This window comes from Electrona antarctica, assembly GCF_951216825.1.
Source record: "Electrona antarctica genome assembly, chromosome: 7".
Taxonomy (NCBI): Eukaryota; Metazoa; Chordata; class Actinopteri; order Myctophiformes; family Myctophidae; genus Electrona; species Electrona antarctica.
In genome coordinates, this window is record NC_136812.1 from 32790815 (window position 1) to 32861298 (window position 70484).

Below are 70484 nucleotides of genomic sequence, written 5' to 3' on the forward strand. Positions count from 1 at the left end.
AAATCTTCTGTCAACTGGACAATTCGGCCAACTTCCAGAGAACAACAGTGCTATTTTTGCATTGATAGGCGGCCTACTTGACCACAGCCGTGCAGTGCTGCTGCTGTGCTGGACAGATGCCAGCTGTTCGGGGCTACCTGCGCTCTGTGACACTGAGAAGTCATGGAAGAGAGTTTGTCAATAATTATGTGAATACGATAGCAGTAGGCCGCTACCTGTCTACTCAGTCACGCCAGGTGAACCTGAGTGAATGCGATAGCAATGCCTACTCCATCACATTTCAAATTCAACTCACCTGTCCGTTTCGTTTGGGTCCAGCAGAGACGTTACGTTTCTGACGAGAGGATGGAAACCCGCTCTGAAGATTATTGTGCTACGACTTTAGTTTAAGCTTACAAGACAAGTTACAACGGTTTGTAACAATAACAAAGTATTAAAGTCCAGTCCTCCTGCCTGGATGCTGTTCAGCTCCGCTGCACTTGGTGACCAACTGGAGTCGTGGGCAACCTTTCAGAGTCTACTCTCAATCCCTCATCTATTGAATGAAGGCGAATGCGTTTAGTTTGGTAAAATAGAGGTACAAGGGCGTCCTCTGTCGGTCTGGCAAACCATTGCAACCAACCAGTCCAGAATCCAGATAACCTTTCTCACTAGTCCGGCAGATGGGGTGGACGGGTGGGAAATTTGGTATATAGTATTTTTTATTGGCCTTTCACGAATCCACTTGCTGACCGGCTGTCGGTATTGGACGATTTTTGTATAGGGGTTTCTTGTGACCCTACCATTAACATCCTATGGCAGGCAAAAATGTCAAACTTTCCTTATGCTTTAAAGGGGCATTCCACTCATTTTCAACATTTTACTATGTCATTAATATACCTTAGAGCTGTTGTGTGGAAATAATAAAAAGTCCCCCCATTCTGTGTTTCCTAGAACTAGAGGTCTGAAAAAAAACTTTTTCATAATTACAGTTCTAGGAAACACAGAATGGGGGGACTTTTTTATTATTTCCACACAACAGCTCTAAGGTATATTAATGACATAGTAAAATGTTGAAAATGGGTGGTTTTCCCCTTTAAGTAGCATGTGACATGTCAAACTAGGGGGTTTGCTTGATTCTGAATCCATGATTCCAAGCATGAGTTTTGCACAAAAACACTCCTTTGGCAAAAAACGGCCATAGACGTCGTGACAAATGTGATGAGGTCAGCACATTTGGGTGGCTATGGCGGTTTTAGCCCAAGGAGTGTATTTTGTGCATGTATTCAGAATCCTGATACCCCCTAGTTTGACATGTCACATGCTACTTAAAGCATAAGGGAAGTTTGACATTTTTGCCTGCCATAGGACGTTAATGGTAGGGTCACAAGAAACCCCTATAAAGAAATTGCCCAATACCAACAGCCAGTCAGCAAGTGGATTCATGAATTTATGTATATATTATATAGGCCAATAAAAAAAGACTATATTACCAAATGTCCCACTGTGTTGACTCTGTTCTTTGTTAGACTGGAGGCTAACAAAGACATGCATCACAGGATGTATTTGTAATACTATATAAATGCTGTAACCTTTTATATAAAGCAGCTGCTTCAGTAAAGCTGATTCAGTATAGTAATTATAAAGTTTAAAAAAGGAAATATGTGTCTCTATAAAACATGTTTCCTTTATTGCTTAAAGAATACAACTTTGTAATCAAATGAATGTGTATCAATTACAACCACGTTATCCATGTTTATATTAAGGGTTTACCACACAGTCGCATTGCAAATGTTTGATAATACACCAGAGGTGGGCAAAAGAACAAATTCAGCCCAGATATCAAAGCATTTTACAAAGTCAACATCCTTAACATTGTGTACATTTGCTTGGATGCACTCTGCAGCCAAGCATCACATAGCTCCTACACCTCAGAAAATCACTACCTCAGGGTGTTATGCCTCATTCATACTTTGTCACACCACAGCGGCGCATGACGACAATAGCCGACATACAAGCTCACAACGCCTCCATTTGATATGCATTGTGAGTTTGAAGGTCTGTTATTTTTGCGTGCGACGGAGCATACATTAGGCACTAGTCTGTCCTATGTCTTTGGTTCTATGAGTCAAAAATAGTCCGATTCTGTAAGGTGTAGCTAGCTAGTTAACAATACTGTGGTGGAAAGTAGGAAAAGAAAATGCATCAACATAGTGTGCAACTGAACTAAAATAAAACAAAATGTCCTTTCAATTTTAACAAAAATTCAAATACATATTCACAACCCCTCCAAAGAATCCTGTGGTAAAGAAATATAACAGGAGGAGGGTTAAAGAAACGTTTTTCTTTTTAATTACAGAAAAAAAAGACCACAAGAAAGTTGTAATCGACTGCTCTAAAAAATAAATCCTAGAGCTGTTCTCCTCCCCCAACAAAAGTAATCTAGCAAAACGAGAAACAAACTTAAGCTAAAGAAGCAGTACCAGAATAATTGAACACTTGCTGCATTATAGCCAAAATTCACTGACATATCCTGCTCACCATCATTCTTCAGTGGATCCATAATTCATCTCTAAATCTACAAATCACTCACAACATAAACAATTCCAAGACACATTTGAACATAACCAACTGGAAAAAGGAAAAGATGAGATGAATCGAAAACGTCATAATAGCATCTTGAATCCAATTATTCGTGTGTTCAGGTACTGCTTTCCAAATAACACGTCAAGGCTAGTTAGGAATTCCCCTCAACTTTGATGACACTGTCCATGCCTGAAAGTGCATGTTTGATGCTGGACTGACAGGCGTCCAAACAGATTTCGCATCTCTCCGCCAACAGCGAGGAGAATTGACAACTGTCAGAGGAAGAGCATTTGGCCAGGTTTTAAACCGGTGTCTGTCCTGGGGTCACATGTCATCGTCTTCATCCTCATCCTGGGAGGAACCAGCTTGCTGGGCAGCACTGGCAGATGCTGCAGCCATTTGTGCTTGCTGGGCAGCCTGTTGCATCTGCAGCCACTCCTGCTGAGCGAGCTCCGCTTGCTGCTGGCGTGCCTGAAATAGAAACACATTCATACCATCAAACAGAGCCACTGAGATGCTAGGGCTGGGCAATTATTAAAAAGGGTATCTTTGAAAAACAGACAATTGCCTGTCCTGATGAAGGTCTAAGCGACCGAAACGTAAAGAGCAACATTTTAGCAAGTGTCTGACACTGGGTATCTTTGTTTTTCAAAGATACCCTTTTTAATATATGCTCTATTGCCCTACGCACCTGTCACTAGCCTTCAGAGGTGCGCATCGGCCTTTTGTTAAAAGGGCTGGGCAATTAACAGCATATATCAAAACTGATATTTAGAACCAGTAACCAACTTATAACCGAATAATCGAGAAGCACGTTTTTTTATTATTATTATACTGGTACATTTGTTTGTTATATATCAACAAATAAATACGAAACAATTCCGATTTTTATAATTGACTAAATTAATTAGTCTGATTAACCACTTATTATAATTTGTATTATAATGTGTTGTACAATGTTGGTGTACAAAAATAGTGGAAAAATAGCTGATCTATTCTACAGGCTCACAGCTCTGTAGATCTGCCATTTTCACTGTATATATTTCTTAGTCTATTATTAATCGTAACTGAGGAACAAAAAATTGTGTTGCGATATTGACTTAAAATCATATTGCCCAAACTAAAATGGACACGGTCAAATTAGAAGAATTGTGAAGCCAAAACGATGATATGCTATTATGCTCATTCATTTTCACCTTGGCAAATAATTCCTGCTGTTGTCTAAGCAGCTCTTCCTCTGGAATGCCAAGATTCTCTAGGCGAGAGCTCGCCTTCCTCCTCTTCAGCGCAACGGTTTTACACTCTTGCAGGACATCTTTCACCTCTGTGATGTATGACGCAAAACCAAGGCTTTCCAGGGCTATAATGAAAAGGAGACGCACAGAAACTGAAAAACCAATCAACCAATCAATCACATTATGAAACAATCTGTGTTGCATGGCACAGTAAAATCCCCACTGTCAATTTATAAATTTGTAACTGGGTGAGTGACTGAGTGTACAGAATTATGTAACCAAATGGACCTGTGTACTGTGTAAACACTCAGTCAAATGAACACTGTGTGACAGGAGTAACACGACACCACACCTGTAGCCCCTTTCGGACCCTTGTTACCTTTTCTGTATTTCGGACGTTGACGTCCCAACAAATACAGAAAAGGTAACCAAGGATCCTGAAAGGGGCTAACCCCACCTGCAAGTGTGAACTGCAGTGGGACGCCCTTAAGCGCAGAGCCTCGGTTTCGATGGGCGCTGATGGGACTCTTGTTTTACAGCGCCGGCTACTACTGAACGACAACCTACCTCAAACCCTAACCCTGACCATAACAGCAAGCACGAAGCAGCACATCCCTCACCAACCTTAATCCAGTCGTTTTAACGCATCCCTCACTAACCTTAATCCAGTCGTATTAACGGACCCCTCACCAACTTTAATACGGTCGCCTGTAAAACAAGCGCCCCCTCAGTGACCAATGACTCCCAGGCTCTGCGTAAAAGGTCATCCCGAACTGCAATAGGGGGGTGCAATCAGAGCCATAGAGTAAGACAGAGTTACGACAACTCTGTTCACTTCATGGGGCCAGTCCAATGGCGGCTCTTCTACATAGACTTCTGTTGAATGGGGACAACAAATGGGGACAAGTCCTGGACTGGAAGTTGGCAGAAATGCATTGGACTCAGGCAACAGCCCAGCTTTAATGATCTTAAATCCCTTTATTTTAGATTGTATAGTACAACATAACATTAAAACAGTCGGCATGTTGCACACATGCTTAAAATTGCTGATTTTTGCGCCACCCTCGTTGAAAACAATGTCTTGTATTTCAAACTCCAGCTTGTCCCCATTCAGGCTGCATGAACAGTGCTCGAGGGCTCAGTTTTCTGCCCCCACAATGTCCTAACTCTGTCTTACTCTATGGCTCTGGGTGCAACTAGTACCTAACCTCGCGTCACCAGGCTTTCCACTGGATGTGACTCGCCTCCCCTGTCACACAATATTGTGCAATGGGTTTTTTGTATTTATTTTATTCGGCTTCATTGTACTTATTCAAAATGATTTGGCCATATACTGTTGTGTTTTTGTTATAATCGATTGACTGAATACCTGCCTCATGGCTAGTGTAATACTATTATTGCCAAAGTCAGTCTTTACAGTAAGGTAATATAGGAGAAGTGAACAGAAGGACTTACCATTGATGACATGCTCGGGAGATATGGTCTTCTTTTCGGACTTGTTGCATATCTCATTGGCTTCTGATGATATGAGGTGGATGAACTCCGTGCAGCAGTTCACCACAAGCTCTCTGGCGTCGTTGGCAACTCGCACATTGGGGAGGGTTTCTTTGATCATCTTGTTGATAGCTGCCCTGGGAATGGTCAGGTCATCATCGTTTCCAGAGGAGGAAGCCATCGTGATTCGTGGTGGTGGTGGTATAATAGGCAAAAACGACAGCAATTTGTGTCTTTAAAGAAAAGCCCAGGGGCTCACAGCTGACTGAGCGTGAGCGGCTGCTCGGTGTTCACGTTATCTGCCCAGATATCAAACTACAGCACAGCAGGCTGGTGGTCAAGTTGAAGTTAGCTCAGATGCTGGAGAACATGGCTAGGCTAACAATGATGAACGCTCCCCTGCGTCTTTGTGGATCACCATCTGAGACGCCGACTGCAACAGATCGCCGCCCGAATACTGTGGACTTGTTCTTTCTACCGCGGACCCAAAGGAACCGACCGTATCACCCTAAACATAACTACTAATTCATCTCTCATGTTATTCCATTGTGGCCAACATTAGCCGAAATTTGTCCGGATGCAACGTCAGTCAAAAGGCGGATATTACTTCTGGGGCCTTGACTAATTTGCTTCATGTGTGATACCGCCATCTAGTGACCATTCACTCACTGAATATAAAAAAAATATGCTCCATATCTTCTATTAATCAATAGATTATATTATATTCGGATTATATTAAACTATAAAACAAAATGAATAAATACAAAATGATTGAATTTGTATAAGCTTGTATTTTTGGTTCTATTCACCTGTTCCTTTGTATTTTATTTTTTGTCTACTAATCAAGCTTATTTTGTCTGCCTTAAAGGGCCACTTCACCCCTTTCGCAACCAGAGTTTATTGTCTCCACCAGGCCGAAGGCATGGGGAGAGAGTATTTGTTGTCTCCACCAGGCCGAAGGCATGGGGAGAGAGTATGTTTTGCACTCCGTCCGTCCGTCCGTCCGTCCGTCCGTGTGTCCGTCTGTGAACAGCTAATCTCCGGCACTGTTAACCCGGTCGATGCCACATTTTGCACACACACTCCCTGGATGCCAACGATGAACCTCTGCCCCAAAATTTCCAGAACGGCCTGTTATAGCGCCACCAGGAGGCCGCTTTGTGCAAAACAAGTTTTTGGACAGTACCCCTACAGATTTTGTCCAAACATCACGCAAATTGGTACACAGTCTCTCTAGAGCCATTCAACCAAACGGGTCTTTCAGATTTCTCAGACTCCATCCTGATTGGCTAAGATTGGCTTCCAAAGTTCGCAGGAGTGTTCAGTTTCAAACAAAATGCTGCAAATCATGAACACATCGTGTGATTTCCGTGAAATTGTGCACGCACATTCCCACTAGGCCGAGGAAGAAATGCCACGTGAACATTTTCAACTCAGCCTCATGGTGGCGCTATAACTGGCCGAAAAGTGTTTTTACCTCCAACTGCACGGATTTGTGGATAACTTTGTATGCCAACTCCCTAGAGGCCAAGGAAAAACCTTTGCCTGGAATTTTTCACATCTGCTCTTTATAGCGCCACCAGGAGGCCGACATATGTAAAACACATTTTCTAATATTACTCCTTCAGATTTATCCAAATTTCACGCAAATCGGTACACATGCTCTCCATAGTCATGTGATCAAGACGGGTTTGTTTGATTTCTCATAATCCACCTTCATTGCCTAAGATTGGCTTCTAAACTTGTCAGGAGCAGCCCGCTTTGTACCCGTTTTGTACAAATCGCTCAGCGCAGCATCCGATCGCGGTGAAACTATTATTAGAAATATTCCCACTAGGCTGAGGAAGAAATGCCACTTGACAGTTTTCAAATCAGCCTCATGGTGGCGCTACAACAGGCCAAGCCGCGTCTCACACACACACACACACACACACACACACACACACACACACACACACACACACACACACACACACACACACACACACACAAAACATGATTATATTACTCCTAAACATTTTGCCAAACATCACACACACTCCTATCCTCCTGGTGGAGACCTGTGCCCAGAAGGGCACTTTTTCTAGTATTCAGGTCTGTTCTTTATGCAATTCATAATCTATATCTTTTATGTATAGGCTACTTTGATTAATATGCAAAGTAACTCAATCAATCAACTATAGCAACAAAAGTGGAGTAAAAAGTACATTTGCCTCTGAGGTACAAGTGGAGTAGAAGTTTAATGTATCAATAGAAATGTACTCTCATGAGTGTGAGTTTTGCAGATGGCCAGATTTCCAACACACACAAATATTAGAAAATATACTGTAACGTTTTTGTTTACTTGAATTTTATAGAAACACTGAATCACTGAATCACGATTATAATACGACCACATTTTTTAGGATATTTCTATTGGGAAAAAAACGTAGTCTTACATTCAGGCCAATAGGGTAAGTACATGCAGGTATTAAATCTGGTTATGAACATCATCAACCTCAATACTTGAATATTGAATACCGGTATTCAATTAAATCTGGTTCTGTACATCATCATTAAACATCAACACATACAATTCAGCAGACAAAGCATCTTACTGAAAACTCTGAGACAGTCTTTGAGGGGTGCTAGCCCCTCCTATACCCAGCTTTCCAGGTTTGGGTGAACACAAACATTGGCTTGTGATTGGCTGATCACCCCATAGCAATGATTTGATTGGCTGAGCACATATTGAAGCTAAAAGTGAGGGCAGAAAAGCGAAGGCGGAAAAGTGATTGGCCGGCATGGGGATATATGATTGATAAGAGCGCCTCTCACTTCATACGGATGTGATTTTTTAAAATGTAAATGCTGGATTGAAACCTCTCAAACAACCCATGTAATGGGTTGTTTGAGTGTACACAATTTAAGGAAATGGCGTCCTTGGTATACGAGTCAATCAATAAATAGTGAATAAATACATAAGCTTAAGCAACAAAATATAGTTTATTGTTTTATCAAGGTGGTACAGATCAGTGCAATTTGTAGCAACAATTATAGGAATATATTCAGGATAGGTAGCCTATAAAGGACCTTCTGTATTAAAAAAACAATACTTTCAAACTGCACAATACTTCAGAACAGTGGAATGTACATTGTGGTGTGCGATTAAAATGTGTACATATGCGTTATTTTTTTCTATAATTAATGAATTCGAAATGAATCAGTAAAAATCCCTGCCCTAAACAAAGAGTTATCTTTTGGGTTGAACTATCCCTTTAAGATATTTCAACCTGCTCTGCTTATCTTGGCCATGTAGTTCTAGCTGAACATCTGAACAACATTATTCATGAATATTCATACATTTTAAACATCTTCATGAATATTCATACACTAAACACATATTACTCCAGAAATATAAAAATGTTCAAAAAGATCAAAAATTGCATATGTACAAACTCAAAACACGCTCTCTGAGCTTAGAGCGGCTATTTTATAGGCACTCAAGTAGTTAAACTTGTTCCCAACCTGTGGGTCAGGATCCCCTGGGGGCTACCGTCCACAGATTACAGCAAATTGAAAAATACCAATAAAATAATTAAAAAAAAACACCTACTCTATCAAAACTAATGCAACAAACTATACTATTGATAGGAGCCAAAAGGAAGCACGCACATCTCCAGAAATTCTACAGGTGCTGAACAAAAAATATACGTACAATGAAACCCTTCCTTTTCAACAAACTATAACATAAGAAAGAGGCAACACTTGTGAAAATCACTGATGTACAAGCTCACTTGTAGCAGATGTACAAGCTCGCATAGCGTCAGCGTGCATGGCATAAGTGCATGGCACCAAGCGCTGCGACAGCTTGAATATCTTCTATTTTTTAACGCTTAAGTCTAAAATGACACATGCTTTCCTGGTGTTAATGCGTTAAAGTGGTTATGGCTACAACAGTTTGTACTCAGTGGTCTAAAGTAATTGAGATTCTCACTTAAGTACTGGATAAGTACAATTTAGCTGTATTTGTACTTTATTGAGTATTTCCAATTCAAATACTATTATTTCTACTCCACTACATCTCAGATCCAAATATTGTACTTTTACTCCACTACATTTATTTGAAAACTTTAGGTACTAGTTACTTAGTAGATTTTTATTATTATTACAGTAACAAGTAACTTCAGCCCAATATTTGGCCATTTGATCTACAAGCTAACATTATTGTGACGCATTGTGAGCTTGTAGATCTGCTATTTTCAAGTGATTTTTAGACATTTGAAAACTTGAGACAAAAATTAGACATTCTACATAATGAATACTTTTACTTTTGGTACTTTAAGTAAATCTTAATGCCAGAACTTTTATAGGCCTACTTTTACTGAAGTGCATTTTGAATTCCGGTCTTTCAGAGTATTTGTATACTGCAGTATTGATACTTTTACTTAAGTAGAAAATCTGAGTACTTTTTCCACCACTGTTTGTATTTCTGCACAATAAAATGTTTGAGTTTATATGATCTTCACTACTAATTACTACTGTAGCAGAACACTGAGCTGCAGTTTGATCAATTAAGTGAAAACAATCACTTCTCGCAGATTGAGGCCCATGTAGATGAACATACCCCATTATACAATGTTCCAGTGTCAGTCCCGTGAAAGTACTCTCCACAGTCCCAGTCTTCATAGTCAACGGGATATCCACTGTACCAGAACCTGCACAATAAACAACAATGTATTGAACCACATCCACTCAGTCACTCACATACAGTGACTTTGATAGAATTACAATATAAAAAACATGTGAAATGTCTCACTGTGTTGTCAGTGGTGTTCCATCCACCCACGTCCATCTGCCCTCAGGTCTGTTCAGACCAATCCATGAAAAATAACCACCAGGTCTCAATCCATTGATGAATACCTGATTATTTGTACATGATTGAATCATCATTAATTGTATCCAATACATTCACTTCTTCACGATAATCATGGAATTAGATCACATGTAACTATGTGGACAATCTGAGATCCCATCGTCAAAAAATAAAGAAAAAATAGCACCCCATTTCCTTGACACACACACACACACACACACACACACACACACACACACACACACACACACACACACACACACACACACACACACACACACACACACACACACACACACAGGCACAACTAACCTGTTCTTCTCCACTGTTAATGACCACCAGATCAGCTCCTTGATTCAGACATTCTTCTCTACTTTCCTGCCATGATTTCCTTCCAGTAGTTATGTAGTAACAGCTGCGTCCAAACTTATTCCATCCACTGGGACACGACTTGTCTAAAAACATCAAACAGGAGATTTACTGATGGATTTTCAATGTACTGATAATCAATTCTAACACATAGTTGTAATAATAATAGTAGTCAGAGATGTAGTGGAGTGGAGGCTAAAACTATTCATCTATTATATCAATGGTGTTTTCTACTCCACACATTTACTCAAGTTTCTGGTATTTCAATTTTGTGGTAGGCCTATGTAGCATTACGCGTTAGCAGGGATTGAACCCGGGGCTCCCACTAGCCAGACCAACGCGCAACCTACCGTGCCAATAGGGCTGAGCTCGATTGGCAGGGCTGTTGCAGGCTGGGTCTTGACTGCACGGGGGCTACACCTACTTCCTACTTCTACTCCACTACATCCCAGAGGAAAATATTGTACTTTTTACTCCACTACATTTATTTGACAGATTTAGTTACTTTATAGATTTAGATTATTAATATTAAAGCTATTTCAGCAGCCATCCCCATTAATGATGTCATTGGTTGGCAGGTTTCTGAACTGTCCACAGCCTAATGAGACAGAGTGAGTAGACAGAAATGATGCCATGTTATAATGAGCATTAGTGACGCTTGAAACGGGTGACGTGCATCTTAAGAATAATTATTGTTCTATGATAGTTGTCATACACCAGCAGTGATGAGCTTACTCCGATTTTATACCTCTATATCCCAGATAATAATTAAAATATCAATAATATACACTATTTAATAGTTATTTTGTATCTTCTCTCACCTGCTATCTGTCTATTCAGCTGGTGTACTTCACTTTGAAGCCGGTCCTTCTCCCGCATAAGGTTGGTGTTGTCAGACTTTAGCTGGGTAAACTCCAGGGTCAGGTTATCGTAGTTGGACTTTAGCATGTTATTATCATGTACCAGGGTGTCGTTGGCCATGCAGTTACTGCTGGGTGAAGGATCTGCGAAGGACAGAAATGGATGATAAAAACAGTTGTTGCTACTGTTCATGATGAGGTCAAGCATCTGTGGTGGAAATTTTTATTTGAGAAGAAGAAAACATGTTAATTTATCCTTTTTTATGTGCATTGTCACACTACTTTATTCATCATACTTTTCAGATGCATATCATGAAATGCAATAATACAAAAAGAAACGATGAATTTGATTTAAAAAATAATAATAATAATAAAAAAGTCAAAGTCTTGGGTTAAAGCTGTGGTGGCCTTAATAGTTGTCCTGTATGCATCTACCTATTGTCCAGCACCAGCGAGGAACTGGATGTGCGCAAGACATTTTTTTGCGGCTTTCGCCTTTATTTTATATATTTTTTATGGAGGGACAGACAGGAAATGGGGAGAGAGATGGGGGGAAGACATGCAGTAAAGGCCGTCGGGATCGGGAGTCGAACCCGCGGCACACTGCCAGACTGGATTACCAGCCAAGGTGCCTGGACCACTGAGCCATGGCCCAGGCCAAGACATCTGCTTTTTAACCCTAGAACACTAAACGGACGATTATATTTTTGCAATTTTCATAATGTTGCTGATGTCTGATGTTGGTGGGCCTTTCAGTACCTTCATGATGCAATGAACATTTCTATTATTATTTTTTCTTCACTGGACCATTCTCACATGTCTTAAGAATGGGTGGACCAAAGGAGAAGTTCCCAATTTAATTTATCGATGATACCCATGATAGGCCCCCCATGAAATCGATTTCTTGTTTTTCTGTGAAAAGTCATGATAAAATATTAAAGGAGAGTAGCTCAAGTTGCCATGTATTGCTGTACTTCAATATATTTTGATGAGAAATAGTTTTATGGAATATTTTACATTGGTTAAAATATACCCGTGTTTAGTGGTGGTGTAACAAAAAGTATGTTTAGTGTTCTATAGAGTTAAACAAGGCCTTAATAGTTGTCACAGCTACAGGCAACAAACTCCATGCAATACTCACAGATCACGATGCCTATGATCACACCCAGCAGTATAAGACACAGCATGCCCAGACACCCAGCAACCACTCCGGGAGGCCTTCTCTCTGTTTTAGAGCGCTGTCCTGAAACAGCTACTAGGTTTGCAGTGACTGATAGAGAGATAGAAAGAGAAAAACAAGATTATAGTCTGAACCCCGGCCCTGCTAGAACTGAACAACATCTCTGTAAAACATCAAAGTAATTATAGTGAAGGATATTATTCCATTGCAGTGCAGGATTGGAGGAGGGTGGAGCCAGAGGCAATCAGAGGAAGGGAGACACCTGGCCTGGCTGGCCAGTGTCTTCCTCATCCAGACCATGCTTCCACTATGCTCTCTCTTCATTCTTTCACAGGCTGCGGGAGCCGCTACCGAAGAGCAACCTTGACTATTTGTTTTGGCTGGCGTTTTGGGCAGCATGCCATTATGAGTTGGAAACTTAAGTCTCAGATTGAATTCATTTTTGTCTCCACCAGGCCGAAGGCATGGGGAGAAAGTATGTTTTGCACTCCGTCCGTCCGTCCGTCCGTCCGTCCGTCCGTGTGTCCCTCCGTCCGTCCGTCCGTCTGTGAACAGCTAATCTCCGGCACCGTTAACCCGGTCGATGCCAAATTTTGCACACACACTCCCTGGATGCCAACGATGAACCTCTGCCCCAAAATTTCCAGAACGGCCTGTTATAGCTCCACCAGGAGGCCGCTTTGTGCAAAACAAGTTTTTGGACAGTACACCTACATATTTTGTCCAAACATCACGCAAATTGGTACACAGTCTCTCTAGAGCCATTCAACGAAACGGGTCTTTCAGATTTCTCAGACTCCATCCTGATTGGCTAAGATTGGCTTCCAAAGTTTGCAGGAGTGCTCAGTTTCAAACAAAATGCTGCAAATCATGAACACATCGTGTGATTTCCGTGAAATTGTGCACGCACATTCCCAATAGGCAGAGGAAGAAATGCCACATGAACATTTTCAACTCAGCCTCATGGTGGCGCTATAACTGGCCGAAAAGTGTTTTTACCTCTAACTGCACGGATCTGTGGATAACTTTGTATGCCAACTCCCTTTTTCACATCTGCTCTTTATAGTGCCACCAGGAGGCCGACATATGTAAAACACATTTTCTAATATTACTCCTTCAGATTTTATCTAAATTTCACGCAAATCGGTACACATGCTCTCCATAGTCATCAATCAAGACGGATTTGTTTGATTTCTCATAATCCACCCTCATTGGCTACGATTGGCTTCTAAACTTTTCAGGAGTAGCCCGCTTTGTACCCGTTTTGTACAAATCGCCACAACCACTCAACGCAGCGTCCGATTGTGGTGAAACTGTGCATGCATATTCCCACTAGGCTTTGGAAGAAATGCCACTTGACCGTTTTCAAATCAGCCTCATGGTGGCGCTACAACAGGCCAAGCCGCGACACACACACACACACACACACACACACACACACACACACACACACACACACACACACACACACACACATACACACACACACACACACACACACACACACACACACACACACACACACACACACACACACACACACATTTATATTGCTCCTAAACATTTTGCCAAACATCACACACACACTCCTATCCTCCTGGTGGAGACCTGTGCCCAGAAGGGCACTTTTTCTAGTATTCAGGTCTGTTCTTTATGCAATTCATAATCTATGTATCTTTTATTTATAGGCTACTTTGATTAATATGCAAAGTAACTCAATCAACTATAGCAACAAAAGTGGAGTAAAAAGTACATTTGCCTCTGAGGTACAAGTGGAGTAGAAGTGTAATGTATCAATAGAAATGTACACTCCTGAGTGAGTTTTGCAGATGGCCAGATTTCCAACACATACAAATATTAGAAAATATATTGTAACGTTTTTGTTTACTTGAATTTTATAGAAACACTGAATCATGTTTAAGGTATTTGTGGAAAGTAAATCTTTTTCAAGACTCATTTGTAGAAAAAGAACATTGAATGTCAAATAGTTTAGTCCCCGAGACCACGTTTTTTAGGATATTTTCACTACTTCTGAAAAGTTGTCTTTATTCAAGGATTTCCCCATATATTTAATTATATGTAATTTTGAAAGATCTAATTTTGAATTATTAGGCCTATTTCAGATTTGTATTGTTTTGTTGTCCCGACCCTGCGACCCATCTTCCTGAACTGGCTCACAGAAAGGCTACGCATCACTTTGCTAAATGGAAGAAGTAAGATGATTGTTTAAAAGGTTAAAACGTTTTTTAGGGGGTATTTTTTGTCTCAGTAATCTTACCAGACTGCCGTATCTTCTTCGGTAGGCCTTTGTGCTTCCTGGTCTTGGTCCGTAGATCTTCATAGACTGCATCGTCTTTCTTTTGCAGATCAAGACGCTCATAATGTCCTTCTTCAGACATTTCTACATTAGTTCTTCTTGTAGTGACGGTGGTTTCATTCTCGTAGTTTGTATCATCTTGGTCTTCATCTTGGACCTCAATGTTGTCAGAATGCCTCGCTACAGCCATTAGTACCTTATGACTTAATTCTTCCTGCAAGTATTTTACCTCTTCACAACACACTAAAGATATACTGTATCCTCACTACTAACCTAAATGTAGATGGCACTTCTTTCACATGTGACGGATCACTCTTTGTGCACCAATGAAAATAAACCACACAGACACACACACACACACACACACACATACGTACACACACACACACACACACACACACACACACACACACACACACACACACACACACACACACACACACACACACACACACACACACACACACACACACACACACACACACACACGAACACACACACACACATCACGTGCACGTGCGCACACACACACACACGCATGCACGCACATGCACACACACACACACACACACACACACACACACACACACACACACACACACACACACACACACACACACACACACACACACACACACACAGTGCCACACACACAGTGCCACACACACACACTCCTTTGCTAGGCTCTGTGGTATACAACCTGTTCCGCGGATATGAGATGTCATTCTACCAAGCACAATGAGTAGGCTACTAACGGAAGCTAGAGGTGACCACAGTCTTTTATGATCTCTCGAAAGTTACTCAATCCTCTCGACTGTCCATTATGAAGAACCAACACCAAGTAAAAGTTAATGAAATGATATGATAATTATCAATACGATGTTTTAATCAAACAATGTGAATGCATGCATACGTGCATGCGCATGTGCACATATTTGTGTGTTGATTCAACTAGTATTAATGTTACCTCAGTCCATTCACTTAAGCAATATTACACGAGAGAGTGTGCTTTACCGTGACATTGGCACGTGACGACAGTGATGCTGTCAGGAACGAGACGTAGTCGAGGTCCCAAGCATCACTGAAGTGCCAATAATCATGGTAAAGCACACCCTATACAATAGTTGCCTACAAAACAAAAAACATCAAAATGAATTCATATTGTGGGGCTGCTGGAACAATTCATTATCAAAATAAAAAATATATATTTCGACCTGTTTCCCTGTAAATAGAAGAGGTCATTTGACTGAGACATTAACACAGTGTGCGTGTGTACACAGTGTGCGTGTGTGCGTGCACGCGCAGGGGGAGGGGGGAGGAGGAGTAGGGGGGTGGAAGTAACCTCTCTGCTGACCCTGAGGCTCTAACATTGTAACATCATGTTAGTTCTAGTGAACTTGTGGGTTTCGGGGGTTCCCCAACATATTGAAACTAAAATCAAACGGTCAAAATAGTTTTTAAATACTTTTTCAACACAAATCTTGTATGGGGGTCCCTCCCTATAGTACAAAATATTATCAGATGGGGGTCCACGTCCAAATACATATTAATGTGGGGGTCCTTGACATGAAAAAGAACGAGGTAGGCCTGTGTGTGTGGACACTTTTCTCCCATGGTAGGACTGGCCTTGCTTTCTATTAGAGAGAATTGCTGCCATCTGTTCGTATAACCATGTAGTTACAACTTAGACTGCATTTTCACAGTAGTTTGGTCTTATATTCAGGTCTGTTCTTTATGCAATTCATAATCTATATCTTTTATTTATAGGCTACTTTGATTAATATGCAAAGTAACTCAATCAATCAACTATAGCAACAAAAGTGGAGTAATACATTTGCCTCTGAGGTACAAGTGGGGTAGAAGTTTAATGTATCAATCGAAATGTACTCTCATGAGTGTGAGTTTTGCAGATGGCCAGATTTCCAACACACACAAATATTAGAAAATATATTGTTAACGTTTTTGTTTACTTGAATTTTATAGAAACACTGAATCATGTTTAAGGTATTTGTGGAAAGTAAATCAAGTCAAGTCAGACTCATTTGTAGAAAAAGAACATTGAATGTCAAATATTGAATACCGGTATTCAATTAAATCTGGTTCTGTACATCATCATTAAACATCAACACATACAATTCAGCAGACAAAGCATCTTACTGAAAACTCTGAGACAGTCTTTGAGGGGTGCTAGCCCCTCCTATACCCAGCTTTCCAGGTTTGGGTGAACACAAACATTGGCTTGTGATTGGCTGATCACCCCATAGCAATGATTTGATTGGCTGAGCAAAGTACACATTGAAGCTAAAAGTGAGGGCAGAAAAGCGAAGGCGGAAAAGTGATTGGCCAGCATGGGGATATATGATTGATAAGAGCGCCTCTTACTTCATACGGGTGTGATTCTTTTAAATGTAAATGCTGGCTTGAAACCTCTCAAACAACGAGTGTACCCAATTTAAGGAAATGGCGTCCTTGGTATACGAGTCAATCAATAAATAGTGAATAAATACATAAGCTTAAGCAACAAAATATAGTTTATTGTTTTATCAAGGTGGTACAGATCAGTGCAATTTGTAGCAACAATTATAGGAATATATTCAGGATAGGTAGCCTATAAAGGACCTTCTGTATTAAAAAAACAATACTTTCAAACTGCACAATACTTCAGAACAGTGGAATGTACATTGTGGTGCGCGATTAAAATGTGTACATTTGCGTTATTTTTTTCTATAATTAATGAATTGAAAATGAATCAGTAAAAATCCCTGCCCTAAATAAAGAGATATTTTTTGGGTTGAACTATCCCTTTAAGATATTTCAACCTGCTCTGCTTATCTTAGTCATGTCTTTCTAGCTGAACATCTGAACAACATTTATTCATGAATATTCATACATTTTAAACATATTCATGAATATTCATACACTAAACACATTTATTCCAGAAATATAAAAATGTTCAAAAAGATCAAAAATAGCATATGTACAAACTCAAAACACGCTCTCTGAGCTTAGAGCGGCTATTTTATAGGGACTCACGTAGTTAAACTTGTTTCCAACCTGTGGGTCAGGATCCCCTGGGGGCTACCGTCCACAGATGACAGCAAATTGAAAAATACCAATAAAATAATTGAAAAAAAACACCTACTCTATCAAAACTAATGCAACAAACTATACTATAGATAGGAGCCAAAAGGAAGCACGCACATCTCCAGAAATTCTACAGGTGCTGAACAAAAAATATACGTACAATGAAACCCTTCCTTTTCAACAAACTATAACATAAGAAAGAGGCAACACTTGTGAGAATCACTGATGTACAAGCTCACTTGTAGCAGATGTACAAGCTCGCATAGCGTCAGCGTGCATGGCATAAGTGCATGGCACCAAGCGCTGCGACAGCTTGAATATCTTCTATTTTTGAACGCTTAAGTCTAAAATGACACATGCTTTCCTGGTGTTAATGCGTTAAAGTGGTTATGGCTACAACAGTTTGTACTCAGTGGTCTAAAGTAATTGAGACTTTCACTTAAGTACTGTATAAGTACAATTTAGCTGTATTTGTACTTTATTGAGTATTTCCAATTCAAATACTATTATTTCTACTCCACTACATCTCAGATCCAAATATTGTACTTTTACTCCACTACATTTATTTGAAAACTTTAGGTACTAGTTACTTAGTAGATTTTTATTATTATTACAGTAACAAGTAACTTCAGCCCAATATTCGGCCATTTGATCTACAAGCTAACATTATTGTGACGCATTGTGAGCTTGTAGATCTGCTATTTTCAAGTGATTTTTTTTAGACATTTGAAAACTTGAGACAAAAATGAGACATTCTACATAATGAATACTTTTACTTTTGGTACTTTAAGTAAATCTTAATGCCAGAACTTTTATAGGCCTACTTTTACTCAAGTGCATTTTGAATTCCGGTCTTTCAGAGTATTTGTATACTGCAGTATTGATACTTTTACTTAAGTAGAAAATCTGAGTACTTTTTCCACCACTGTTTGTATTTCTGCACAATAAAATGTTTGAGTTTATATGATCTTCACTACTAATTACTACTGTAGCAGAACACTGAGCTGCAGTTTGATCAATTAAGTGAAAACAATCACTTCTCGCAGATTGAGGCCCATGTAGCTGAACATAACCCATTATACAATGTTCCAGTGTCAGTCCCGTGAAGGTACTCTACACAGTCCCAGTCTTCATGGTCAACGGGATATCCCCTGTACCAGAACCTGCACAATAAACAACAATGTATTGAACCACATCCACTCACATACAGTGACTTTGATAGAATTACAATATAAAAAACATGTGAAATGTCTCACTGTGTTGTCAGTGGTGTTCCATCCACCCACGTCCATCTGCCCTCAGGTCTGTTCAGACCAATCCATGAATAATAACCACCATGTCTCAATCCATTGATGAATACCTGATTATTTGTACATGATTGAATCATCATTAATTGTATCCAATACATTCACTTCTTCACGATAATCATGGAATTAGATCACATGTAACTATGTGGACAATCTGAGATCCCATCGTCAAAAAATAAAGGAAAAATAGCACCCCATTTCCTTGACACACACACACACACACACACACACACACACACACACACACACACACACACACACACACACTCACACACACACACACACACACACACACACACACACACACACACACACACACACACACACACACACACACACACACACACACACACACACACACACACACACACACACACACACACACACAGACACAACTAACCTGTTCTTCTCCACTGTTAATGACCACCAGATCAGCTCCTTGATTCAGACATTCTTCTCTACTTTCCTGCCATGATTTCCTTCCAGTAGTTATGTAGTAACAGCTGCGTCCAAACTTCTTCCATCCACTGGGACACGACTTGTCTAAAAACATCAAACAGGAGATTTACTGATGGATTTTCAATGTACTGATAATCAATTCTAACACATAGTTGTAATAATAATAGTAGTCAGAGATGTAGTGGAGTGGAGGCTAAAACTATTCATCTATTATATCAATGGTGTTTTCTACTCCACACATTTACTCAAGTTTCTGGTATTTGTACTTCAGTTAAGTATTTCAATTTTGTGGTAGGCCTATGTAGCATTACGCGGAAGCAGGGATTGAACCCGGGGCTCCCACTAGCCAGACCAACGCGCAACCTACCGTGACAATAGGGCTGAGCTCGATTGGCAGGGCTGTTGCAGGCTGGGTCTTGACTGCACGGGGGCTACACCTACTTCCTACTTCTACTCCACTACATCCCAGAGGAAAATATTGTACTTTTTACTCCACTACATTTATTTGACAGATTTAGTTACTTTATAGATTTAGATTATTAATATTAAAGCTATTTCAGCAGCCATCCCCATTGATGATGTCATTGGTTGGCAGGTTTCTGAACTGTCCACAGCCTAATGAGACAGAGTGAGTAGACAGAAATGATGCCATGTTATAATGAGCATTAGTGACGCTTGAAACGGGTGACGTGCATCTTAAGAATAATTATTGTTCTATGATAGTTGTCATACACCAGCAGTGATGAGCTTACTCCGATTTTATACCTCTATATCCCAGATAATAATTAAAATATCAATAATATATTTATTTATTTATTTGACAGGGACAATGCTCATTAATCAGCATTTCAGTTTTCACTTCCATGTAAATGTGCCAGAGTTAGCCATAAGCTAATTTACATCTGTAGTCCCTGAGCAGGCTCTTAAAATGGTAGTAAAACTAAACATACAATGACACATATAGTACAATACAATGCAATACAATACAGATAAAAGAAGGACAGAGTGTATAGCCAGCACACAACACCATGCGTTGATGCCATGTGTGCATGTGCCAGCACCCAACACTATGTCCATACAAAAACACAATACAATACAGATAAAAGAGAGACCGAGTGTGTGGTGTGCCAGCACACAACACCATGCGTTGATGCCATGTGTGCATATGTGCCAGCACCCAACACTATGTCCATACAAAAACACAATACAATACAGATAAATATACACTATTTAATAGTTATTTTGTATCTTCTCTCACCTGCTATCTGTCTATTCAGCTGGTGTACTTCACTTTGAAGCCGGTCCTTCTCCCGCATAAGGTTGGTGTTGTCAGACTTTAGCTGGGTAAACAACAGGGTCAGGTTATCGTAGTTGGACTTCAGCATGTTATTATCATGTACCAGGGTGTCGTTGGCCATGCAGTTACTGCTGGGTGAAGGATCTGCGAAGGACAGAAATGGATGATAAAAACAGTTGTTGCTACTGTTGATGAGGTCAAGCATCTGTGGTGGAAATTTTTATTTGAGAAGAAGAAAACATGTTAATTTATCCTTTTTTATGTGCATTGTCACACTACTTTATTCATCATACTTTTCAGATGCATATCATGCAATGCAATAATACAAAAAGAAACTAATTAATAATAATAATAAAAAAAGTCAAAGTTTTGGGTTAAAGCTGTGGTGGCCTTAATAGTTGTTTCCTGTATGCATCTACCTATTGTCCAGCACCAGCGAGGAACTGGATGTGCACAAGACATCTGCTTTTAAAGGTTTTTTTGCGGCTTTCGCCTTTATCGCCTTTATTTTATATATTTTTTATGGAGGGACAGACAGTAGGCTGACAGGAAATGGGGAGAGAGATGGGGGGAAGACATGCAGTAAAGGCCGTCGGGATCGGGAGTCGAACCCGCGGCACACTGCCAGACTGGATTACCAGCCAAGGTGCCTGGACCACTGAGCCATGGCCCAGGCTAAGACATCTGCTTTTTAACCCCAGAACACTAAACACGGGGGATTTTCACCCGGACGATTATATTTTTGCAATTTTCATAATGTTGCTGATGTCTGATGTTGGTGGGCCTTTCAGTACCTTCATGATGCAATGGAAATTTTTATTATTATCTTTTCTTCACTGGACCATTCTCACATGTCTTAAGAATGGGTGGACCAAAGGAGAAGTTCCCAACTTTATTTATCGATGATACCCATGATAGGCCCCCCATGAAATCGATTTCTTGTTTTTCTGTGAAAAGTCATGATAAAATATTAAAGGAGAGTAGCTCATGTTGCCATGTATTGCTGTACTTCAATATATTTTGATGAGAAATAGTTTTATGGAATATTTTACATTGGTTAAAATATACCCGTGTTTATTACTGAGGAACTGTATGTTATGGAAAAGCTAACATTCATACTTAGACTACAAAAGGATAAGTTCTATAAAATGTGGGAAAAGTGGGATCTCTTCTCTCAGCCTAGTGATAATGCAATAGGATTTCAATGAATGTATCTTGTAATATGAAAAATGCAGCTTTGTCTTTTTTTTTTGTTTTTTTTTTTTTGTCTTCCTCTTTTTGTTCTTTTTTTCCTGTCTTGTCTTTTGGTTTTTGGTTTTTTTGTCTGTTTTTTCTTCAATAAAAATTAAGTGAAAAAAAATATATATATACCCGTGTTTAGTGGTGGTGTAACAAAAAGTATGTTTAGTGTTCTATAGAGTTAAACAAGGCCTTAATAGTTGTCACAGCTACAGGCAACAAACTCCATGCAATACTCACAGATCACGATGCCTAGTATGATCACACCCAGCAGTATAAGACACAGCATCCCCAGACACCCAGCAACCACTCCGAGAGGCCTTCTCTCTGTTTTAGAGCGCTGTCCTGAAACAGCTACTAGGTTTGCAGTGACTGATAGAGAGATAGAAAGAGAAAAACAAGATTATAGTCTGAACCCCGGCACTGCTAGAACTGAACAACATCTCTGTAAAACATCAAAGTAATTATAGTGAAGGATATTATTCCATTGCAGTGCTGGATTGGAGGAGGGTGGAGCCAGAGGCAATCAGAGGAAGGGAGACACCTGGCCTGGCTGGCCAGTGTCTTCCTCATCCAGACCATGCTTCCACTATGCTCTCTCTTCATTCTTTCACAGGCTGCGGGAGCCGCTACCGAAGAGCAACCTTGACTATTTGTTTTGGCTGGCGTTTTGGGCAGCATGCCATTATGAGTTGGAAACTTAAGTCTCAGATTGAATTCATTTGTTTGTTAATAAAACACTTTATTTTTTAGTTACCTCCGGTCTGGTCTCCCAGGCTCTTAACCTTTTTGTTATGGCCTTAGAGCCAGGCCATAAGAATGTGCACTTATTATGTGTTTCGTGCTGCAAGAAATTCTGAATGAAATCTGAATAATCTTTTTTTAAATTAAGGACAGACAGTTGTAGTATTTTTATACATTAAACAGAGAAAAGGACCTTGACAAGGATTCACAACTTTATCAAACTCACCCTGAGTCTGTCTTCCTGCTGTGTTGTCCGTCATGTCCTCCTGTGGTCCAGGGACGAAGTCGTCCACACTCTGGTAGATGTCCACCACTCTCTCCTCCCAATCTACACTGTTCTCAATGTCCCCTCTCTGTCCTCTGTCTCCATCTCTCTTTCTCACCTTCTTTGGCATGTCTGGCTTGGTATAAATATCAGATTCTGTAGAAGTATGAGAGCCTTGAAAAGGAACTATGAGTACAAATAAATAGTAACTACGTTGTATGAACTATATAACCATAATCATATACTAGCTTGGCAAAATATCACAATGTCAGCCTGTGGCTGGTTTGGCACAATGCCTTCATATAGCATTAAGGATGTACAAAACCTAAATTCTCAAACACAGGTTGTGCAAACTCATGCAACCCCCCAACCCCCCCCCCCCCCCCCCCCCCCCCCCAATACACACACACACACACACACACACACACACACACACACACACACACACACACACACACACACACAACAAGCACAATGAGTAGGCTGTACGAACGGAAGCTAGAGGTGACCACAGTTTATCTGTAACTTCATGATCTCTCCAAAGTTACACAACCCTCACATCTGGTGACAGAATGGTGGGTCAGCCATGGCGATGATCTTGTGGATATGCTAGGAAACAAAACTAAACTAAAACTAAAACTATAGGTTAACTGCCTCAACAGTAATACATTGACCAATGACCATATTTGCTCTTATGTCATATTGGGGGGTGGCAAATATGGTCAATTAGCACAGGGTTGGGCAATAACTTTGACGATAGAGAGGGCCACTATATTTCCACACTCACTCCAGAGGGCCACAGTGCATATTACTGTTATCTGTGCATCTACAAGCTCAAAATGTGTTGCAGACTTGCAGTGTGACGTATTTTGAGCTTGTAGATCAGCTATTTTTGCTCTTATTTGAATTGAAATCCTGAATAATCTTTGGCTATTTTTCAATTGGAATCCTGAAAAGTAACATTTGTATTTAATTTCAAATGCCTTTAATTATAGTTATGTGAACTTTATAAACTAAATACAAATACATTGGACATAAAAAAAAGATAATAAAATTTGTATACATTTTAAATCACTAAGCTACTAATTTAGAAGTAATTGAAGCGGTCATGTTTGCAAATCAATAATATATCAGTATTCTGATATTGACCTGAGGGCCACATTAAGTGACGGGCTGCCAGTCAGAGGCGTATCTACAATAAGGTGAGGGCAGGCGTCCGCCTGTCCAAATCCATTTCTGGCCTGGCCAAAATCCATACAATGAGAAAAGAATCACACCCGTGTGAACTGAGTGGTGTAAGGTCTTATATAGACTGATCAGCTGTGGTCTGACGTAATGTCTGACGTAATGAAATCACACCCGTGTGAACTGGGTGACCGTAGCAACCATGCTAATTTTTTTAGCACAGACAGACAGACACGTAAACTAACGAAGCCAGTCGTAGGAGTGGTTTACACCACTCAAAAAGAGGACAAAAACAAGACCTGAGAACTATTAATGGACAGCTGATTGGCCGTTGCGGTAGAGCGCGACCCTCAATCACCCATTGGAATGTAAATGCATGCCTTTCAGCCTTTGTATCCTACTCGTCTGGCAGGTATATCTCTTTGAAAACCTTTAGTGCTACGATTGTGCGCGGGGAGACGACAATTAACACATCTTGCCTGTCCAAAACATAATTCCTAGATACGCCACTGCCGCCAGTTGCCCATGTATGAACCTACAACACTGATTAATTTAGCCAAATACAGTAAAACATGTTAAAATTTGAACAATTGCATTAAGGTGAGTTGCGACATCTTCAAGTGTCTGTCCAAGGGTCTCAAATATCTGTTTGTAGTTCTACAAGTAGATGTTAGTGAACATGTCAGCAGTCACTTTGTCAGCTTTGCTGAGATCAGTCTTCAAACCATCCTCATACACCTTGTGCTCAAACTCTGTTATCACAGGCCCTGGCTCAATGAAAAAGGAAGTAAAGTAGCCTACAGCATGGGTGTGATCACAGAAGACATTTTGGAGTCTCGTTAGAAAGATAATAGCAAGTACTAGTTTAATTAACTGTAAAGGTGGTACATCTTGATTTGAGAGAAAATATATCTTCTCTCGTACTAGGTGAAACCTAATGTCCTTCAGGCTGAAGAACATTTATTTTGTATAATATTCTAAAGCTTGCACTAAACATTCATAGATATGTTTGTTGTTCCCATTATCCATCATGACATTAAATGATGGTGGGAGTCTAGTGTGCAGATGTTGGTGACGTTGACAACTGGGCCACAGGTGTTGGCTTGCAATTGCATGCATGCAATCAGCCTTTAAGGGAAGCTCACTCCAAGAGGAATTATCCATCATTTACTAATCCTCCTGGTCTCATGAGGCCAATTTAAGCCACAATGTACGAACAACACTAAAATGAAGCAGCACGTTTTGTCCGTGTGTGTTTACCTGAAGCGGCACTTACTTGAGATTAAACCTCAGTGCTTGTACTGCCAAGCTTTCACAGAAGCCCTCCATTTTGGAAGCAGCATATATATCGTTGAACAAGATCCCTGAAAAACAACAAAAGTCAAAAGTGTGTGTTAAAGTACTTGCTGTTCCATTTACCTCAAATGGATTTTCTCATGCATTTCCTTCCTCACCCTGGATGCCCATGACACTGCTGATGACAACAATATGGCCTTCTTTCCTCTTCTTCATATCAGGGAGGACTTCCTTGAGCAAACGCACCAGGCCAAAGAAGTTGGTGTCCATGACAGCCTTCATCTCATCTATAGACTGACACTCGATGGGCCCAATCAAATCCACCCCAGCGTTACTGACAGAGAGAAATTCAGTATGGTAAAGAATGGTGAGACCATACAATGTAAAGCTCATTCATTTAAAGTTAATCCTGTTCCTACAGTCAACATGTCTCAGTTGGAAAGAAATGTAGCCTACTCAAGAGTCCAAGGTCTACTGTAGCATTTCATTTTTAATCAGATAGTTGTAACTTACTAAGGATGTCCATTTGATGCTCGGGCAGACCACACAGGGCAGACCACACAGGCTTTAATGGATTGTTCATCACACACATCCAGTTGTTTGATTACGAGCGTCCTTCCCAATGTACGACCTGCTTCCTTGACAAGGTGCTGACCTTTAGACAGGTTCCTCATTGTGGCATACACAATGAAACACAGCATGCAGCAATATAACAAACCTATGATATGCATCATAGGTAGGAAAGGGACACACACATCACATGGCTACCACACACACACACATACAAATCAGTTTAATCAGATACTGTACCACAATTTATCATCACCTTAAGCCTAGCCTAAAGGCCTACTTCTAACAGTACTAAAAATATCCAATCTATAAAATCACAAAGCGGATATGACGCATTGTGAGCTTGTAGATCTATTGTTGGTGTTTTTGATTTTGTTTAAAATATTAAAAAAATATATTAATTTAATATAATATAAATAAATCCTTACCCATGATTCATGAACCTCTTCTTCTCATCCTTTGCAATGCGGATAGCCAGGGCTAGGCCAATGCCAGAGGAACAGCCTGTAATGAGCACTACCTTCTGGTTCATAGTGACTGAATGAGTGTTTCTCTCAGATCCAGCAGATAAGACTGAAACATAAGGGGCGAGTGTTTTAACAGCCCTGTAGCCTACCTTAATCCGCAAGTGTGCAACTCAGCACAACTGGCTATATGCCTTAAGTGCATATAGCCTACTGTAGCTACTGTATAGGCACATTATCATCAAGCATGGCTGACACGTGGCTCTGACTAACACCCACCGAGGTTTAGGCTATAAGAGATTCATGATTATGTGTGTATTGTTTGACGAGATTTGAGCTATATCCCCTCAGTGGTGACACAAACTTAAATGTCCACAACAGAAATCAAGATAATCACAGATAATAGAAACCCTATGAAATGGAGGGTGGCTGACCAGATTTGGAATAGGAAGCAATTTGCCATAAATTGTACAATTTTTTAAATTTTGAATTGAGTTGAAAATGTTCAAATCAGAAAAGACTGCAAGAACAAAGTAAATACTGGGCTTATGAAAGAATCTCCCCTAAAATTACAATCACAGACACTATACAAATAAGAATAGATACAAATTACACACAAAATGCCATGTGACTTCTTTTTTTACAGAGGTTTTATTAAAACAGTAAACATGGGAAACCCTGAAACAAAATTGAGTTCACTCAGTCCAATTTGGAAAAGTGGAAGTGTCCTCCACAATAATGTCTTTATGCCAGACAGAGCTTAATGCATCAACACTGACCATTATACTTACAAACTTTCTAAGACATCATAAGGTCACATTCTAACTAACTGGTAAAAATAGTGCATAGTTCTAATTAGCTTCCATATACTGTAACAGTCTATCGCTGGCATCAGTTTATCATAGACCACTGTGAAATCAACAAAATACAGGATATTCTATTTTGATATATGGCAAGGTCCAACTCCAAGGGAAAATATTTTCAACGAGGAGATACCAAATATAGTGTGGCAAAAAAATACTTTCCTCTGTGAATTTCTTCTTGACGTTGTGAAACAAACCATGATGTAAAACAAGTAATTTCAGGCATACATTCTGTATTCTCGATGATGTGAAACAATGGGATTTCAGTTGAAAATGGGCAAAGTTTACCTTTTAAGATTATAAGAACTGTGTGTTTGCAGATACAATAACTTGCCGATGCGTTTGCGTTGTGTGTTCCTGGTGGAAAGAAATGTAAGCCAAGCATCAGCAGGTAGGCAGAGTGTGGGTGTGCATATGACTGTGTTTAGAAGTTGGCCCGGATGCGCTCCAATGGGTCTGTGTCCCACATCTTGGGGTCCCAGGCCTGGATCCAGCCAGTGAAGGTGGGTGGCTCTGCCCCCTGCTTAACTGTTGTGATGGGAACACCACGACGACCAGAGGGGTCAGAATCTACATAGTCTTTAGCTGTAAAAAAATAAAAAAGGCATAGATGAGTACAGGCATCTTTTTGTAGTCACAGTAATGGTCGAGATGGGAATATCACGACTGTAATGTGTATGTATGTGTGTGTGTGTGTGTGTGTGTGTGTGTGTGTGTGTGTGTGTGTGTGTGTGTGTGTGTGTGTGTATGTGTGTGTGTGTGTGTGTACGCACGTACATACATACATACATACATACGTATGTAAAAAAGGTACACTATATTATATTTATGCTGTCGGAAGGAAAACCTCCTAACTCCATTCTTGATTGTTTGCATAAATCAGTGCTATTGAACACCCTTTACGTCTGTGTGTTGTTTTGAAAATATTGAACCAATGGAAACTTGGAAAGTAGTAAAAAATGCTTGGGACAAAACCTTAATCTTAACTGTCTGCTAAAACAACTAACTCCACTACCTCTCCCCCTCTCATGCAAGTAATTGACAATATATAAAGTATTAAATATTTCTTTGTTTTCAAAATATACGGTTTTCTTCACTTCCTGAAAAATGTATATTTTTAATTTCCTGAAAAATGAACATTTTGGAGCAACTATTTATTATATTACCCAGCCTTCACTGAAAGCAATGTTAAGGTGGGGTAATAGTCCTTTGTTAAAATAAGTGTTAAATAACTATATATTCTGATTGTAATAGTGTTTGTTCAGTAACAGCTCTCTTCAGCTCTTAGAAAATCAAACATCAGGTCTGGATAAAACATGTATTCAATCAGGAGAGAAAAGGATACAGGATAAAAAAGTGGAATTGTAAGTGATGACACAAAAAAATGAGCATACAAAATTGGAACTGGAACAATATAAATTGAAGCTGATAAATGTGTACTCTCTCCTGATTGGTTGAAAATGTGCAACCCACCTGAAAATGTATTTTCTGTTTATTAAAGATCTGGAGAGACAGGAAGCCCCCTGTTACTGAATAAACTATGAACTCTATGGTGATCATTACTGTCAGAATACAAGGCTTTAACCTTTTAACAAAAAACATATTGTTTTTACCAAAATATATCACTTAACCTATCTAGTGTTTTGTTGTTTTCTTTGTTTGTAAATTATACATGACAATGTTAATGTGATAAACAAAGCCTGGGACCCCTGACACCTGAGGCCCCTCATAATAAATATGTGTTTATCCTACCAATTTTGCCTGCCCCAGTTCTCTCCACCTTGTTGGCTTCGTTGCCGATCCAGAGGAAGATCTGGTGTGGCAGGAGACAGAGGAAGATACAACCACATGAGATTTAGGGATAAGGAAACAAACAATAAAACATCTCAGGAGAGCGTGGACCACTTCCTGAATAAAATGAGGGATCCGATGGTAATTCCGACATGCGGGAACAACGGTCGGACTAGAGCTCGAACATGCGCTGCTCCCGTGCTTGCGGTTATGTTAGGGTTTGAGGTAGGTTGTCGGTCTAATGACTGTCGGACCAATAATAGTGTCGGAACTAAAGCCTTAGCATGCCAAGGAGCTTACCTGATCCCAGGTGTCCATAATCATGACATCATCGGTTGCCAGATCCATTTGTGTGAAATCCCCAGGCACCTCGTCTGCCTGACAAAAAATAGAATACAGTATACTGTCTGATTTCAAATGCTGCCTTACAGCACTTGAGGCACTTCAAGTTCGGAAAGTTATGTACTCACTATGAGTCTGCCAGTTTTGTTTGAACAACCAAACAGTCGAGGTGGCTTCACCACTTTCTGCAGGCTCCTGGATGTCTGGTAATCCTTCTTCCCTCCCAGTGCTGACCAGAAAGCAGCTGGGGAGAGTGCAGTAGTACTGTATGAAACACAATTCTATCATACTATCATCACAGAGGAAAAAACTATTCCTATTGATAGTATTCACCTGGCTCGTTTCCCTCAGCCACTGCAGTGACACTGCCTCCAAGCAGGCTGGTGACATACTTGGCCGCATTCATCTCCTCATCTGTGGCCCCAACTCCCTTCCACACGAACACAGAATCCAGTGACTTCAGCACAAACACATCGTTAGTGTTCAGAGAGGAAGCAGAGGGCTGCACCTAGATCAGCAAAAGTGAGACGAGAGAGATAGATTCAGTTTGAGAACATTAGCATTGCTTGACACTGATCCACCCATCAGTGTAGTTTATAGGAAATTATGGATAGGCCTTCTCTAGCTACATGTAGACTGTTATATTTGTGTGTTTTCATCTAAAAGGCAATCCTGTCGAAATTGTCCAATTATCGTTGTAGCCTCCATAACTTTACAGTTAACAGTTGCCAAACACAGTCCAGAAGGTAGTTATTTTTTAATAGTTTCCAGGGTTGTTTCCACATTACGAGGTGTTGACCCTGATTGGAGATGTTTTTAAAGAGGAGTGTAGATGTGGACCATAACCATTTTTTTGTTTGTTTTATTGGTGTCTTGGAAGATATGTTTTAATATAGTATAATAATATGTGTCAATGTAACTTTTAAAAACAGTTCTGCCGCCTTTCTTGTACAGGTCTCCCTTGAAAAAGTGACAAGACTCAATGGTCCTTTTCCCAGTTAAATAAAGTTTACACAGAATGGGAAAATATGTGCAAAACACAAATTACGTCAACCAACTCAAGAATGTGGAGAGAATTCTTTTGGAAGAACCTAATGAGATTTATTATAACACCTAAAGGCCACAAGGAGGCGGGCCACGCTCATATATTCTGGACTTTTCTGAATTCTGAAATGCTGGCAGGATATCCACTCCACCATGGAGACCATTCTGTGTTTTAAGATACCTCAGACTTGTTCCTTTTTATTGTTAGGAAATATCCCTGAAGAGTTTCTAATACATGATAAATATTTAATCAATATCCTCTTAGCAACAAGTAAGAAAGCGATCACACAACGCTGGTACCAACAGGACCCACCAACGAAAGAACATTGGATGGACATTACTGAGGAATTGTATGTCATGGAAAAACTAACATTCATACTTAGACTACAAGAGGATAAGTTCTATAAAAAGTGGGAAAAGTGGGATCTCTTCTTCCAGCCTATTGATAATCTATGAGGAATTCAATGACTGTATCCTGTAATATGAAAAATGCAGCCTTTTTTTCTTTTCTTTTTTGTTTTGTTTCCTTTTTTGTCCCTTGCTGTGTTTTTTTTTTCTTTTTTGTATTGTCTGTTTTTTTACATGTATAATAAGGACATAATTATACAGTATGTTCAATGTAATACGTTGGGCTTACCTCAACAGCCCTTGTGGCTTTGGTGGAATTCTGCCGGATGTGGAAAAGTCGTGTGCCACCAGCCTGACTCTGGCCCCCTTTTCTAGACGTTCCACCCAGGTAGATGATCAGAGGCTTCCCCCTGAACAGACTCACAAAGTGGGGTGGCTCTTGGCCGTGAGTGACACGTACCTGTGGGAACAAAAGAGTTCCCATTTTACCTACCTACAGTACTGATAGAAGACAGGGTTGTTAGGAATAGCATCTCTAGATCAGTAGCTTTCAGTGTACTGGAATCTGAATTCCGTCAAGTCAGGCCTTAATATTAAACAACATGTTCCTCTGAATAAATTCATTGTATGTCACCCATGTTTGGGTCCCACATTTAATTAAGGAACACTGCACTTCCATTGTTAGCTTGAATGGAAGTGATATTTACAAATAATAACCATATAGTATTAGTGTTCTGTCTTACCTGCACAGGTGATCCCCCCATGGAGTCGTCCAGTTTGACGGTGAGGAAAGCTGAGGCAGCCAGTTCATCCTGTGTGCACTTCACCCCTTGCCTAAGCACAGAAAAGCAGCCACACTTTAAAAAATGAATGTCAGAAATGAAGAGGAATGTTGTAACCGATTCCTCATACTGGTAATTACCTGTCATGGGAACTGTACTGCCCTCAACCACAAAGCTCTGAAGAGGAGCACACATACAGCCTAGACTAGAGCATCAGTGGATGTGCGCTCTTATCCATCTCTAGGGTATACATGTTATTTTATTGTGTACTTGTATATGGGTAAAATCTTTTGTGATTTCACCGCTGTGTGGCCACATGAGGGAGCACTAACCAGGTGTAGATGATGTGCTGTTCTGTTCGTCCTCGTACGTTGTACGTGTACAGCACCAGATAGCAGTCCCCTCCGTAGAACTGTCCGTAGCTGGATTGGTCCACAGAGACCTTCTCGCCCTCTTCCACACGCCAAATCTACAGACACACACACACCATTGCCATGACTTACTAAGTATAATAAACAGTGTACTGACATAATCAAGTGTAATCCTGCTAGTAGCCTCGGTACCCAGGCTTTTATTTCCGTTCGCTACGGCTCATCCTGCTAGTTGACGCACCTGGACTGATCCGGAGCCATCGTCCACCATGCCATGTTGGGCAGCCATGGTCTCATTGCTGTGCAGGGCGGACGCATCGAAAGGGATCTGCTCCACTCGGGCAATGCGGCCCACGGTGTGGGGCCGCCTGGGGCCCGTGGTCTGGTCCTTGTCCATCCAGTTGCAGAAGAACTGCTTGAACAAGGTGGTCTCACTCCCTGCTGGCATCACTTGTATCTGTTCATGTCATTAGCAGATAAACAAATGCCATTAACAGGTGGAAACTTTGATTTGCAAATGCCGTTTTCCAGCACATATCCATACTGAAAGGTGTAAACTTCATCATTACATAGCTGTACCTGGGTGTGCTTGGGGTAACCTCTGTCTTTAATGAAATGCTCTGCAGCCTTGGCAGCAGCGCGGCGCTCTGCTGGATTTGCATCAGGTCCTGCAGTTTACAGTAGAAGTGTGGTTCTTTGGTCAGAGACCTGTCACTTATGAAATGCATGTATGTTGCTCTTTTTGTCAAATGAAAATACTAGAGTAGTCACAGTAATCAAGGAGGAGGAACCGTTTGCAAAAAGAAGTGGTCTGACTGGATATTAATAATAATGTATATAATATGTATGACAGGGGGAAAAAACATTAACAACCTTTCCAGACAAAGATCTTCTTGTCTGAGCCATTATCCAAGATGTAGCATTCACTGAGGGAGAGCATTTCTTGTTTGAAAGGGTTTGTCTGAGCTACCACTGACATCTTCATGGAGCCAGCAGCATCAGAGATCTAGAAAACACACACAACATCTGTATCAGTCTTCTGGGGGATAGTATACATTACTGAATTTACAAAGTTATTTACTGATTTTCATGTAAATACAGTAATGCTTCTTATTTACATTGTCATGCTCACCTTGTAGAGAGTTCCCTTTTTCTGGTTGGCCGTCTCTGCGGATTCATCATCAGGGCTTCTTGATGGGATTTCAGGCATTGGTCCAAGAGCCTATAAATAAAACACACACAAACACATTTGTGACCCTTAAACACAGTCAAATCCAGAGTTTGCCTGGGTATGAACTCACCGACATCCTGACTCAGACAAACACTATGTTGTCGCAAAACATCAGCTATTCTGCTCCATACAACGGAAAAGTTGACTCACATTCAGGACATCCTCTGGTTCACTTCCCTCGTCGATCAGATGCATCTTGGCGCGGCCTTTTCGCTCATTGTCCCGAATATCGATTGCCACTCTCAAAGCCTTCACACGTTCAAAGTGGTTACATTCACTGCCACACCAATTGTAGATGTCCTGTGATTTGAGAGACATGGTAAACAGGGAGGGTGAGATTAACATCATGGCATTATTGTTGTCAGTCAATGTTTTGGTGTCTGATACCTCACTGGTCACTTTTGGTGCCTGATAAGTCACTCCCACCTGAACTCACCTTTCCCAAGTCAACGATGAAGCAGTCTCCTTTGTTAAAGCTCGCCCAGGACATGTCCACCTCTGTAGCCCTGATGACTCTGCGGCCCTTGACATGTAGAAGGCGTTTGACATTCATGTCGTTGGTCACCGCATGCTGGAAGCCCGAAGCCACTCCACCTTGCTGTGATACAAATATGGCATTTGAACAATCATGGATGTCTTCTTGTGGGCCAACTGACACTGTGGGTTCTCACCGACAATTTTGGAAGATTTCTGATTTGTTTTTGTTTTGGAAATGTTCTATATTTCAATAGGGCAATGCAAAATTTGATATTAAAAAGAAAATGTACTTTGTAATCTCTACTTTTGAATTCTTGAGTATTTACTTGAGTATTAACTTTGTCCACCACTGCAGATATGGTTCGCTAGCTCGCTGCCTCTGTTTTTCCACAGGCCTACAGTATTTCAGTTTGACAGATTTGCTGCCATTTGGTGTTTTGGAATAAGTCATGAATTTTCCTTAGCCTGTTTTCCATTTATAATTCTCTATGGGAATCCCTTCAGTGGAAACCCTGTGAGAGCACCCAGCTACTCTGCACTGTTCTCAAGATAGTGCTATGAGCATTTTATACATGTATGTTTTCAGACAATGAACAAACTGTATTGCTTGTTTATTGTTGTAATAGTGTTTCATGCTGCTCTCTTGGCCAGCTCAAAATAAAGGATAATCATACAAGACTGTAAAAATGTCCTTGCACTGGTGCCTAATACAAACACATTCATAATTATGAATTGAACAAATGCAACCTTTTCATTTACATCAACCAGATTTAGGATTTATTTTGACTAAAAGTTGAGCTTATCTTGATAAACTCAACTTTTAATTCGGTTCAATTAACGGTTCAACTCTGAGACCGGTCTCAGAGTTGAACTGTATGGACATGGATAGGTACTGTCATGATTGAGATTTTGTGCCTCAGATTTTGTGCCTCAGTCTTGTCTAGATTTGGTCATTCTATGTGTATTATGTTCCCAGGTCTAGTTTTCTTTGTTCTATGCTCCTGTTTACCTCAGCTGTCTCATCCCCCCTTGTGTATATCATTCCCCAGTCAGTCCTCATTGGATCAAGTATGTGCACAATATGTGTTGTCTTTGTTATCTGTGTCACCTGCATTAAAACACCCAGTCCTGGGTTTTTGAACACTACCTGCCTCACTGTCCTGCACTTGGGTCCTTACCACACCAGCATGTGACACACTGGAGAGAATTCATAACTCTGATAAATCCGATAGTAAAAGCAGGAACCTCAGTGTGCCTGTCAGAATAACAGGGACAGCACTGCATTATAGTAAGTATAATCTTTCTGAATCTGTATTGATAAGAAAATTATGAAGTTTGCTGTCCAAAAAGTACAACAATGTTACACCACATGTAGACACCAAATCTCGTGAGCTTGTAGATTAGTTATTTTTGCAGAATGTTCCTCTATTATGACATGCCCTGGAATAGTAGGGTTCATGTGGCTAAGTCATCTTACTTTGTACTTGACTCCAGACTTGAAGTAGCCCAAAAATGCGAGTGACTCATGTTCTTGAACATCGTGGAATTGTACTGGTCCTCCGCCCAGGAAGTCATCAAGCTGGGTGGCGAAGATGGCAGCTGCGCCTTTCTCATCCTGGGAACTGTCTGCTCCTATGGTGACAGTTCATTGAAAACTACTTGTAAGAATATAACAGGAAACATGTATGTTCATCGTGGGGTCCATGCATGTGATCCACTTGCGGGGAGTTAATTTGACAAAGTCTCCCTGAATCAAATCGCCAGATTGTTCTCTTACCCAGCCACATATGAATGTTGTACGAGAAACCTGCGGTGGTGTACAGCAAGATATAGGCATCGCCGGTGTAGAAGTCTCCATGAAGCTCTTTGGGAACAGGCTTCAAATCCATCTTCTCCACCCGCCACACCTGCAGGCCGGGCCCCTTCCCTGCCACCTCAAACTCTTTGTGATTCACCATCACTCTGATGGGCAAAGGAGAAGATTCACAGACACTGAACCAAACAATACACTAACTTTACTTGTTAATGTGCTGTAGAAAATTGTATTTTCACTTTCACTTTAATTTATAAATGATAAAAATCAACCTTCCAGGCCTCATCCATGTACGGACAGAAAAACTGTCACGATCACTAACCAGTAACCACTATACGTTGTTGAGCGGAGTCCTTCAGGCCATTCTACAAGCTTACAATGCTGTTTTAAGCTTGTAGATGTGCTATTTCTGCGAAGGTTTTCTCCAGAATACAGATGCATTGCTGGGGTTTAAATAGGCTTAAACTCTTAAAATGGCAATTAATCCTCAGTGTGCAAACTGTGCATTCATGCATGGAATAGTTTGCTCAAGACAGGTGTGCTTGTATGAGCCTTATTGGTGGGCTATATGTAGGCTTATGTGTAGTGTGCTGTAAAAAAGATGTGTGCGTAACTAGTATATATTATATATATAATTGTATAAAGGTGTCAATATGATGTTCTCTCTAAACATCCCAATATTTCTAAAATACTTTCTAGATGCAGTTTCGAATTTGCAATTCTCTATCCTCAAAAATGCCATATATAAAACTGCAAATGTTTGTTGCATAATAATAGTCTAGTCTACAACTTGGTTTGACATTACCATTACCTCTCATAATGTGTGTTAAGTGGTAAAGACATAGCAGGTCATCATGTCATTATAGCATCATGATGGTGTATGTATGATGCATATTGAGAAGTTTGATTGGATGATCATCATTATAGTATTTTAAAACCCATTTCTCCAATTGCACGAGCCAGAACTGGATATTTCCCCAGACCCCATATGCATTAAGATGATACCGTTGTTTTTATATGTGATATTAAACTAATGCATCCCAGTTAAATGTTGATTCATGCATGCATTTTTCTTTACCCAATCAGGCTACAGAGATGCTAAACTTAATTTCACACTTGTCTACGGGTTGGAGGAACCATAGGCTCCTATGAGTAACACGCAAAGAATTCAAGGGTGGGTGAAGTAGCCTAGACCTGCAGCGACATGCTGGAGAACTAGAATTATCAGTGTGCCACTGGGAAGAACTTAAGAATACACTAGTGTCCATCATTTCACGATTGTCAAATGAATGAGCTAAAATAAATATAATTTCTGAGACCCAGCCATATTCTACAGCATGCACTGAAACAGTGTTAATTCGGCGATTTCCTACTACTGTACTGTACCTGTAGAAGCTAGCTGGTAGAGTGGACAGGTAGTTAGTTCCAGTCTTCCAGACGTCCGCAAACTCGTGTGCAAATGCAAACCAAATCTGTTATATATGTAGCCTGGCTGGAAAAACAGCATCATTATGCTGACAGAAGAGGCGTGTCTAGCCGCATCCCATCCACAATGTGTGGGTTTGTTCATGGTGTGTTCACTGTGTTGCTGAAGACGTGCCCTTAAACCTCAAACCAAACCAAACATGCACGCACGCATGCACACGCACGCACGCACGCACTCACACACACACACACACACACACACACACACACACACACACACACACACACACACACACACACACACACACACAGTGGTGGAAAGTAACATTTGAGTAATTTGTACTTTACTTCGAGTATTTCCAATTTCCAGTACTTTTACTTCTACTTACTCCACTACATCTCAGAAGCATGTACTTTTACTCCACTGCATTTATTTGAAAACTTTTGTTGCTAGTTACTTTGTAGATATTGATTATTATTCCAAAACATACATTAACCACTTCAGCCCTATAGATTTTGGCCATTTTGAAAATAGCCGGTCCACAAGCTGTAGATCTGCTATTTTCAAAATATTTTTATACATTTGAAAAAATTAGACATTCTGCATAATGAGTACTTTTACTTATGGAACTTTAAGTACATTTTGATGCCAATGCTTTTGTAGCCTACTTTTTGTACCTAAGTACATTTTGAATTAAGGACTTTTACTTGTAACAGAGTAGTTCTACATTGCAGTATCTAACATGTTGTATACCTGCCTATTTGTTTTTTGAATGTTGATGAAATTACATGACTTAACAAGATGGAAAATAAAATAAAAGGCAAGCTCAGAGTAGCAAGGTGTTGTGAGCTATTAAGCTTTATAGGTCTGTTATTTTTGACAGGTGACACCATCATACAACACAACAGAATAAAATAAACATTAATCTAATTTAGGCTATAATGGCTGAAGCTTGAGACGGAATCTGGCACACAGCAAAATGCCAATTTAAATGGGGATGGTCCACGGTCTGAGTTGCATACGCCCATGATTGTGTGTGCAGTATAGTGTGCCAGAAAGCTGTCAACAGGGTGGGCATTTGGCCTCTCAGATTAGGTCCTTCACTCTCCATACCACACAGCTGAATCAGCACATTCTACCTCATTGTTTGTTATGCACACAGCACACACAGTCCTTGTCTTGTTGAATGAAGCCATCTGCACACACTTTCATTCATCATCCACCTCTCTCTCTGACACGCACGCACGCACGCACGCACGCACGCACGCACGCACGCACACACACACACACTTCTCCTCCAGCCACAATAGATTGCATAACATAGTCTGGCAAGTGCCAAGTACTATGTTCTCACTTGATTGGGCACATAACTTTGGTGCTGGTTTTACACAACATGGAGTTGGTGGTTGGTGTAATTCTGAGGGTTTATAGACCATGCTGCTTCAACATTCAACAAATGTTTGATATTTGTGTATTTGTATGTATGTACTCGAAATTAACCTTGTGCAGGTTTCTCTTGAAAAAGAGATTTTCAAATGTTTTTACCTGCATGGTTTTAGATACTGGTGTGATAATAACAACATTCCACCACTAGGGCTGTGCAAGTTTCATCGTGTAGCATATATCAGATGAACAGAGAAAATACTGTATTTGGAGGCAGATCAAAATCTCCCATACAGATCCTTCTCCACTTCAGATAATGAATTGCATTTTTATAGCGCTTTTCCAAGTGCTCAAAGTGCTTTACAATGGTTCATTCATTCATACATTGGGAGGTGTACAGTCGACGCCAGCGTCCTCACTTCCCACATTCACACACCAATGGTGGCGAGCTTACACCGACCAACTCATTGGAGGCAATGTGGAGTTCAGTGTCTTGCCCAAGGACACTTCGACATGTAGACAGGAGGAGCCGGGATTCGAACCGCCGACCCAGGGATCATTGGACGACCTTATACCTCCTGAGCCACAGCCGCCCTAAATTCGCCCTAGATTCCTTCAGCATACGTTGCGCTTGCATTAAACCAGTGGTGGAATGTAACTAAGTAGCCTTTACACAAGTACATTTTGAGGTACTTTTCTTTACTGGAATATTTCCACTACATCTCAGAGGCACATAGACTTTTACTCCACTACAATTTGAAAACTTTAGTTATAGTTACTTACTAGTAATTCTAGTTATTCTCTTGGACTCTTTACAACTGAACTGTAGCCCAGTATTTAACTTTACAATTGGCAATTTTTCACTTTCATTTTGTGCTAGGCTTTGTAAGGGCAACTTCATTATCCCTAATACATAATTATCTTAAAAGAGTGTAACAACACAAAGCAAATCCAATCCAGATGGTATAGTTCCTCATTGTTATGTACAGTAATAATAATAATAATAACCAGTAAGACGCCTGAGGGCGAGAAGCGACCTTGCCCTAAAGGGCGAGGTCACGTGCACAGCTGCACGCATCCGCCTCGTTGACGGCAGACTGCTGGGCGAGCGCTGGCGCTTTGGCATGGGGGGTCAGATCAACATGGAGTGAATTCTGTACTGGCCATATAAGGAGCATGTCCTGAGTGTACAGGGTTTGATGAGGTCAGATCAACATATGGAATGTCAGAACAGTTCAGCTCCATACAGTATATGGAGATCTCTTGAGTGTACAGGGTTTGATGAGGGCCCCGGTAGGGCTTGGCCTTAATTTTCGGGCCTGTTGAGAACTCTAGTTTTCGCCGGCTGCCAGGCGCGGCTGCACTAATAACTTTGGGTCAGGCCTGTCTAGAGTTTGAAATTTGAATGGACAGGTATAAGTCAAAAGGGAGACATCGAAGAGGAAGGATGGATAGGGAAGGATCAACATATGGAACCTGTCAGTGGGGAGTGTTGGCTGGGAGGAGGAGTAGGACTAAGGCCCTATACGTCCTCTCTGGGGGGTGGGGTACTACCTGTCAGTGGGGAGTGTTGGCTGATGAAAGAATATCTAGTCTGACATATATCCATATATGGAGTTCTAAGGGTTTGAGGTTTGAGGTCAGATGTAGAGTTGCCGGCCAAAGGGTCTCCTGTCTTTAGTCATATCCCTTAAAAGAGTCAACAGACTGTGGAGCTCTTGGGTGGTCAGCTGAGCAGAAAGGCCCTGTCGCCCATAGTACTGTCATAGTTTCAAGGAAGGCTGGATATTCCTGTAGCCCTCGCCCTAAATCGTGAAGGACCAGCAAGCATTGCTGATGTATTTAAGCTATGTGCTCAGTCTTCTCACTGCTTACATATTACAGTAATATTCATTGCTGCACACATCAGGGTGAGTGTGTTCTGGAAATGCTGTTTTTAGGAGCAAACCTTTTAACAAGTTATCTGAACTGCTGGTGTTTTCCCTCTGCAATGAGGTGGTCGATCTTATATTACCTACCATGTGTGAACAAGTAGCCAACATATAGTACATCTGCATAGTATATAGCGTCTATCAAAAATCTATCATCTAACACGATTTATCATTTACTCCTAAAGATTCCCCGTATTAGTAGGGTACATTTAAGCTGCAGCTCTCACAAATTGTTTAAAAACTATTTCAGTGAACGCTGATACGATTAAAAGACATGGTAAACATGTTTGTGTATTCAACAAACCTCAGTAATGACAGGTCAAAGACAACATGATCTACATGCTCATTGTTACATTGTCAGTTTAGTGGCTTGGTGTCAGTGATAGCAGACAAACTATCATAACAAGAGCATTTGTCATGTCCATGACAGAACTTTGTTTTATACTGCTACAGTAATACCAAAGATTGCACCATTATACAGTAGCCTACATTAAACCCCACACAAACAATTATACTAAACCATTGTCTGAAATGTAGTGTAGCTGCTTATAACAGTACTTTACATAATATCGGGCAGCTTATTATACAAGACAAGACAAGACTTGACATGCATATTATTTATTGTTACATCCCATGATTCACACTAGAGAGTAAAATTATTTGGTTTGGCTCCTTGACATGGGGTAGTTAATTGGTGTAATTATAGGTTTAGGTCAATAGATGGTGGCGGTGGTGGCCATAACACAAAGTATATGAACTTGCATGTAGAATAACTCGTTCTTGCACTCAGTTCCCAGCAAAAAGGCACAAAATTTGACAAGATGAAGCGCATTTGTGGTTAACCTTACTTAAATTACACATTTTAAATGGAAAAATAACACAATAAAAACAAAAAGACATTGGTGTTTGTGGTGAAGAAATAGCCTTTCTACGTTCTTTCAAAACTTTCTTTTGCATATAAACTACTTGGGACGTGTTCTGCATAAGCATGGTACTAATTATTTCAAATAAAATCAAGAACCAAAGCCACACATTTGTCACCAGAACTACATGTCAGGGCCAAGCTCAAGGCACAAAGTGCTGATTAAGGTTAAATTAAAAAATAATGTATAACTTCGTTAAATCCCAACGCAAACCTGGACTGAACTCAGTGACAGCACACCAAGTACCTGTTGCCATACTGCTTGGGAATCACTGATCTACTGCACACACAGATCCACTGCATGTTACATTGAGCAAATGTAGAACTACAGTAGGAGGAATTATACAGACACAGGGATATCTGACATGTAGGCTATTTGATGCATAGACTAAGGAGCCAAACATCCAAACACAAACCAATTTCTACATACATTAAATAGCAATGCAATTTATGTATTTTTCACTTAAGTAGCAAATTTACAGGATTACTCAAGATCAAGAGAGAATCAAAACACTTTAATATTACCGGTAATAACAGAGATATAAATATGAAAAATCTAACAGATCTGTGTTGAACACGTGTGAAGTGGTGCAACTCCATGTGGGGGAGCCGCCCCGTGTTCAAAACGGTCGAGAAATGACAGAGTTACCGTGTGGGGGTCCCCAGGGGGTCCCTCTACTGTACTGTACTGTCACTGTACTGTCATACCCCAAACCATCATATATACAGTTAATATGTGTGTGTGCAACAGTGACACTTGGTTGTGAAAACCAACCAAACGCTATTTTCATGCTCAGACAGACCCAGCCAGCCAGCCAGCCAGCCAGGGACAGACCCAGAGACACACAAAGCTCCGTAATGAAGTGGTTGCACCACTTAAAAAAACACCTGTGTGAAGTGAGGGGCGCCAATATATTAAAGTCTAACTCATGTTGATTAGGTGTTGTAATGGTGATGTAAACACAAACATTAAACGCCATTAACAATAAAGAGACAATATGACATAACCGACACATTATGACTTAAAATTTCCCTTTATTGCCAATGCGTTTACTAAACAAACTTTGAACTAAAGACAAACATACAACCTTTGTATAGGAGGGGCTAGTGCCCCTCAAAAACAGGAATTAGCCTGTTATAGAGCCACAATGACCATGAGGCTAATTTGAAAATGTTTAAGCGGCATTTCTTCCTCTGCCTAGTAGGAATGTGTGTGCATAATTGCACAGAAATCGCACGCTGTGTTAAGATTTGAGGCATTTTGTTCCAAACGGACCAATCCTGCAAACTTTGGAATGCAATCTTAGCCAATGGGGATGGAATATGGGAAAGCGGACAGACGGAGTGCAAAACATACTCTCTCCCCATGCCTTCGGCCTGGCGGAGACAATAACAGCATGTGATGGCCTGTGCTAAATTTAGTGTGCTTTCATCTTTGCCACAGGGACAAAGATAAAAATATGCCTATTCAGCTGACTCACCACAGGGCACAGAACACACTATTGATCTGAGAAGCTGTTAGAGAGAAAGATTATTAGTGAAACCTATGATACATTTCTACCATTTTAGTATATTGTAAAAATAATGAAAAGATCCTAAGAATATGTAAGATTGCATGAGCACTAGATATGTCCCAAAATGCTTTCCTTGTCCAGAAAATAAAGGAGAAAGAAAAACACAAAGACAACATTTAATGGATACATTTATGCAATTGCTTTTCCCATACTTTTGTTGCCCTGTATATGTATGAAAAAATAATCACACCCTTGTGAAGTGAGGGGTGCTCTTATCATCGTACATCATCATAACATAAACTAGACACAATATCCATTTGCTCAGACACTATGACATAAAATTCTCAATTCTCAGTCAATGGGAATTTAATGTTTGTGTAGGACAAAGTTTGTGGACAGACACCAAAAGCTGGATATAGGAGGGGCTAGCTCCCCTAAAAAATAAATATACTTTTTGAAATGTAGCATTTTGACCAATACATATTTACCATCTATATGGGATGTGGCCTATCATTAGCTGGTATCTTAGCTCTGTACAAGCATACAACTGATTGAGTAAACTAACACAAATATTGTTCTCATATTTTCATAACCAACCTCAACATATTGTTGAGACACCACTAAAATATTGAACACAGCGTTCTGCACAGTTCAGAAACCATGAAGGCCTTTCTGTGTCACTATGATGGGTGTGGTCATTTACAGTCAGGAGCTGCTGATCGTTGTTTGGCACGCCGCACGCAGGACTTAATAAAGCCCAAACACAAATGCACAGAATTTAACCACTGCCAATTACAAACCAGTTTTAAAAGGAAAACATTCAAACTTTGTGGTTTATCAGCTACTAGGGAATGAAATATGACACAGTATCCATTGTCAGAAGCAGGGTAATTTCTGGGGAGTTTCTTGATGCAAAGCTTTGAGCATATAGTCACATGTTAAGCAGAAGGAGCACAGAGCCGTCCAGGCCAGCACGATGCTTCATTTATACTTTGTTGTACAACTGATTCTCAATGTGTCACTGTCATACAACAAAGTATAAATGAAGCTTAAGAAGTCTCTGTACTACCGTTTACCCTCTTCCATGGTTCAGTGATAGGAGCTAAAACATTGAAACTTAGCTTTAAAAATCAACAGCAAGGGTCAACGAGGAAGCCCTGTGGCCTGCAGCTTCTCCATGGCGACTGTGCGCTCCTCCGCTTTCTGCTGTGTGAGGCGCAACTTATCCCGTAGCTCCTGCAGGTGGTCCAGCGTGCCCTCCAGGTCATCCCTCACCGTTTTCATCTGGCTCTCCAACATCTGTGTGTGGTGTAGAGAGCTTCTCCGCTGGCGTCTGCTGGAGCGCACCCTCTCCTCCAGGTCCTCCACTGCAGCACCCAGCACATAACCAAGGATATTATGGTTAAACTAACAAAATAACTACAACTAGAATTGGGAGAAGAAAAAAAATAAAGTTAACTGAAATACATTTTAAACAAGGCTTTACAAAAAAAATGATAACTAACTAAGTAGGCTAAATGTCCTTAGTTTTTCAAAAATAGCAGATCTAAAACTTCACAATGCATCACGTTCTGAGTTTGTAGATCACCCATGACAAACACCCCTTATTACAATACAAAACTAATAAAAAACAAACCTACAATGCCTTTAAAATTAAACTAATGAAATGTTTAAAAATGATATAAGCTTGTACATAACAATGAAACACCATGGACACCACCAACACCCTTTATGGCACTGTCTGTCCACAGTTATTTGCAAGTGATCAGATGTGATTTGTGTATTCAGACATTGCCAAAAATAGCACATCTACAATAGTACAAGCTCATAATAATGCACTTTGTGAGCTTGTAAAGAGGCCATTTCAAGCAAGTACAGTAACAGCACCGTACAACAAACTAAATATAAATAACTAAAGTGTCCAGAGTAGACTGAGACACATCTTTAGAAATCAGATTTCAAACCACCTAGGAATGTGATTCAATGAAATCTGATTTGCAAAAATCTGTTTATATGTGTTTTTTTGCTGTTCAGACTTGATAAAGCTAATCTAGTCCAAGTGAAGTGAGTGAAGTCCAATATGTATAGGCCAAAAATATGATTTGGGCAGTTTGAACATAACCAGACTCTATATTAAGATCAATTCCAATCAATGGGGTTAATACAGCTTCACAGCTTTACTCAGGCTTTTAAGCAGGGGGCAACATGCAAGACATACTGATACAGACCCATATTTTCCTGATAGTCTTGGCTTTCTGTCCCCGGCTTCTTGTCTAGCAGGCTCCTGGTCTCCTGTAGCATCTTCTCCATCTTGACAAGCTCTGCGGCCTTGGTGTCACTGTCTCGCCGTATCTTGAGCAGCTGCTTCTCCCTCACTGAACACTTGCTCATGTCCTGTGTCACACAAAGCCCCTGCACACTGGAAACCCAACACGACGGCACTGCTGATACTTTGGCAAAACACTGCGATGAACACAAGGCGCCTTATGATGGGTGAACGATTGTTATGACGCTTGCACTGCGCACTAGATTTGACGAATCACATCCCTCTCAAAAGCACAATTTTGAACTAAAATGCCAATGTCAATAGATGGTCTCACACTTTCCAACCAGAAAGTCAGTTCTCTTCCCAATAAACTGCTGTGCTAGTTTGGTTTTAAGCCTCAGCACGTCAAGAGATTGCACAAAAAACAGTACACGACACGCCATGTCACAAGACTTGCTTCACACAGCCCTGAAGCAAAAATACATATTACTCGATGAAGCCAAAGAGGAAAAAAAACAGTAGGTTATGTGATAAACCATTCAAAAAACACTAATGTGGACAGCCAAAGGAAGTATGACTGTTGTTCAGATTGGTGAAATGTTCATTTATGAAACAGCAATGTCTGTGCATGGGCCTATACAGTACAGTGTTTGGAATATTATAGATTATATATCAGCAATCAGTCAGTGTACCTAAACCAGTTCAAAACATACAACAGGTTTGAAGCAACTGACTATGATCGTGACAGTTTGGGGCAGGTTGTTTGGGGTAGGAAAAAGGTGGACATCACAAAATTACAGCTCAGTACAATGTCAAACTCTGCTCAGTCTTCTCCAGCTACTTTTATGTCGCTCATCTAACTTGCAATTCTCAACTCAGCCACCAGATGTCGGCCTCAGACCTTTTCTCCATTCCCTCAGCCCGTCAACCCCTAAACACTGGAAAGTTAGAGCTGGGAGGGTTCTGATCTGCTTGGTAACATAATCAAGGTTTTTGGTCTGGCCAATGAAGCATCACATTACTATGCCATGGTCTTTAACCGAGCCCATAAGGGGACGTTTGCATTGAACAGGTCTGGGAAATTGACCTTAAAACTCCAATCACAGATAAGGAACGGGATAGCATCCGTCCGAATATTAAGGAAAGTAGGAAAAATCTCTGGACATTAGAATCAGACTCATCCAATTTTAAAAAAACTAAATCGGTTTTACTGGACTCAATCAAGGTTACACAGGATCAGAATAAAAGACACAGCAAATTGCTGGAGGTGTGAGAAGGCAGAGGGTACACTTTTACATGCAGTATGGTTATGCTCTGCTATCCAAGAATATTGGTTCCAAGTACACAAGAAAGGTTTTGACATTATGAACAGTAACTTTATTTTCAGAAGTATGGGGAAGTATACAATATGAATCTTGACTGTAACTGTTGTCAAATAATCGATTCAGGAATGTAAAAGACCCAACATCACACATGTCATTCCGATGTCTTGTTTTTAATGTGAAGATTATGTAATTTAATTTAGGTAGATCCAAAGAGTGCAGAGTAGCCCAAGTTTCTGACTGGGCAGTCGGTCAGAGCCAATCTATCAACATACTTCATTGTGATGTTATTTTTGCTCTAATTCGCATTACCAATTCAGCATGGAATTGAAAGGTATGACTTGCAATTACAAATGATGAATACTGGCCCGGGCCACCGGGCGTGATGGTCCAGGCACCCTAGGCCAGTCTGAATCTAATCCAGATCCTGACGACCTTTGCTGCTTGTCACTCCCCATCTCTCCCCCCACCCCCTGTCAGTCTACTATCCTATTAATAAAGGCATAAAGCAGCCTGGGCCATGGCTCAGTGGTCCAGGCACCTTGGCTGGTAATCCAGTCTGGCAGTGTGCCGCGGGTTCGACTCCCGATCCCGACGGCCTTTACTGCATGTCTTCCCCCCCCCCATCTCTCTCCCCATTTCCTGTCAGCCTACTGTCTGTCCCTCCATAAAATAAAAGGTGAAAGCCACAAAAAAAACATTAAAAAATAAATAAAGGCATAAAGCCAAACAATAAATCTTAAACAGTATAATGTATAAAACATATCATACACATTATATCAATCCATATTATACATATATATAAAGGCTCTGCAGTGCCGTTAGCTGTTTGTTGACAGCAAAGTCATCTGAAATTGTTTAGTCTAGTCTTAGTCAACTAAATATCAAAATATTTTTAGTCTTAGTCTTAAATGAACAAAATTAACACTAGTCTGTAAACATACTCATTTCATTTCTGTCTAGCTAATCAGCTACTTTGGGCATCTCCGGTCCCTCTATAGAGCCATGCTCTCTCTTCTGCCGTTTTTTCTGCCCCTCTTCTTCTCTGAACTGATGCCTGATGACAAAATAAACACACATTATTATTATTATATAATTATATGCCTTATACAAGACAGATGTATGACTTAAAAGTAAAAAGTTAATCTATACATCAAAGTAATATATTTTTAAGGACTTAATTCATTTGAGTTTTAGAGTAAAACAAAAATGGCAGCAGGATTTGGCGAGTGATAATGTTATATTAGCAGCGCAATCATGCCAGCCCCCGCAGAAGAAGGCTGCATAACATTTTATACACGTTTGGACTGTCCTAAACTGACTCAATACTTAAGCTCTTGAAAATAAGTGAAAATCAAAACATTATTTTGTTTCCAACTAAATTGAACTGTTTAGTCCCACTTTGTGCTCTGATCCATTGTAACTTACAAAAATTCTAAGTTGACCTCGTTAGTATCGTTTGAAATATAAAATATATTGTGCTGTGATGATCTTTCCCCATACAAGTTCACAGTGTATGCAAGCTTGGTAAGGTTAGCCAGCAGTTATTTTCCTTAAAAACAATTCAATCTGCTACTTGAAATGAAAATTCTTAGTAATATTTACTGGAATCCGTTTCCACATATCAATGTCTGGACAAATGATATTCCGTACTTGGGTTTGTAACCTTTCAACACACTTGTCATCAGTGTTGCATTGGTCATTACACACAGTACCACGCCATCCTCCCTAAGATTTTTCAGGAGCATGCGTACATGCACATGCATCGATCAAAAACAACCTTACGTTCACACCAGCAAGGTTTACAAAGGCTGCCGAGTGTCACACACTAGTGTGAATAAACCTAAATAAACCCATTGTGTGACCTGCTAACTCCTGTGTGTAGTGTAGGTGATAAGTGACATGCGCTTGACGTCATTAACATACCCCCAAAAATGAAATCACCAATGCTTGTCATACATGAGTGAGCTCACCTGGACTGCCAGCGCCGGCCGCTGTTCCACACTCTACCAAAAGAGGGCAGCCAGTTAGCGTCTGTCTTGGAGCTGTGGTCAAAGTTGGCCCCCACTCTGTTAGGAGGCAGCTTCCTCAACTTCTCCTGTTCCTCTGAAAAGGAAAAATAATAATAATAATAAATAAATGACCAGGGTGAAGGCCAGGGACAGATAGGATAGGACAACTGAAATAATCCTCAATTACATTTATAAAAGGATGTTCAGTCATTAAATTAACGTAATCACTTGGTATGTTTACATGTGCAGTCTGCAGCAAATAATCTGTCCGAAGGTAGGTTTGTAGTATTAATGTTTATGGCAGCGAGGTATGGTTTAGTGCAAGAAAAGTGTAGGTACAGAATAACTCCCCAGAACTGTACCTTACCACCACCAAACCATGCCTAAACTCAACCTAGTAAGTAGTAATTAAACAAAAAACCTTCAAATTAATTATTACACCACCTCAAACCACCTAAACTTCGCTAAAATGATTTAAGTAAACCACACCAAAACTATTTGATTGGTCAAGGGCCATCTACCATTCTTCCGTTCCTACACCCTCTGGGATCTAGCAAGAATTGCAGGTATGGTATATTGTCAGCTGTATTTAGTAGCCTCGTTCCCAGCCTTACTCATCTGCGAAGAGAAGGCAGAGAGTGTATAGTCGGAAGTGACGGGCCGGAACATCCGTTCCCCCGGATACAATATTTTTCGACCAATCACAACACTTAAACTTATTCCTTGAGCAGTATTTCCGTCAAAATCCAGCACTTCCGTTTATACACTCTGCAGCGTAGGTCTTGCCCAGCGTGGGTTGAAAGTGGTTAAGCTCTCGAATGGTGCAACATTTCCTACTCTGTTTGAGGAAGTCTTGCAGTGATGGGCCGATCTCCTGCTGTGCTGCCATCCCAGGGTTCCCATCTCCAGGATCCTCCTGTAACCATGGAGGAATGGCCCCTACAACACAAAGACTACACTCATTTATGTAATAAGAAATAATATTTTTCTAAAATTTCTAAGCAGACACAAGATGGTAATAAACACATCATGACATAAAAGTCAACAAGTGAATCCCTGAAAACACATCTCATATAGCTGGGGACTAAGTGTCTCAGCAGGCAGAGCAGAAGGCTGGCGATCGTAAAGTTACTGGTTTGAGCCCCGGCTCCACCTGCCTGCGTGTTGAAGCGTCCTGGAGCAAGACACTGAACCCCCAACTCCCGATGAGCAGGTTGCCATCACCATTGTGGTGAGTGAATGTACTCACACTCTCAGTACATTGTAAAGTGTATTTGAGTGTTTGTAATGAGTAGAAAAAGCACTATATAAAGTACTGTAAAAGCTGTGCATTTATCATTTATAGTCCAACAAGGAATAATCAAACAATTACAAACAAGCCTCCCCCGTTAGTTACAGCAAATAAAGATGCATATTATATTAATTCATAGTTTCAAGTTAATTTTACCTGTGTGAACATTTCCACTGTTCCTGGAATCCTGTAAAAGAAGAGAAATATTAGAAGATCTATGTAGTTTTATTATGTCACAGTGGTGCAGACAAATGCATCACATGGCATTTGGCTTGTGCTGGGACTTTTGTATCCCATCGTTCTGTCCTTAACAAGAGTGGATCAATATTTTGACACCTCTAAATGTTTAATACTTTGAATGGGGTACTCCAGGGGTCTGTCTACATCTCTACATCAATTTTTTTTGCCAAAAATAGCCGATCTACTGTACAAGCTCAGAACGAAAATACATCGCATGGATGCAACTGGGACGTATCCTCAGTGATGTATCCCAAGGTCATCGGGGTTTCGGGTCTCGCGAACATCATACCCCTCACTCAGGTGACCCAGCCGGGGTGATCAAGTCCCGACTTACGTCCCAGTAGCTACCCTCGATCAGACCCACTAGGGAAAGACCAGGGCCACACAATCCGTTGGAACCACTCCGGAACTACTATGCCGGGACTGAGCTTATTCTGTTTTCGTCGAATGTGGTAGGGCGGCAGTGGCTCAGGGGTAAAGTGACATTTACCATTTAATGTTCACCTTTTATTATAACATGCCCAGAATTGGGTCACCAGGGTTAAAATAGTTAAATTACTTCCAGGATAATTAAAACCAAAAAGATTCTGCTTACACCAACCATGTTATGAATGGTGCGTCATCATACTGATCAAGCATGGATCTCTAGCCGAAGCTGGTCACTCGTTTTTCAATGCAACTTTAACCCAATATAATCCCAAACTCACACTCGGGTGAAGTGAGGGGTGATCTAACTGCTCTTATCATCATCATACATCATCACATTCCGTGCTCAGCCAATCAAATCATCACATTCCGTGGTACACACAGAAACAGAAAGCTGGGCATACGCCCCTCGACAAATATAGAAATGCATGGTTGTGTCAAAATAACAAAAATAAGGATTATTTTTCTATGTAGTTGGAGGCAATCTCTTTACTCTTCCTTAATGACAGATTATGCTTAAATGGTGTATTTAGGCAACAAAATGACAACACAATTAGTGATCTATTGTGTCTATAGTTTTAACACAGTGATACCTGGTAACCAATGAAGGTCAGGCCCTGTCCCGGTCCTGGCCAATGGCTTTCCACCATGGAGTCTACCCTGCTAGGTCCCGCCTGTTCATCTGATCCTGTGGGCTTCAAGTGAGAGCTATCCCAAGACAATATCAAGCAAAACAACATTTGATTATTTCTTTATTTAATTTAAAATGAGATCTCTGGTCTACCTAAATATCTGTCCGATGTCTTTGAAAAATTATTCGTGAGCAACATGCACAGTTTAAAGAGGAGATTAATGACGTTCTGAGAGACACTTTAACCGACACAGTTTATGAGAAAAACCTGCTTCTAGGTCTCAACAAATGAGTAGTCAGTAGTCACATATGAGTTATAACTGTTTCACATCCAAAACTCATGAGGTATGCCATAAACACGCTTTTGTTTCTTTCCTCCCCAAACCAATGCTTTTTTTGTTAAATGTTTTATTGTAATTAAATATACCTAACCCCCAAGATTTGACCTAAAATCTCTCCAAATGACTTTAAGCGACATTGCAAGTACAATATGTCAGAGAAATGTGACAATAAAAGTGCTGCAATGTAAATATGTAATGTAGATGAGGGTCATGTTGCTCACCTGGTTGCCTCCTCTACAGAGTTACCCAGGATGTGGCTTCCATTGGGCAGCTCCAGCTCCTTCTCAGGCTGATGTTGATTCAGGAAAAGCCAACAGTGTTTCACAGATAAAGACTGAGACTGTACTAGTACCCATCACATCATTTTAGCTTAGCGGTTATTACTGTCCAACTTCATCCCAGATATTCCAAGTATCTCCCTCTTCAACCCTCCCTCCCATATACGAAAATAATGCAGATGTATTATTACAACATAACTGACCATGAAAATAAATGCAATTAGTTCTAGTCCACAGTGACGGATACTGCCATTGCATCCTGGCAAAACAAACCTCTTTAAGGGAGGAATGCAGGACCTCCTGACGATGTTTCTCCTGGGCCCGGATATGGTCCGCTTGCTGGAAAAACAACACATCACAACTATTACAGAAAACAACTTAAATGTTAAAGGAGACATGACAAGATATGTCGCCTTTTCATAGTTTGGGGTATTTATGGGGATTCTTCTTGAATTTTCTACTGTCCTAAACGCAATAATCTAAACAAAAATGTTTGTTAACTTAGTAGGTCCAAATGTTTTGTCGTTAACCCACTTTCAACAACAATGCTGTCTGAATACCAAGTTGGAATTCAAATCCCATCCTCATTGAAGGAATGGTCTACTCTAAACCTCTATGACCAGAAATTAAACCAATCTTTAAATAAGTAAATACATCAAAACAAAAGAGTGAGATTGTGTGTCACCTGTTTGATGTGTTCATCCTCCTTCTCCACAAAAGATTCCAATACTTTTTCCACTTCAGCTTTGAACCTGAAAGATAAAACAATGCTCACTTTAGAGTGTCCTTACTAACCTCGTGCCTCGTTTTCCCACATGGCAGAAGGCCTGCTTTTCGTTCCGAACAGAGTAGTGTGATCCAGTCTAGGTCACACCTACTCCAGTCCATCAAAACATGGATATAGTTAAGCCTTGTAACTCGTACCCACTGGCTCCTACCTTTCAGTTTCCTCCTGTGTGATGACGAATCGGTCTCTAAGCTTTGGGTCAGCCTTATTCTCCCACCAGAACTTGTGTGTGCTCTTCCTATGTTCTGCTCTGAAATTACATTACGATTGCATTTGAATTATTTTACCAAACTAATAGAGCACTCAGATCCATATATTCGAACATGTTATTCTCTTATTATAAGTGTTTATGCTTTAACTATTAAAGTGAATATATTACGTGGCCATGTGTTCCAACAGCCCCCCGAACAGCACAGTCATGTTACCATCAGTGATGTTCCTTTCAACTTCCATTCCACAGCAGTAACACCAGAATGTACACTGGTGCTGAGTGTAGTCACATTTATCAACATGGGGCTTTTTTATTGTCCGCCGGGCTTCTTTCACCTGGAAAGGTTCAAATTGATTGAATATTAACAGTTAGTAAACAGTATAGCAAGTACAGTTATGCAGGAAATGCTAAAAGTAAAATACAAAAAAATCAATACAATTCAAATCATAATAAAAAATATAAATATCAGGAGAACTAAAGGTATATAAATAGAAAGTTGCACACACACGGACGGACGGGGTACTTTCTGGTGGCAAGCTAGAAGACCTGGCTAGGTCGGTTGTAAATTGTGGACAGGTCCTCTTTTATGGTGCCATTGGTGGGTTTGAATGATCAGGGAGTCAAGAGTTGAAGTTTGGTGTGCCATGTTGCCAAAGTTTTAAGGCTAGGGCTTCAATTTTGACATTTAACAGTGACTGCATTCAATCAAGATGCACATGACACATGCACAGTGTTAAGATTGTGTTTTTGTTTTTTTAGATTTTCTTTTGGCCTTTTCTGCCTTTATTGATAGGTTGACAGGAAATGGGGAGAGATGGGTAGGAAGACATGTGGCAAAGGCCGTCGGGATCGGGAGTCGAACCTGCGGCACGCCGTCAGGCTGGCTCAGCAGCCTAGGTGCCCAGGTGGTTGAGCTAACCGTCCGGGCCCACATGCACAGTGTTAATCAGACATGGGCTGCCTATAACTGAGACAGTCAGCTATAGGCAGCCCACATCTGATTAACACTAAAGTTTAGTGACTAAACTGACTGGCTTCAATGTCTCTCCCATGCCTGTGTGTGTGTGGTCCTATTATGACATTATGTCATGTCTCAAGGAACTTAGATGCTATAAATGCCATCTGCATCTAAGTTGCAATACCCATTGACACTGCATATTCATGAAACAGAAATGTCCTATCTGATAGACTGTATTAAACAACAAAACACTTTCCAATATTGCACCTGTACTGTCTGACAGCTGTTTGTCTGTCTGTCAAGTTTTTGAGTGGTGTAAACCACTCCTACGACTGGCTTTGTTAGTATACGTGTCTGTCTGTCTGTCTGTCTGTGCTCAAAAAATTAGCATGGTTGCTACGGTCACCCAGTTCACCCGGGTGTGATTTCATTACATCAGACATTACGTCAGACCACAGCTGATCAGGCTATATAAGACCTTACACCACTCAGTTCACACGGGTGTGATTTTTTTGTATACATGTTATGAGCAACTTTCTCAATAAATATAATATAATGTGCTCAAGTCAAGTTTGGAAGCACTCGATTAAGTAGATTTCAATAAATGAATATCCTGCTGCCTCCTGGACATGCAATTTCGGACAACACTGCGGACATTGAGTGATTTACAAGTGCTTCCAAACTCAAACACATAGATAAATAAACTCTGTATTGGCAGAAAGTAACTGAACATGTCTAGGTGGATTGCTATGAAACACAAACTTGACAGAGAAGAAGACGATAACCCAAGCTTCCCGTACAGGTGCAATATCGATGAGTTTATCGTCAATTGTGTTTCTCTCTGTGTTAAAGTTAAGTTTAATCAGTGAATGGTTACAAATTGAATAGTGCACGTGGTTATGCTCATAGTTAGCTCCTTTCGGAACCCTACGTTAAAGTTTCTGACATTTTGATGACTTTATGGGTCCAAAGGAGCTCAACCCGGGGGGTCCGGAGACGGGCTAGCTCATAGTTTAATCTAGCCCGTCTCCGGACCCCCCGGGTTGAGCTCCTTTGGACCCCCTCCAAAGGAGCTCAACCCGGGGGGTCCGGAGACTAGGGGTCCAAAGGAGCTCAACCCGGGGGGTCCGGAGACGGGCTAGTTTAATCAAAGATGGCTGCTAATTTAGGTTGTTTAACTAGCCTAAGATTCAAACTCTCGCTAGATTCTCTACGATCTTAAGTTGAACCAGTGAATGGTAGCCTATCTTGTTCATTAAGGCAGTTCACCCAGCGAAGACAAGGTTATTATGACTTATATTCCAATTCCATTACTTAAATTAGCCAACCTACCTTTTCTGAGAATTTAAGAAGGACGACTCTGAGTCTGCTTTGATGGCTTTTTCCAAATATGTGTGCCTTGCCAGAGAAAGACGTTTGTCTACATATAGAACAGTAAAATGCAGCCATGCCAAGAAACGTGACGAATATATTAAAGCGTCCTAAATCAGTTAGGACGCTTTAATAAACGGTATTTATTAAGTCGATTATAAGTCTTCCAAGTATTCCCAAACGCTGCCTGAGCCGAATGTTCTCATCTCTGCTGTAAACAGTTGTAAAACTGCAGTTAAGTAAACATCCGAGTGGAGGTAAATATAAGAACGGACGTGCAGCAGACAAAAATGCTCGGGTTCAACTTAGTCTCACGTTTTCTCGTTCCGACCTAACTAGGCCATCAATCCACTAAGAAGTAGCCCTAGACATAAATCAGAGATAGCTCGTGCAAATCATCCAGACTATGGATCCAGAGTAAGAACCAATAACCATAGCCAAAGTGTACGGATGGCACCTCTGGCACCTCGGAGTCTGTGTTAAATTGGCTATTTTTTTCTAAAATGTTAAAAAATAAAATACCTGTAAAATGTTTTAAGTAAAGTATACATGATTATTAGGACATGCATAAACATTCGACAATAAGGTCTAAATTGCTACAAATTGCTACAAAAACTGTATATATAATTTTTGGGCATAATTTGCCACATAAACAATAAGTTGAAGGATAAATAAGTCTGATATAATGATGTATATATATATATGAAAATAAACATTTTGGACACAATAGCCAATTTTCAGGTGCCTCAGATGTCCCTATTGCCCACCTATCCTGTATCCAACTATGTATGACTGGGTCGATCATGATGGACCTTCATCATCAGGATGGGCTTAATAATACACTCACCAATGGCCTGATGCAGCACACTCTTGGTCTGCACAATAACACCAAACACACAATCCACAACAAACAGGGCTCCATCAGTGACACGGAGAGCAATGTTGGTGAGTTTGATGTTGTTTAATACAATCAGATATGACTGTTTGGGTGTAAGGGGCCAGGGCTAGTCATTGGTAAATTGCAGCTAGTTGCCACCCTGCTTGGCCTGCTATTAACTTAATGGCAAGACGGCCACGCCACGGTCTGCATAAGGTCAAGGTCAGGCACGAATTTGGTCTACAATTAAGTTCATAATTGAACGATGATGAACGATGATGGTCTACAATTAATGATGAACTTGTAGACCAAAATTGGGTTTGGTTAGTATGTAGCTCTCGGGAATGCTATAAATGAAAAATGTACCTTTCTGGTGCTAGCCGTGTTTTGGCCTGTTTACATCATAGGCTATGTGCAAACAGAATGCTCCACCACATAAAAAAGCTAAAGGTGTTTTCACACTGTGGATTTATAGTTAGTTCTGGTCCAACCAACCTTCCACTCGGCATATCATTCCTTCAGGTACACCAAGTTTGAAGTCGATCGGTCAGACTCCATATTTGGTCAAGGTTTTGGGCTGATTCCAAGATATCTATCTTCTTCTATTTATCTAATGCACCATGTCTCCGCACCGACTTTTACCGAAATTAGATCGGTCGGACCCACGGTTGTCCAGAAGCGTCACAAAAGGCTTCTGAACGGGCTCTGGACGGGGCCCCTGCCCAGGCTCCATATATGGAGCTGTCCTGTTCTGACATCACAACACTCCATATTTGGGCATGCCTGACAGAGAACTCCATAGGAATAAAGGGACACAGGGAGACGGGTGGAACGCGTACTCTGACACGGATACAACGGTATTGCAATAGCCGGGTGGGTCATATGGATCTCCAACTTCCATCGTTACCAACTTGCTGCTCTAGAGCCGGGCACCAGTCTAGTTCACTTAAATTATAATAAAAATATTATGATATTATAACATTAAAAAGTTAAATATATAAAAAGCACACCCGTTTGAAGTGAGGGGCGCTCTTATCATCGTACACCATCATAGGACAAAGTTTGTGTTTGCACACACACTAAAAGCTGGACATAGAATATCGCCCCTCAAAAAATATATAGGGTACAGTATAATCTGGAAAAAAAGATTGCATGGAATATAGCTTCCTTGTCTTACTGTCAGTCTGCAGTGCAGTCTGCACAAGACATTTGGCACTGATCAGATCAATCCAGCAGTTTGCAAGATTTGCCCGGGACAAACACATGCTAGATGACTTGTCATGCATACTACTGTAGTATACTTACCTAGAAGTTCCACAGTGAGTACTAGTCTGATGGCAGATAATCTTTTTCATTCCTTTCGTACACATTAACAGAAAAGTCTGAAGATACATAAACTAAAAAAAAACTAAGTTAAATATATAAAATCACACCTGTGTGAAGTGAGGGGCACTCTTATCGCACATACATCAATTTGCGCCCTCACCGGAATCGTCATCAATGTCCATTTGATTGTCAATGGCATTTTAATGTTTGTGTAGGACAAAGTTTGTGTACACACACCAAAAGCTGGACATAGGAGGGGCTAGCTCTTATCATACTGTACATCATCATACAACATTACATTCCTGCCAATCACAATTAATGTCCTCACTTTTCTGTCCTCAAATCCAATCCGGATAATCACTTGTGGTGTCCTCAATTTTCTGTCCTCACTTTTTATCCTCAATACGTACATTGCTCAGCCAATCAAATTATCACTATGGGGTGCTCAGACAATCAAATCATCGCTATGGGGTACACATAAACACACAAAGCTGGGCATAGGAGGGACTAGCACCCCTAAAAAAAACAATATAGTATATGGAATGAGTTGCACTGATCGGTCCAGCGGTATGCAGGATAATCTCCGGACAAACAGACATATAGACCCTCACAGATGGCTAGCTCTTTCAGAGCCATGCCACATATAGAAACACATGTGATGTAGTCAGTGAAAACAAAGAAAATCTGGATATGGTGGTGGGTAAGTGGGGAGGTTGGGTGGCGATACAAAATACATGGTAGAAAGGTGTGACCAAGACCCAATGTGGGTTAATTTGATGCGGAAGTTACTTTACAATGTAAAGAAACTATCCTTTTTGGAAGGATACAGGATAATAGCATGTAAAGTTTAAATTCTATCATGCCCTATCCTTCAAAAATAAAAGCTATACAGCCCCAACAACAAACAAAATGTGACCAAATATGGATTATAGGGAAGGGGAAGAGACAACAATCATTGCTGGAAAAAATAGATATCCCTCTTGAGATGACTTTGAAACATTATTCAACCACATGCTAACTTGTAGAGATCTTGACATTTTATGACGGACTGCACTGTCCATTATTGAAAGGATATATATGGAAAGGAATTTGCATTCAAGCGGTTCACCCACAAATATACAGCTCATATATGCCATTATTAATTCATCTAGTAAGAAAAGTATCAAACAAAACTAATTTAATGGCTTTAGCACCCTTCCACTGATTATTCCTCCAGCTGTGCCATGCAGCCATTCTGTAGTCCTTCCTGTACTATGGTACGTCAGCAAACGCCCTGGCTGCTTCTGTACCCTGCCCCGGTACAGCCACCGGCTCCATGGGGAGGTGGAGGTCCAAAGGACCCACGGCTGTTAGAGCGACCTGTGTCCCTGTGGACACTGATGCTGCCACGCCCACTGTAACCCAAACGGCCTCGGTTCTGACGTGAGGGGACACCAAACGTCTCCGAGTTCATGCGCCTCTCCTCGGCCCAGGTCTGTCTACGCTCCCTTGGTAACCCCACGCCTCCAGAATTTTCATTCACTTTCCTGGTATCATCATAGGAGGAGATGTGGTCGAAGAATGACTTCGACTTGTCATAGTAACAGTTAGGGCCCAGTGGGTCCCCATTTTCATCAGCATTCCCTTCGCTGTTCTGGGTCTCAACGTCTGAATTATCTGTATCCTCTCCATTCAAAACCACCTCTTCCGGCTTGGTATCGTTCAGCTTCAGTTTGCTCTGAAACTCTGTATCAATCTCCTTATTGAACTGGGCGTTTGCATTCTCGAAGTCAAAGTCTTTGTCAAACTTCACGGGTTCGTCGCGGCGCACATTGAAACGTCCCCGACCACGGTGGCTGCCTCCTCGACCACGTCGGTTAGCCTGATCACAAGCAGCTGCTGTGGAACGTTTAGAGGTATCCCTGCCTTCACCTCGTACCTGATCAGTCTCAGGCTTGCGGGCTTTCTGCACATCTGTTCCCCGTCTGGGCTCCATGCTGTCCTGATGCTGAGCCTTCTGAGGTCCACGGTTAGCAGTGGTATGGATTGTATGGCCGTGAGCAGGGTTCCTGCGTCCGTGCCCTGGCGCCAGAGAAGTAAAGGCAGAAGATGGTGCCAACGAGGTGGCTTGTAACACCTGTGAGACACCTGGGAGAGCAGAGCCAATTGCACTGCCCTGGCACTGGCTTGCTGTTGTGCACGTGTCATTCCCAAATGAGGGCACTGAATGTCCAACACCACCAACTCTAAACTGTGGGTGGTTGAACTGTCTGTATGGGGGAACTAGGCCCATGTTGAAGGGGCCATAGGAACCAGCAGACTGGAATGGGGCTGAGGCAGTGGAAGCAGATGGTGGAGCTAAGCCCATGGAGGACTGGATGATGGCAGGGTCCTGAAGCAGAGAACATGTTGGTTTAGGTGGCTCACACACAATCAGGTCCTTAATGTCGCTTCCTCTGAAGATGATGTACTCAAAGATCTCATCTCTGGGTGGGATGGGCCTATCAGTGGGACGATCCTCTGTGCCAAAAGAACGCACTTTGGCAAGTGCGATAGTTGAATTCTCGGGGTCTATAGTGTAGAGGATTCCCTCGTAGCGAATCTCAGCCTTTGAAATTAGGCTGATTTTGCTCCCCAGATACGGCGTCCCTCCACTCATTGTGACTCACTGTGCTCAGCGGTCTGGTAAAATACAATTACTTCGACACCCTGACCTTTAAACTGCACAGTTAAATGCAAAGCTATCACCCCCCCTTTTGTTAATACGTGCTTCTTTACCAATTGGTTGGTTGAAAAACTGGTTGGATAACAGTTTACATCAAATGTGATCTCTTCCAAAACTCTGCAAAGCACTAAACTCACACATAAACAAAGTGAGGCTGTAACATGTCTTTTATGCTCACCAGTTCTTTGCGTCATTTGATGATGTCATCCCTCCAATGTACTCTGATTGGACAGTGTTAGTCTTGTTTGGCTTTCAGACATGACGTCATGTGGCAGCCAAGCCTATGGATTTTTAATGTTTGTCTTATTCATGGCATACCTATTTACACGCACCTCGACAGTGGTTGCCGGGGCCCTCCTTCCATCATACTGACCTGATGAAGATCTGTCAAGATCTAAACGTTGTTTATTTATTCAATAAAGTAATTCTTTACCAAAAGAATGGTGGCCCTACCTCCTTCCATAATTGTCTTATTCATGCTGTTGCATAAATTTAAGATAAGGGAAGGATCGAAGACCAATTTGTTGGAAAGATGGCGAGAAAGGCCATTTAATGGATAAAAATAAATTATATCTATTCTGTAATGCTAATTAGAAAGGACTGTAAATATATATATACCTTCAATAACCCAGCAGGGAGACCAAATACCGTGCTGTATTTACCTTAAAAATGAGTGATTAGCCCTTTAAATCTTGAATGACAGCCACGGTACCATAAAAAATAGAAGGATACCTTAAAAAAGAATTTGGAGGCAGATGAAATAAAGTTCTGAGAGGAAGTTTAAGGTTTTAACTGTAATTTTTAGTAGGTAATAAAGTCAATTTACATAGAGAATGTGCTACATGGTTCAGATAATAATAATAATAGTACAATACATCACTATAATTTAGAGTATTCAATTGTTCCAATATGGATCCGAACTGAACCTGAACTCCTCTTCACAGTATGTCCCAGGCATTAATACTGTAGATCACGTCAGTTGTTGATAAACGTTCATTGGCTGAATAGATAGTTCATTTCCGCAATATCCCACGGTGGTGCTGGTTGTCGAGCACTCATTGGACCAGCACATGGATGATGAGACTGGTATCATTGATGTCGCCTCAAGCCGGGAGAGCGTGGACGCTGGCGTTGCCAGGCAACCTGTTGATAACTTTCCCTGCACTGTGAACTTTCGACAGAGAGAAATGCTCCTTCTCACTAGGCCCCAAGGCCACACTGATATCGAAGCAGCTGCATGTAAACTAAAATCAAAACAGCACACTACAGTATGGTGAATTTTGTGGCTACAGGCAGACAGTATGGAGACTTCCATAAGATATTAAATCTGAATGTGGCGTCAGGAAATCCATAATATAAATATGATAAAATAATATAAAGGATAATATAGGGCTGAGATGATTAGGCACGTGGATGGTGACATGACATAAATAGGATAAAGAGAACAACCCAGGGTAAACAGGCAGTAGGCTAAGAGTAAAATTATGATAAAAGGGCAAGATGACCAAATATGACCTATATGGAACACGGTCTGGGCCAAAGTTCTATCTGAGTTGACCAACAGAATATGATGGAGTGGCCAACTTGACATGACGTGTAAACAACATGTCAGAATTTATCTAACACATGCTCCCCAAAACTCTGCCAGGTCTATGGACAAAAAAAACGGATCCAAAATGCCACAGCTCGCTTGGTCTTCAACCAGCCAAAGTTCTCACATGTCTTCCCCCTTCTCTGTTCCCTCCATTGGCTCCCGGTCGGAGTCATGGAGTATGGAGTCACACTGACACCACACCACTCCAAATATGGAGATAGATGCAACTTGACCTAAAAAAAATCGTGGCACTGCATAGCTTATTTCATATTTTAGGCCTAAAAGCAATGCTTATTTTTCCTCAAACTTCTTACAGTGGTAAGAGGGCACCTCCAATGTTGTCAACTGTCAAAATATGTTGCTTTACTGATGACATATTGTGGTGTCACCACCCAAACATCTTGGTCTACTTGACATCCAGAAGAAGGCTCTCAAGTAAGGGAACCTTTGATTTGCAAATCAAAGGTTCAGAAAAGTGATGATCTACTTGTGTATTTTGTGAAAAAATCTAATATGCAAGTTGCAACAGACAATTACCCCCAGATAAAGAGCAATCTGATTTTGTGAAAATACACCCTAGCCTGGCTGATAATTAAAACAATAGGCTAGATATGGGTAATTAAATTGCTAGTGTGATTGCCCCAATGCCCAGGACTAATTCGTATAATAGCGGTATAGCCTAATTCGTTTTACAATGTTCACGTGCAAGTAGAGAACGATATGGCGGGGGGGGGGGGGGGCGGTCTTGGAGGCTCTCGAGTCCTGTACACAGTGCACAGCACAGCCAATATAAACTTTACCGCAGCACCGCCACCGACGCAGCTGTATCTTCATGTTGGGCTGCCTCCTTGCAGCACAAGACATGTCTGATAAGACCATAGACACTGACGCGCGAGTAGGCTATATTGCAGGGGGGATATCGGTGCATTTGTCTAATTGCCTGTAGCCTTCGCTTAATATGAAGAGTCATTTTCTGAAGTCAAGTGGCATAAGATAAGGCGCACGATACTAGCTTCATTTAGCAGCTGTTGTGAGATGTTCTGTATTTGCCATGGCAAGAGGTCTGTTTCCATGGTGGCTCTTCAGGAAGCCCTACGTACAGGTAAGCCTCGGGGAACCCCCTGATATCCTTTTCGGACGAAAACATTGTAATCGCGGATTTCCATCGGTCCATCACGTTTCAGTTCCCTAGTGCTACGTACGTCGCGTGGCATGAACCTACATTTATCATACAAAATTGCCTATATGAATGTCGTTGCTACCTACATTCAATGCGATATTTTCCAGTAGTCTACAGTAGGTTTATGATGTTGTGGGCTACACTTTATGTAGGCCTACAGGGCGCTGAGGCTACAGTGGAGACTGGAGAAGGTTTTTAGGCACTTGATGCTCGATATGCCTCGGGAGGACAACCACCCCCCTGATACTCGTTGCTATAGCAACCAGGTCCATGATCCTGCCAGTTGGTTGACAGGACTACTAATGATAGTCGTTCTACTGTATGTAGCCTACACACACACATGACTATAGTAACAAGTCCGATTTATAGTTGTCCTAGCCTCGGTACCCAGGCTTTCATTTTCGTCGGCTCAATACTAATTGTCCTTATATCTTATGCATGAAAGTTTAATATAGGCCAAATAAATGACTGTGTTGATAATTGTTATTACAGTATTATATTACAGTAAAATAAATAAATACAGGAAAAGAATAATCAGCCGGCTAATTCATCTTCAGTTTCAAATAGTCTATGAAAGTGTTTTCTGGATGGGTCAATACAAGTGGTGCAGTCATTTTAACTGAACATAATACAGGTATGTTCAATTGACTGCTATTGGCACTGCCCTGTTTAACTTCAGTAGGCCTAGTCTTTGCATACTCTGTCTTTTGCTATGTAGTCCTCTCCCTGTATGTGAGCAACGAAGTTGTCAAATGAAGTGCGTGGAGGAAAGGACGGCCCATCTCAAGGGATGGCCACCATCATGCATCGTTATCTAGGGCAGGCCACCATAGCCTCTTCCTCCCTCCACTATCTGACAACTTAACAAGTGTCATTCAGTGATCCTGAGAGTGAAGTGATTTCCAAGAAATGCATAAGCACAAGTTGTATGTGATGTTTGTATACAGTATGTCTAGCAGCATATTCCACCTCAAGGCTACTTAAAATTATTATTAAGTCTGGTGAATACTAGCAGGATCCACAATACAATACATCTCGCCATGGTTCATTGGTTCATAGTAATTTAGTAGCCTACTTTATTTCAGACTCAGACATATTTCTCAGACATTTCTCCATATTTGCTAAATTAAAGTTATCAATTGCAATTATTCACATCCATTTCCCTGAAAACTGCCAACTGCCACCCAATTTTGCGCACTTACTCCATTTACAACGTTAACGTCTACACATAAATGTTTAGATTTCAAATAAAGTGCTCCCCCCCGGGCCACGAATGTTACAATTTTGCTTGGGCGGATATAAGCACCCGCCTTGCGTATTGTTCAATAAAATAAAAAGCATTTTAATCCGATCGCCGGCCATTTTCTTAGTTTCTTTTACCACATGCTTTCAACTACTCAACCGATTGGGAGGTGTATTGCACTTTGATACATTATAACTTTTTGAGAAAATGGCTATGAGTTTTTTATGAACTATAACAAGAATGAAGTAGTAGAAGTAGAAGTTAGAACATTATTAGTGCCAAATTGAACATTTGGCTATTTCAGTATCCAAATACAACAGCAAGCAATGTGTCTGTCTTCGTCCGTCCATCTGTCAGTCCTTCCAATCCATCCATCCATCTATTTGTCTAACTATCTATATATTAGTGGATTCAGGGATCTATCATTTGTTGCACTTTTGGAGGAGAAGGCTGAATTCGGTCCACAGATGCGAGAACTCTATCGAGAGCATGAGCCACATTGTCCAGAGATCAGTCTGAACCTCTTTCTCTTTTCCACCTTCACAGTGTTCAGGCTCAGCCCAATGACAAAGCTAGAGCCTCTTCTAACACCAAACTGAATCGAGGCAACAGAGTGTGACACTGAAAACAGATTCACAGAAGTTCCATAACAGAAAGCCAATCTCACCACAGGAGACACAATCACACAGAGCCGACAATAGCATCATACATTAAACATCCCAATTGAATGGGTGAAGTTCAGACTTGCGTCCAACCGTCCCCACATACAGGTATATCATGTCACAGTATTGAGTGACTAGAGCACGGGGATTCGGGGAAGGGACTTCAGGGAGGTGAGGAGTATTGTGAAAGTCTGCTGTCTGAAGCGTGATGAGTCAGATCTTCCAATATATGAGCACGGTCCAAAATAGAGGGTATGCACGTGACATCATCATCATACCTGGAAGTTATGCGGGAACACCTACTGAGTGGCAAAAAACTACTTTCTGGCCTTGACAGCCCATACATCCAAACAGAAAAGTCCCATTTGATTGCATTAAACGACGTTAAATAATGTTTAACTCACTTTGCCACTCAATTTTCCACTCGATTTACCATTTACTTTATGCATGCGCATACCCTCTATAGCACCCACCGAGTGTGTAGTGAGAAATATACATATATATATCAGACTGAGATACTGGCACATACTGTAACTTGTTGCAAAGGAGAGTGTCCTTTCCTTTGGACTAGTTCACATCCCCTAATCCTTATGCAATAAGCCTAAACTTTAGCAGGATCGGCTCTGTACTTGGTCCCCTCGTTCCCCCCTCTAAACCCATCTACAATCTCACAATGTGTCAGTGGCGACACGTGAACTCAGAGTTCAAATAACACTAAGGATTTGCTGTGCTCAACTTGCATGTAAAGAATTGTGTTTACATGCAAAGCGTGGTCACTCTTTGTTTTTGCTTGTGTTTATTCAATTACAACATTTATTGTTGTGGGTCTTTGTGTTAAGACAGTATTCATTATTTCGGAGATCCTTGCTGTTCCATTCTTTTTCACTCCCTGTTATCTGTCTGGGGTCTTAGTTGGCTGGCTCTGTACAGCAGACAAGGGAACCCATTAACTGGTAACCTCTGAGGAATAGCTTTATAATAATACATAATGGATGAAGGGTGTGCAGCCTGCAAAAATAAATAAAAAATGTGTCGGAACAGTAATATCCTGTGTTCTTGATCGGTTTCAATCACCTATTTCGTAGTGTTTGAACACCAGGTTACTGTTGAAGACACATTCTAGATTAAATAAATGTAAATGTGCATTTATCCGAAGTAGCTTTAGAATGTACACACACACACACACACACACACACACACACACACACACACACACACACACACACACACACACACACACACACACACACACACACACACACACACACACACACACACACACACACACACACACACACACACACACACACAGCAGAACAAATCATGCTCCAGCTTGCTTATCAGGAGCAGTTGGGGTTTAAATCTCTTTCTCAAGGACACATCGTCGGGTAAGCCAGGATGAGCCGGGTATCGAACCGGGAAGCTTTCAATTCTAAAGCGGCCACTCTACCAAATGAACCAGTACTGTCTAGTTTTCAGAGTTTGTGTTGATGTTGAACCATAGTGTTGAACAGGTTTTTAATACCGGCTCTGGATCTATGTTTGTGGGTCGTGTGAGTGGAGCTAAACAACGACAAGGAATTACCGATTCGTCCCATCAACCTCAGTGCATGGCCACAGTTCCCAGTCATTTCCTAATTAATAGCTGTCACAACAGCCACAATCAATATTGCCTCATTAGCCATGTTTGCCTAGCTCTCTTCCCCTAAAAAGGTTCAATATAATCCCAGTGATAGAAATGCATCACCCATAGCAGAAATGGAAGCCACAACATATTGATTGTAAATGCCGACCATACATTTGTTTTCCTGCAGACTATTATGGTTTTGTTGTGGGAGCATTTCACCTACAGCTTGCCAGGTCAAACTTGTAAGCAAGTCAAATAGTCAATAAATACACAAATAATTCTCAGAGTTAGAGCTATGAACTTGCCAATTGATATTCAGAGACGGTACTGGAATAGACAGATGATTTTGTTCATTGAGCTCATCATCGCGAAACATTGGAAAATGATGTGCAACCAGCAGTAACACAGTGTCTGTGTGTCTGTCTGTCTGTCCGTCCATGCTTACCCTCTAAACCCTAACCTCAGTCTTAACCAGCCACGTAAGTCCCCTAAACCTAAACTCAGTCTTAACCAGCCACGTAAGTCCCCTAAACCTAACCTCAGTCTTAACCGGCCACGTAAGTCCCCTAAACCTAACCTCAGTCTTAACCGGCCACGTAAATCCCCTAAACCTAACCTCAGTCTTAACCGGCCACGTAAGTCCCCTAAACCTAACCTCAGTCTTAACCGGCCACGTAAGTCCCCTAAACCTAACCTCAGTCTTAACCGGCCACGTAAGTCAGTTTCACAATGTTTCCGCTTCAGCGGCAGTAAGAGCCTACTGGCTGCATGGAGTTCTTGATGAGTAACCTACTGGTGATTATGGGTTGATAGCATTCAAAGTGGGTGGTTCAATGCCATAAATAATAACCCATTAATTGTATCTAACACATTATTATTAGGGGTGTCATATCACTATAACCTGTGGTAGAATCAGATGTGGGAATGGCTAGCTGACAAAGTAATGTGCCGTATTACTGGAGAGTTTCCATAGAAGAGGGGGATGATAATGATTAATGATGATATTAGGAAGGCCATTGTATTGCGAGAAAGATTAAATTAGAAAGGAGACAGCAATTTAGGCTGTCTGCAAAGAAAGTAGTAGCAATAACAATAATAATGAATGTAATAGTGTAAGATAATAAAATATGGTATAGCAATGAACTTATCAGGTAATATATAATAGCATATATAAGAATACCGGTATTAAGATATAGTGTAGTGGTGTAATAAATAATATGTTATCAGTCCATAGTCATGCTCTGTGAGGAGGTCGGGTCCACGGTCACACCCACATGGATGTGGGTGTTCTTTTAAAGATGATTACTTTTTCATGAGAAAGTACAATGGTGTCCCTGAAATGGGCTCACTTTTCACATTCACTGTGCTTTGCGAGGGATCGTAGGAAGGAGATGAGAGCAGACAGTGCTAAAGAGCATAACAGGAGGAGAGAGAGAGAGGGAGGGAGTGTTATTCCATAAAGAAAATTGGAACTGAAAGGGACAGAGTGTGTAGAGGCAGGGAGAGTACATCACTGTCAAGCACTGAGCGCTAGAATCATTAATTGAGCGGAAAGTAGGGCTCCAAATAGTCTGTTATTCCTCCATGAAGGTCCGATTGGAGGGGTGCCATGGATCTCGAGAGATTGCATTTATTTGTTTGGAATGGAAAAGACAAGCAAAATAATTCTATAGAGTCTAGAGTGGGTCTAAATAGCCTGCGCCAGCATGAGCAAAATTCACTGTTGATTACAGAGCACAGGTCTGTTCAATAGTTATTGCACAAATGAGGTACTCTACTTTAAAGTCTATTTCAGTATCAACTGGCCTAGTGGCTTACTGAAAGAGAAGCCTGGCCTGACGTTTTCACAATGTTGATTAATTACTGACTACAATTCTTAAATGAATGGAGAAATACATCATAAACCAGGGGTTAACACTATAGGGACTCTCGTCAGGCAAGTACAGGTCATGTTCTACTTGCCCAGGTCATGCCCATTGCCTTCTTTGTTTTATTACTTTAGTTGCAAATTCTGTGGCTGTGAGTGTGAGATATGGACATACCTCAATATTTATACCAAATATCTCAATAGCTAAAGAAAAAAGTTATTTTAGTGTATACATAGGTATAGAGTGTACATCTGTAAACTTATATTTATTGACAGTGTCGGTTGTTCTGCACGTGGCAGGATGATTGTATAGGCCAGGGTCTATACATCTGTATACTTCTCTCCATCACTCCTGTGATGTTATTCGTCTGTACCTATTGTACTCCTTTGACCTGTATCTGTAACTTTTACTGCTGTGCTGTCTCTGCCTTTTTCAACCTAGTGGTGCAATCTGAAGAAAGAAACTGAATGTATGTTTTCAAGATTGTATCCCATTTGACAGCAGGTATGCATATAGGCTACCTGTGCGGCTGTTTCAGTCATGACTCAGTGGAGACACAGCATTTAGGAGAGGAAAGGCATACCATAGTAACTTCTATAGTGCTAGCTGATAGGGTTATTCCCCCACCACCAGTTTATTGCTCAGGTTCCTTCTGGACCTGCCTCAATATCCTTAGGGGGTAAAGTCGACTAAACAGAGTGTTGTAAAAATTCTGTCTTCCAGGCCATAAGTTATTTTCAGCTCATTAAGTCTTATGGAGTATCCATCCATCACAAACTACATCACCTGCCTTGCTGTATATTTGTAGTGAGTTTTGAAATAGTCTACGCCTGGTCAGTATTTTGTCTGCATCTGTTCAAAGTGGATTTGCACTGTCACTTAATTAATGGCAACATTAATGTGGCTCATACTTGTCAAGACAGATTACACATTTCATTATGTAATTGAAGTGCTTCACAAAACTGCATTTAAAAGCACCTCAAGCAGTTAACCTAACATAAGAAATAACAGACATGTTATTTTCTGATAGACGTGTCTTCCAGTTGGCACTACTGTACTTACCATGAATGCAGATTGCATTAAATTCTATGGGTTATTAATGGGACCAGTCGGTCCCTTAATAATAATAATGGGTTCACTTTTCGGAGCAATCAGCAATGTCATGGCAGATGGCACCATCCATCCATCCACCACAATCTTCCCACATTTCCAAATGAGATGAGTGTGCATTGTATCCTGCAAATGTTTGGCCACATTTTGATGGTCCCAGGGCCATATGCTCTCTTGAATACACCTCTCTGCACCTTATTGATCTTTAATGGTTAGGTTGAATAATTAAGAGTTTAATCTTGTAGCGAGCAAATTCTTTTTTAACATTGTTAGTGTAAAAGCCACTGGGAATCTAGGATCTAATTTAGATGGGTAGTGCACTCTGTGTCCTCACTGCACTTACAGGACACTCATGAGCTGGCCTCAAGCAACAAATGCATAGGGTCACTGTCAGGTGGAAACCTTGTATGTCCAAAACCATTCCCTTTTCCTTATTTTTTAAACATTTCAAAATAGTCTCCCTGAAACGAATTGTGAGCTTGTAGATCTGCTATTTGCACAACTTTTGTGTGACATTCTTGTATGATGAAGTGGAGCATTCATTTACACACAAAAAAGATGAAACATGAAGATATGAGGTTTCTGCCCGACAGCATTGATGGCCCTTCTCATTAATCTCCATTATGATGCGTGTCAGGCTGTCAGCCGAAAGAGCCAGCATTGAATTTAGTGCTCAGATTATGCCGGTAACTTCTATTTACAACAGCCTCAAATAGTACTGGGAATAATGTTCAACCAAAACTCCAACAACAAAAAATAATTCTGATACAACACAATAATCATCCCTGAACACAGGCTTAACACCACAGCTGTATTATTATTATTATTTTAGTGGTTAAGTCTGTTGGTTTACTGTCTGTATATGAAATATCTGTAACAATGGTCAGTTAAAAGACACACTTTACCTGGGGAAATGCTTGTCCCATCAACCCTATCAGCCAGGTCACAAGTAATATCATGAAATTGTTTATTCAACCAGAAAGTAGCACTCATGGGCATCTATATTTTGTTTCAACAGGGACGATTCTCTTACCTCCATATGAAGTATCTGTTCTTCTCCTGGCTGGCGGTGTTTGTGGGCAGCTGGATAGTGTACGTACAGTACTCATCCTACACAGAGCTTTGCCGTGGGCATG

General features: G+C 40.8%; 9 protein-coding genes across 11 annotated transcripts in view; 1 reads left to right on the top strand and 8 right to left on the bottom strand.

Annotated features, from left to right (window-relative positions):
- Positions 1-1646: 1646 nt before the first annotated feature.
- dr1 (down-regulator of transcription 1) lies at positions 1647-5928 on the bottom strand. 2 transcript variants are annotated; one of them, XM_079505029.1, is made up of 3 exons: positions 5256-5928; positions 3762-3952; positions 1647-3036 (listed from the first exon to the last, which is right to left on the bottom strand). In XM_079505029.1, exons 1-3 carry the CDS (start codon positions 5473-5475, stop codon positions 2890-2892), a joined length of 558 nt encoding a protein of 185 aa, XP_079361155.1. In that variant the 5' UTR covers positions 5476-5928; the 3' UTR covers positions 1647-2889. The 2 variants fall into 2 exon arrangements, with proteins under 2 accessions (XP_079361155.1, XP_079361156.1); XM_079505030.1 differs by having other exon boundaries at positions 3762-3925; positions 5256-5926.
- Positions 5929-9442: 3514 nt separating this feature from the next.
- Positions 9443-15057, bottom strand: LOC306926629 (CD209 antigen-like protein C). Its single transcript, XM_079505986.1, has 6 exons — positions 14837-15057; positions 12520-12648; positions 11340-11522; positions 10462-10604; positions 10093-10196; positions 9443-9991 (listed from the first exon to the last, which is right to left on the bottom strand). Exons 1-6 carry the CDS (start codon positions 14955-14957, stop codon positions 9862-9864), a joined length of 810 nt encoding a protein of 269 aa, XP_079362112.1. The 5' UTR covers positions 14958-15057; the 3' UTR covers positions 9443-9861.
- Positions 15058-18797: 3740 nt separating this feature from the next.
- LOC306927201 (asialoglycoprotein receptor 1-like) lies at positions 18798-23402 on the bottom strand. Its single transcript, XM_079506887.1, has 6 exons — positions 23232-23402; positions 22502-22633; positions 20984-21166; positions 19667-19809; positions 19216-19319; positions 18798-19122 (listed from the first exon to the last, which is right to left on the bottom strand). Exons 1-6 carry the CDS (start codon positions 23398-23400, stop codon positions 18993-18995), a joined length of 861 nt encoding a protein of 286 aa, XP_079363013.1. The 5' UTR covers positions 23401-23402; the 3' UTR covers positions 18798-18992.
- A 1605-nt stretch (positions 23403-25007) lies between these two features.
- On the bottom strand, positions 25008-26853 carry LOC306926205 (retinol dehydrogenase 8; the record flags this gene model as incomplete). The annotated part of the gene is given in 7 exon segments (XM_079505469.1): positions 25008-25112; positions 25116-25242; positions 25732-25819; positions 25910-26085; positions 26261-26308; positions 26310-26429; positions 26750-26853. Coding segments are annotated over 7 exon segments (768 nt in total).
- Positions 26854-27430: 577 nt separating this feature from the next.
- On the bottom strand, positions 27431-37348 carry scinla (scinderin like a). The gene is made up of 17 exons (XM_079505134.1): positions 37234-37348; positions 35812-35996; positions 35512-35666; positions 33994-34155; positions 33708-33857; positions 33459-33548; positions 33200-33332; positions 32906-32994; positions 32568-32783; positions 32288-32424; positions 31917-32007; positions 31463-31633; positions 30115-30289; positions 29910-30025; positions 29740-29817; positions 29401-29461; positions 27431-28233 (listed from the first exon to the last, which is right to left on the bottom strand). Exons 2-17 carry the CDS (start codon positions 35990-35992, stop codon positions 28073-28075), a joined length of 2166 nt encoding a protein of 721 aa, XP_079361260.1. The 5' UTR covers positions 35993-35996; positions 37234-37348; the 3' UTR covers positions 27431-28072.
- Positions 37349-43923: 6575 nt separating this feature from the next.
- Positions 43924-45414, bottom strand: LOC306926206 (uncharacterized protein; the record flags this gene model as incomplete). The annotated part of the gene is made up of 2 exons (XM_079505470.1): positions 43924-44390; positions 45252-45414. The coding sequence occupies 2 exons, from the start codon at positions 45412-45414 to the stop codon at positions 44167-44169; spliced, it is 387 nt and encodes a 128-aa protein (XP_079361596.1). The 3' UTR covers positions 43924-44166.
- A 1815-nt stretch (positions 45415-47229) lies between these two features.
- cenatac (centrosomal AT-AC splicing factor) lies at positions 47230-55403 on the bottom strand. Its single transcript, XM_079505148.1, has 11 exons — positions 55119-55403; positions 52997-53163; positions 52769-52867; positions 52516-52582; positions 52104-52169; positions 51774-51841; positions 51174-51288; positions 50071-50101; positions 49461-49562; positions 48585-48717; positions 47230-47668 (listed from the first exon to the last, which is right to left on the bottom strand). The coding sequence occupies exons 1-11, from the start codon at positions 55233-55235 to the stop codon at positions 47575-47577; spliced, it is 1059 nt and encodes a 352-aa protein (XP_079361274.1). The 5' UTR covers positions 55236-55403; the 3' UTR covers positions 47230-47574.
- Positions 55404-58621: 3218 nt separating this feature from the next.
- On the bottom strand, positions 58622-59998 carry LOC306926207 (protein LSM14 homolog A-like; the record flags this gene model as incomplete). Its single annotated transcript, XM_079505471.1, has 1 exon — positions 58622-59998. The coding sequence occupies one exon, from the start codon at positions 59996-59998 to the stop codon at positions 58622-58624; it is 1377 nt and encodes a 458-aa protein (XP_079361597.1).
- Positions 59999-70372: 10374 nt separating this feature from the next.
- Positions 70373-70484, top strand: part of dipk1ab (divergent protein kinase domain 1Ab) — a gene marked incomplete at its 3' end in the record, with an annotated part of 2505 nt that continues 2393 nt past the window's right edge. Inside the window, exon 1 of one of the 2 annotated variants that reach the window (XM_079505186.1) lies at positions 70373-70484. This exon is cut by the window's right edge and continues 17 nt beyond it. In XM_079505186.1, coding sequence (XP_079361312.1) covers positions 70388-70484 — 97 coding nt within the window. In that variant the 5' untranslated portion in view covers positions 70373-70387. The other variant, XM_079505187.1, reaches the window with a different exon arrangement.

What these genes read in the sequence shown, in the direction of transcription:
- scinla (XM_079505134.1), bottom strand. Translation starts at nt 35,992, where the DNA reads ATGGTGAATCACAAAGAGTTTGAGGTGGCAGGGAAGGGGCCCGGCCTG. An exon ending in GGCTGAGGGAAACGAGCCAG is followed by an intron (nt 30,026 to 30,114) that starts GTGAATACTATC and finishes CACTCTCCCCAG; the next exon opens with CTGCTTTCTGGTCAGCACTG. An exon ending in TTATGGACACCTGGGATCAG is followed by an intron (nt 29,462 to 29,739) that starts GTAAGCTCCTTG and finishes CTGCCACACCAG; the next exon opens with ATCTTCCTCTGGATCGGCAA.
- cenatac (XM_079505148.1), bottom strand. Translation starts at nt 55,235, where the DNA reads ATGGCTGCATTTTACTGTTCTATATGTAGACAAACGTCTTTCTCTGGC. An exon ending in CAGTGGAAATGTTCACACAG is followed by an intron (nt 49,563 to 50,070) that starts GTAAAATTAACT and finishes TTTGTGTTGTAG; the next exon opens with GGGCCATTCCTCCATGGTTA. An exon ending in GGCCGGCGCTGGCAGTCCAG is followed by an intron (nt 47,669 to 48,584) that starts GTGAGCTCACTC and finishes TTTTGTCATCAG; the next exon opens with GCATCAGTTCAGAGAAGAAG.
- LOC306927201 (XM_079506887.1), bottom strand. Translation starts at nt 23,400, where the DNA reads ATGCCAAAGAAGGTGAGAAAGAGAGATGGAGACAGAGGACAGAGAGGG. An exon ending in AGCAGGAAGACAGACTCAGG is followed by an intron (nt 22,634 to 23,231) that starts GTGAGTTTGATA and finishes TCTCTCTATCAG; the next exon opens with TCACTGCAAACCTAGTAGCT. An exon ending in TTAACAGTGGAGAAGAACAG is followed by an intron (nt 19,320 to 19,666) that starts GTTAGTTGTGTC and finishes ACAAATAATCAG; the next exon opens with GTATTCATCAATGGATTGAG.
- dr1 (XM_079505029.1), bottom strand. Translation starts at nt 5,475, where the DNA reads ATGGCTTCCTCCTCTGGAAACGATGATGACCTGACCATTCCCAGGGCA. An exon ending in TCCCGAGCATGTCATCAATG is followed by an intron (nt 3,953 to 5,255) that starts GTAAGTCCTTCT and finishes TTGGTTTTTCAG; the next exon opens with TTTCTGTGCGTCTCCTTTTC. An exon ending in AGCAGGAATTATTTGCCAAG is followed by an intron (nt 3,037 to 3,761) that starts GTGAAAATGAAT and finishes TTTCTATTTCAG; the next exon opens with GCACGCCAGCAGCAAGCGGA.
- LOC306926629 (XM_079505986.1), bottom strand. Translation starts at nt 14,957, where the DNA reads ATGTCTGAAGAAGGACATTATGAGCGTCTTGATCTGCAAAAGAAAGAC. An exon ending in GAAGAAGATACGGCAGTCTG is followed by an intron (nt 12,649 to 14,836) that starts GTAAGATTACTG and finishes TCTCTCTATCAG; the next exon opens with TCACTGCAAACCTAGTAGCT. An exon ending in TTAACAGTGGAGAAGAACAG is followed by an intron (nt 10,197 to 10,461) that starts GTTAGTTGTGCC and finishes ACAAATAATCAG; the next exon opens with GTATTCATCAATGGATTGAG.